Source organism: Pomacea canaliculata, linkage group LG7 (assembly GCF_003073045.1).
Source record: "Pomacea canaliculata isolate SZHN2017 linkage group LG7, ASM307304v1, whole genome shotgun sequence".
Classification (NCBI taxonomy): Eukaryota; Metazoa; Mollusca; class Gastropoda; order Architaenioglossa; family Ampullariidae; genus Pomacea; species Pomacea canaliculata.
Window position 1 is genome coordinate 439,991 of NC_037596.1, and position 69,579 is coordinate 509,569.

General features: G+C 38.1%; 1 protein-coding gene across 5 annotated transcripts; it reads right to left on the bottom strand.

Moving 5' to 3' along the window:
• Positions 1 to 5,874: 5,874 nt before the first annotated feature.
• LOC112567797 (deleted in malignant brain tumors 1 protein-like) lies at positions 5,875 to 60,520 on the bottom strand. Of its 5 annotated transcripts, XR_003099884.1 has the most exons (20): positions 60,407 to 60,512; positions 53,564 to 53,711; positions 52,336 to 52,508; positions 50,195 to 50,348; positions 40,391 to 40,563; positions 32,749 to 32,896; positions 29,785 to 29,957; positions 27,410 to 27,557; positions 25,814 to 25,986; positions 23,241 to 23,388; positions 22,570 to 22,742; positions 17,073 to 17,220; positions 16,410 to 16,582; positions 12,593 to 12,740; positions 11,745 to 11,917; positions 10,500 to 10,638; positions 10,097 to 10,269; positions 9,338 to 9,595; positions 7,992 to 8,951; positions 5,875 to 7,697 (listed from the first exon to the last, which is right to left on the bottom strand). XR_003099884.1 is itself a non-coding variant. In XM_025244632.1 (19 exons), exons 1-19 carry the CDS (start codon positions 60,462 to 60,464, stop codon positions 8,551 to 8,553), a joined length of 3,282 nt encoding a protein of 1,093 aa, XP_025100417.1. In that variant the 5' UTR covers positions 60,465 to 60,512; the 3' UTR covers positions 5,875 to 8,550. The 5 variants fall into 5 exon arrangements, 4 of the variants coding, with proteins under 4 accessions (XP_025100417.1, XP_025100420.1, XP_025100419.1 ...); XM_025244632.1 differs by having other exon boundaries at positions 5,875 to 8,951; XM_025244635.1 differs by lacking the exons at positions 52,336 to 52,508; positions 53,564 to 53,711 and having other exon boundaries at positions 5,875 to 8,951; positions 50,195 to 50,342; positions 60,407 to 60,520.
• Between the last annotated feature and the right edge of the window lie 9,059 nt (positions 60,521 to 69,579).

Sequence of the window (69,579 nt, forward strand, 5' to 3'; positions counted from 1 at the left end):
CATTATAGTGTATCTTTACACAGTTCCTAGCTGCTTATTTAGCTCACAGATATTCTCTTATTACAGTCATTCTGTACTTAAATTAGCTTAAATTGCTTTCTTACAGGTTAAAGAATTTTTAAAGATTTTCTTTTTTGTGGTCGAAAAAGTCAGAAATGGGCTCACTGATAAAAGTAGGAAAGTGTGATCATATGGTTTAAATAAGCCTAAATCAAATTAAAGATAATTGCAGAATTTAGTTAAATATTTGTAACCATTATATTTTGCACATTTTTAAATATTAAGCTGTACTGAACAGCTTTTATAATCTGATTGACTTGGACTCTCATTCAGAGCATAAAAATGAGAAGATTAAAACCCAGCAAAATGGAGATGCTTATGACCTTTATCAAGATAGTCGCTGGCTTTCGGAAGGCAACACCCATTAGTACTTGACAACTAGAAAAGACCTAGAGATGTGAACACAGATGAAGCAGAGTGTTTTTTCCGGAATAAATTCGTGGTGTGTATGTCCGCGGGTTTGCTTTTTTAAACCGTTGTTTTGTATGTTTTAAAGATGCTGAAACCACCAGCAACAGTTTCAAACTGTTTTACAAAAAGAAAAAAGGACTGAGTACTTAAGTTCCTGGCGCTTGACTACTGTTTTATTTTTTTGTCGGCGACGTAAAAGTGCGCTGCTGTAAATAAGTTTTAATGTAGCGAATGACTGCTATGCCTTGTATGCTACATGATACTAATATGTTAAATGGATCTTTTATTGGATAAGTCTACAATACTCTACATTGTATTTATCCTTCTGACCATAGTAAAGGTCGTCCTCATCATTAGCGTCATCGTCGCCATCGTCATCCCTACATTGCCTTCTCTCAGTTGTCTATTTGGAGTAATATGTTTTACTCAGTTTATTTCAAAAGATTACGATTGTCTGATAAGCTTTATTTTAATTTTATTTTTATTAATTTACACGTGAAAGGTTCTTTAATGTCAAAGATAATGGACCTTTTCAAATGTATAATACTCCACCTTCAATCAAGCCATGTGGCTTTCCAATAACAAATATGCTGATATAATATCTGCATGATTTGTTAGCAAAATCTATAAACGAAAGCCATCACACCAGACTTCTGCTGCCAGTGTGCATAAAATCCCACCATTTCATAATAAGTTGCACAAATGTTGCAGATTAAAAAAAAAGTTCATTTACAGTACATTAGGCAGTATTCTAGTAGTAAAGTATAAGAAGGCAGCATTACTGAAAATTTTTTACTTTCATGTTTCTTTAAATATATATATGTGTGTGTTTTCTTTACGCTTAATATACATACCTTTGCAAACTTAATTTTTCTTTTTGTGTAAGAAGCAGGGTTTCTCAGATAATAATACTCAGATGAACTTCACAACCTTTAAGAGCATTGCCACCAACAATTTTCATTTATAGGGCATGTTATGTTGCATTTCATTATAGAGTCCCTACTTTTATGTGACATGCTGCTCAAATGCCATTCTTTGCATGCATTTTTTAATGATGGTTATATAGTTCGTCGGAAATTTAAAAAATTCTTCCAAAATAACATACAAACAACAGAAAATAAAAAGGAAGACATTCAAATGACAAAAAGAGACATAGTATAAATAACGAGAACGACGAAAAAACTGGAAAATTGGAAATAAACTATTTATAACTTGTGTTCGGCACCTCGTGTTTTCACAGATAATAACCTATCGCAATCGTCACAGAGCTTGTCTAAAAGAATCCATGTCTCTTTATTGGTTAAATAGACTTTCCCAGGCGAAAGGCCGACGTTGAATTTTATTTTGTTTTTCTATTCCTTTAATTTTCTCATGGTCATACAGGAAATAGCAGACTACCGCATAGTTCTTTCCACACAATCTTTAATTCTCATGGACCTTTTCCTCTTTAGTTCACAAATAAATGGCACTAGAAGTATATTGTTTGGCGCTGCAATAGATTGATTCTATTACTTCGTCGTCGCTGTCAAATATTTTCATCAACAAAATTACATCCTCTACTTCTTTAGCAACCGCCATTTTAAAAGGCTCCAACGGTGAGCGAAGGGTTTCACAGTCTCACAAGCGAGGGTAAGCGCCGGCGTTGTTAAACGGAAGGCTGGTTCATGTTACATATGTTGAAATTAAAGGCGAAAGATTTATAAAAGGACACTGGCTTGTTGTAGTTGTCGTTGTTTTTGTTCTTCTTCTTCTTGTTTGTTTGTTTAACTACAGAAGACTTGTGTTCAAAGAATTTCTCTAAGAAAGATGTAAACCATGAAGACTAGAACGACTATAGTCGAAAGTTTTGTTCTGTGGTGTACATGGCTGGTTCAAGGAAATCAGTGCAATACCAACTATTCAAGTGACTTTAACAAGAGAGGTCTCAGTACAGACAATTCCCCGTGTAACATGGTGGCTGGTGCCTGGTAAGGTCACTTCCTCTTTATGGATGTTAAATCTGCTCGAACTTCATCTCTGGCTCTTCCGGTCTGTAGAGGCTCGTTGTCAGTCTGTGTGTATGTATACGTGCGTGCGTAGTATCAACGTGTGTATGTGTGTGCACTACCGAGCGCTTTATATATAAGTACTTTTGTGTCTGTCAGTATTTGTTCGTGTTCGTCTAAAAGAGGAAAGAGAGAAGAAAGAGGGACGCTATAGTAACTAAAAATGTGTTTCTGTGGAGTTTCTGTAAAGTTGTGTTTACTGAGATTAGTCTGGCCAAACCTTCTCATCTGTAAATTAAACCTGTCTACAGTATGTCCTGAAACCAAAGACTTTGTGAAATTTCATCATGTCAACAATACAAACAGTTATTAATTACATCATTTTGCAAGCTCTGTTCACTTCTGTCTATATTATAGTCTAACTGTGCGGGTCAGTTTATGTTTACAAATATTTCTTGTGAACACGTTATAAGTTAAAAAAAGTGTTTTGACAGTCTAAAATTAAAGAGCTCGCCCAGGTCACTTTGTTGCATTGAATTATACCACAGTAGATGTAAGTTTTATTATACTTTTAGGGAGGACCAAGAATGATATCGCCAGAGAGTACAAATTATCATTGCCTACAAAGTATTGTTTTGACTTCCTAATTAGATGTCTGTATGAATACATGCAGTGTATCCCTCCATATGAGTATGTTTGAGTATATGGTAACGCAGGTGTCTTTGTGTTTTGGAAATAAAGATATGGATGAACGGTCGGACAGACAAACACACAGACAACCACTGAGATAAATAAGTGGACTGGAGCCAGTGACAGATGACTATTTACAGAGTCATGGGTTAACGGAACTACATAAACAGAACACGCGTAAATATAAATACACACACAGCAGTTTTTTTCATTTTTCTTTTCATAAGCCTTTGTTGTATTTTACATTTACTAATACATTTTATAAGTTAATAAACGCAACAGTAAACTCTGTCAAGAAGATTTAATGCAGCGTTTTGAAGTTTGATATACTGTTGTGGCGCTAGTCATCGACTAAAATGTAGCGAGGAAAATATTCTCTCAGTTAAATTTGCAGAAATGCGAAGATTGTCACTGCCTCCTGAAACCCTGTCTAATATGCTTACAACACATAAATACTCTCCAAAGAAAAAAAAAGATTCCACTCTCTGACAAAATTCTAAATCAAAAGAAAATTTACTCCTCGTCCCCCTCTTCCTCACGTGCTTCTGAGGTCCTTGTGTATGGCCATTCCACGCGCTGACAAGTAGCTAAATCACTCGCGTGTAACCATTGCAGTGAAAGGCTTATGGTTCAAATCTCTTCTCGGGACAGTCTATGTATGTGATACCTGTCCACAAAGCTGGGCTTTGGGATTTTTTTAAAAGAGGGGTTTCCTCGATCCCACTCTCCCTACTTATAAAACTACAATACCAAACATTTTTAGAGACATTTTGACATATGGAATCATTAACTATGATGTTATATTGTAATTTTTTCAGTAAAAGAGATAAGAGAAGTTCTCAATGAGTATCGGTCTCTGTAGAAGTGAATGCAGTGAATAAGTACATAATTCTTTAAATGAGACTATTTCTGGCATTCTGATAACGTGTAAAAAAAATACATTTCACATATTGAACGTCATCAAAGCTATTAATGTGTTTAAATTTTTTTACTCTTTTTTTTCTTACAGTGTCACAGCACAATCACTTAAATACAAGTGCACAACTACCTAAATCTATAACAATAACATTCTCCCATACTTACTCTCACTTTTTGTGTATCTTCTGCACTCACACGTTTTCTTCCTCCCCTCTCTTCCTCTCCTTCTCACATATACATGAAAACAAACCTCCACTTTCACTCCTGCCCCTTTATTTATATACTATCTTGAGAACAACAAATAAGGAAACTCATTATATTAAATAATACATCAAATTCTTCTTATCTGGCATTTTTCTAAAGATATGATGAGAGCATAAAGACATTACAGAGAATACACTACACGCTGGCTTTTTCAATAGTATAGATTAGAGGTCTGAACTGTAATAAGAATGCAAAGGTTCTGAGGTCAGATTTACTAGGAAAGATTTGTGTTATGAGGTAAAGAAGTTGCTTCACAGTCTAGTCCAGTGTGCAGATCCTGGGCTAGGCTATTTTTATGTGTATATCACAACTACTTCACTTTTTTAAACATCCATTATATAGTTTGTGTGTTTTCTTATTTTTAATGATTTCTGTCATTTTATTTTTCATGATACATACATGTACAACACAGGCATATATATATATAAGGTCCATACAACTACTGAAGGCCTTGATGTTGACTTTTTCCAATGTTAAAAAAAATAACATCTTAAAGAGGAAGGACTTTAACGATGTGGGCTTTTCCCCTTTTTATTAACAATGGAGATTGGGTAGAAAAAAAAGTTGACCCAACAACAGCACAAACTCAAATAATGATCTATGGCCATTTTAAAATACAGGAGAAATACACTTACACGCACACGAACAGGTAAGAGAACCGGGGACTACCCCACGCAAAGAAAAGGAAAAGTAACGATGAATGTTAGTAAGGGAAAATAATAATAATAGTAAAAAAACAGTTTAAAGGGATACTCAAGGCTTGTGATAAGGCTGTGGCGACGGTCAAACGTTTCAAAAATATATTTAGTTACAATTACAGAGCACGAGAGCAATGCATGAGAAATAAAGGATTCGTTTCTCACTTAATTACCACTTATTAGCACTATGTCAGTCGCCGATGTTTATACAAATTGAAAAATCCAGTGAAATCGACCCTTGTGTCCTTCCGCCGAGTAAGCACGATAGCTTCCCGAGATGATCAAGCAGACGAGTCTTCTTGTGATGTCAGAGTCTTGTTGTGACGTCAGTCTCTGACAGGAAGTGTCTGTATCTGTATCATTGCGAAGATTTGACGTCATCTGTTTATTCGTATGACGCACTCTGTGTGTCAGGCTTGTAAGGCTCTGTGTTTCTGAAACTGATGAAAAGAACATTTTGAATCTTTTCCATCTTTTCGTGGCAATCGGGTGCAGCACATTCTCGAGGCATGGTTCTCACTATGGAAACCACACGTCATAGTGTCACGTGACGGAAAACGAGACTTCGTGGAAGCAAGAAAAGAGTCCGTGTCATTTCTCTTATTAAACACAACATTCTGCTCTCAAAACATTCACGTTTTTTCCACAAGAACATACAATAAATAGACGAGAGTATTCAAAGTTTATCCTACTCTCGTTACGCATTCTAAGCAGTTTTATATTGCCTTTACAATCCCTTTCTTACAAATAACGAGGTACACATACATGTAGTTTTATGTCAACTTATTACTATACTACTGTCACATAAGGACTTTTAGTTTTGAATTGCAATGAAACAAATCCGCAATTTAAATTTGAAATTCATAGTACAGACTGATTTTTAGGCCTTGGTGGTCCGCCATATTTCTTACTTAAGTAAAGTGGTCCGCGGTCCGAAATACTTTGAGAACCACTGCTCTAATATTACAAAAGAGCGCGGCATGTAATTAAAAAATAAATCTTCGTGTTTTATGTATTTTAACATGATGCCTTATTTTCTTTCTTTTTATTTTTCTATGTATGATAAAATTTAGTGATTTTTTTGCTACTTGTCCATCACTGTGTACAACTTTTTTCTTGCGACCACCTAGAAATCTAGAAAATTTAAGCAATGTACCTTATACTGTCCATGAGTCAGTTAATGTTAATCTTTGGTTGTTTAATTTTGAAAAAAAAATAGTATAAGGTCTTAAGTTTGTTTCTCGATGTTCGGAAATAACACGCTAAGCTGTGTACTGTAAATATGACAGGTGGGTGTCACAGAGACGGAGTAGAATATGAGTTATAAAAACATCGAATACAGGTAAAAAGAACTGTTCCAAAAGAATGCTAGCAAGATGGCTGATCAGATTTGGAAAGATTGTTAGTGATTTGTTGTTGGGGAGGGTCATTTGTGTTAATTGAAGATGCAGTCTGATGTAAAGAGCATATGCTAATGAACACTAAGACCTTACTATTAGTAGGACAGCAGGAAGTACAGAAGAGTAATTATCTTACAGCTTAGTAAGATTTCGTAGGTTGGTTCTTTATCTCATTAGCCATCGTCTAAAAAAGTAAATTAGCCTGTAAGAGTTAACACATTATCATCTGCTGAAGGGAGATAAGCCTTCAGTTAACAGCCCAGCGTTCAAATAAAATTTTAAAATGTTCAACGGGTCTGATCAATTATGTTTTACACGCTAATCATTTAAACGTATATTTGCAAAATTGGAAACTGTTGTTTTTAACAAACAGAAAATCAAATAATTATTATTTCTCTTTTCTTCGCAAACCAGTAAATGTGTCAATACCGACGAAACAAGAAAGCTGTTGATTTGGTCTTCTAATTAAAACAAAGACGAGCAGATGACTTTAAAAACGCATTTGGAGACAGTCGGTCAGCCTATACATTTAATGTTTTTAATAATGTTGTACTTTCTCTTAAAGCATAAATTAACTATCAGCACAACTCAGTTTTAAATAATCGTAGTTTAATGATTACTTTCACCTTTTTTTCTAAGGTTATCAACGATGATTAGAGGATGGACCATCGCGATGGACGTTTCTGCTCTTCCTTTCTTTTTATTTTAGATTAAAGGCTGTGTAGTCAATTTTGTTTTGCTGTTAGCCGCAAATGACAAAATAAACTGGGCAGGAGAACAAACACGAAATGTGCATGGCACGCTAAAAAAAGAAAAAAACAAGAAAAAAAGAAAAAGAAAACAACGAAAGATTAACGTTTCAGAAAAAAAGTTGAATTCGCGAACAGTATTGGCATTATTATTGATGTGTCAATGATAAAAGACATTACATCAACGACTTAACTCATGCAGAGAAATATTTCACCACTACCGGTTTATGGAATCATTGGATTTTAGGTAAACAGAAGACACGAAACATGTTTGTCTTCTTTATGAATATTTACACGAATAATAATAAGAACAACATACTTACATACGCAGCAACACAAACCCCTCAATGAAGAAATACCGCAGAATAAATCTTTCCTCCAAGCAAATATCATCTCCACTGAAGACTTTTCCTTAACACAGCAGATTCTTGGCCTCATATGACCAATCGTTTGCCTTTAGGCTGATGGTGTGGTTGGTAGACAGTCCTTACCTATTGGAGAAATCTAGGTGTGGTGCGGAAACTGTTGTAGATACAATGAGACACATTATGCGCAGATCCAATTAAACACAAAAAACTTCGAAACCTGCTTAAACAACAATATTATTAGTTCATATATGTGTTATTTTATGCACAACATTATTAAACTCTTTTGTACATTCTTCAATGCGTTGACAACAAGTGGAAACATTCATTAAGATACACAAAAGTAAAGAGCTACAACAAAATCGCTAACTGCTACTAGTTTCTTTCAAATTGTTCTACACCTCATGCACAGTCTCCAGAACAAGTCTTTAGTTTAGTTTTATTTTCTTACCTCTGACATCTGACTGCTTTCTGGAAGTTGGGACAATCCAAAATGATTGAAAGAAAATCACATCAGTCACTGTAGACACGACACGCGCTGCGCTTGGCTCTACGAGTTTTGGTGGTCAAGCTGTGATGTTTGTGTTTGAAAAATGGATGTGAAAAGCAAGATAGTGGCTGAAAGGCTAAGAACAAATATTAAATTTAAATGATAGACACTGATGTCTAATTTTTTCTGTTCAAAATTTTGGCTTACTTAAAAATTGCTATCCGGCGAACGAGTCTTTTTTTAAAAGAAAGTGTAAGCACACAACAGAATGACTTCCATAAAGCATCGTAGTTTTGAACCCCTTAGTGCTATAACTTTTATTTAGATTCTTACTAAATTGATACTTTTGCGCTTTTGCATTGAGACTTACTATTATTTCATTTTGGTGATCGCTTCACTCGCAGCTGCTGTGCTTATCATGAGCAATTACTGTATATTATACTGTATATACAAAAAATGTGCTTAATCTACACAGTGTACGTAAGCTGCTGTTTAACATGAAATTATGAACAAGAATGATTTAGAACATCAGCATCTTCCATTTGATTTTAATTTGATATTTACTTTCCCTTTCAATATGTAATAGCATTAATAATAGTGACAGATGATGAATAAAACCTTTAACATTTATAATCAACCGGTGAGATGACTTCAGTGGGAGACGGTCATCACCATCAACTGTTTCAGTAGTCACAGTACAGGTGTAGGTACCACTGTGTCTGTTGTCTGCTGCTGTAATACTTAGTTCCCCGGTATCACTGCTTACTATTCCTCGCCAAGTAATGGAAGCAGAAGGTGGGTTGCTGTCAGCTTTACAAACAAATATGACATCCTGTCCCTGAGTGATCTCATAGAGGACTAGGTTTTCAGTCCTTGTGGTATTCACATTACTCATTGGTGATATTCTGATGACCGGCTCATCTGCAAAATTAGGAAACCCAAAGTAAAAAAAAAACCTCTACTAATCACTTAGCTGTTGTGTTATATTATAATCGATAAACAAATTTTACACGTTCATATTCCTAGTAATATTCACTCCTTTTTTTTTATTAATGTCAAGCTTTATTCATTATTAATTCAAAATCTGGTTTGATAGGAGTCAGAGAGAACAAGATGTTTGTCAATATCTGCACGTTACATCTTATGAGTGTTTAAAGAACTGATTGGCGTTATAATCGAGAAAAATGTTAGCAAGGAAATAATTGAACCTGTTCTTTTTTAAACTAGTGACCTTAACAAATAAATATAAGTAAAATAAGTGTATAAGTTTATTTTCTCGTAATTAAGTATCTTTTTAATGTACTCACAATAAACATTTAGTACGAGGCTATCACCAGATATATTTTTGACAGACGTTAAGTTGCATGTCACTCGTCTCATATTGTGTGTCCTGGTCAGAGGTTCAAAGATAAGAAGATCTCCATCAGGACGACCACCTGCTGTTTCTGACCAAACGGGCTTTTCTGCTATTGTGTAACTGTTTGGGGTCAAACACCTGAGAGTTGATTTGTTTCCAGCCATCAGCGGATACGAATCATTTGCAGACACGATATAAACAGAAGGGACTGGAGAATGAAAAGAAAATAGGATTTAAATAATTAGATGTTGTACACATACTAATCAGATGTTCTTTACAATGGCCCGTAAATAGCCTTTAGAGCTTGTGTAGTTTCATAAAAACACAAATATAAAGTGTTAGACTTTAAAGAAAGTTGATGTAGTTTTACTCTTTTTTTTTTTTGGAAGGGCGGGAAGATTGTTAGACGTCGTATATGGACATACTATTTTAAAATTAAAATTATTTTTTTTCCATTATCTTCATGTTCGGGGTGTGATTGTCATGACCTTATATGATTAACAAAAGACGTATCTCTCAGTGTTCCGGAAACACACACACACACACTTTATTTTAATGGAAATACATGCTTTGAGAAGTCTGGGGAGGGGCAAAGGATATTAGATCCTAAAACTGAGTTTGCTCCGTATTTTTAAAGTGAACGGCTAAATATTAAGCAGAGAAAGTAAAGTATATCAATAGAAAACATCAGAAGTATTTCATTTCTTACTGTCGGTGCAAAAGACTCCCACGTCACTGTCGTCACACTCACTCTTGTAGCCGTCTACATTCTGGCCGCAATGGAAAAGATTGTTCTCATGGCCCTCACAGGTAAAAGATACCTCTAGGACTGGGATTTTCCTAGCTTCATATAACAATGCCCCTGTGTGAACGGCTGCCCCTCTAAAAAAATTTAACAAACGGGTAAAGAAAAATGTCAATACAATTGCTCTTTGTCCCAACGGGCAAAGACGGTGACTTAAGGAGAAAAAAAAAAGTTTTCATTTGACTTAAGGTGCGTTTAATTATTTATTTTTTACATCGTCTCTCTTGTATTGGAGAATCTTTGTAGAAACTTTATTAGCGTTTTAATCAGTTTTGTGGACTTAAAGGGAAAGAAGCGTGTTTCTCACGTGGGTAGACGGAGTTGTCTGCACGCTACTGTCGCCGTCGTGACGTCAGACACGCAAACAGCTTGCCACGTGCTCCCGGTCTTCATTTCTACAAGGCCCAGGTCTTGTCTGGTGCGACTAGTGCCCGTCAGACGTAGCTCTGCCACAGGTAAGTACGTTTACACTTAGTAACATAAAACTTGTTCCATTCAGAGCATAGTTCAACAAAAAAATATTAGTGTTCACTATTATTGTGTCTTTTTAAAAGTAAGTACAGGTTAATATGAAATTTTACCACATCATGTACTTAATACATACTTCAACATGCATACTCACTTAGAAAGTCATTTAGGTATAATTTTTCTAAGTATTGCAGCCGGACTGACCCTCGCTAAAAGGCCAACACCTGCGCTAAATCAGTCCTTTCCTCTTTGGTCTTCCAGAGAAGAGGACCGAAGTTCCCAAGGAGAATTTTCCGCTAAAAATTCTAGCTCTCGTAAATCGGGTGCGTTTTCTAATCTTTACCTCACGCTGTGTTCTTTTTTTTTCCTATCCACTATGCACATGCACTCAGCCGACCTTAGAGATCACAAATGACCCTGCTTTACTTGCTCAGATTAAAGTACCTCTTCTATCAATTCCTCCGGATCTTCCTATGTATTCTTCTGTGCTGCTAATGTGTCACGACTACGCAGACAACACAAATCTCACTCGCGCTAGTGATACACGTTCACATCATTCACACGATGAAGACACACGTACGACACATTAGAATTCGTTGGCACTTTTCAGCTGACCAGATGCCTTGTGGCAAAATAGTACTTCTTACTTGCTCAGTCTCAAAGCTTTACTGTCTTACATTGTTGGACCGGTTACCGTCCCGGGAAAACAGGTTCGAGCACTAATTTTTGCCCGCTATTTATACCGGACAGTTTGGGTACTACGTCACCCGCTGTTGTCGTCCGTCTCGCGCGACCAAGCATGGGCAGGAAGGAGATGCGGGATGGAGGGAACAAGCGCTGTCAACTGTACACGCTGCCCTACACAAGCGCTCCCGCTATCATAAACTAGAAATTATGGATAGCAGGTCTTGTCCTCGTTTTGTCTCTTTGTTTTAATCCGCCTTTTTTGTCGTATCGACAGCAAAGGTGGGTTAAAGGAAAATAGTATTTTTTACTGTTCTTCAAATAATATTTAATTAACATTAAAAGTGTTCACGCAGTCAAGTATTTGCAATAAAACATGCTGTTAAATAACGTTTCTTACCTATGTCACAGACGATACCAACATCATTCGAATGCTTACAAGAGTTTAAATAAAACATGCTGTTAGAGCAGATTTCAAGATTAGTTTCTGTTCCTTTGCAGTTCAGCTCATCGAGAAAAATGTGGCCTGACCCTGCTCCATAAACAACAGAACTCACAGCTGCTGCTCCAGTACTGTATGTAATCACAGAAAGATCGTGGTTATACTTATTTTTTATATAAAATACAAATACAAATTTCAAAGCTTAAGTATATATAATGCTGAATTCTAATTTTATGGAAGTACAATGATTCTGTTCTTGTCCATTATGGATTAAACTTACAAAGTGTGTTTGTGTGTGTGTGTGTTTGTTTGATAGGTGTGTGTGGGTCTGTGTGTTTATGCTTGTTTGGAAATCATTGTTTATGATAATACTTAATGTAAGTATCCCATGTATGATGTATTTGTGCAGGTATGAATTGAAGTTTGTATGTTTTGAGGTGAAATACTTTTGCTCGGACTCGATACTGTGATTACGAAGAGAGACAATTCGTGTCGTTTGAAGTTTGCAGTGAAGGGGAGATTAACACTGCGGTGGAGCTAGTGGTCACGCTAACCAAGGTATACAGAACCATAATCTAAGAATCTTTAGAAAGGATCAGAGACAATGATGTGGAATTTAACAGATATCACCCAGAAATGTTTTCGCCAGTATATAGATTTATAGTCGCAAAAATGTCGTCCCAATTCGTTGCATTAAAAAAAATGCTTTAGAGTTTGACACATTCAAGAACATCATTTGATCTAAAATAGAGAAAAGGAAGTAAAAGATGCAGAAGGTTAACACCTGTGTTTTAGTAGCAGTTTACCTGTTGAATCCTAGCATCCTGCAGGCTACCTGCGCCTCTTCCTGTCCAAATCCTCTGTCACACACTGTAGTCCATTCCTGGTTAAACAAGATCTCAAGTCGCCCCGCCGCAGATGTACCGTGAACCAACCGCGCAGACATATTGTTGGCTGACAAGTTTAAACAAGAAAATAGTATAGGTAGTGATTGATAGTGATTACTTGTGGCATGGAGCAATCTTTACACTACTAACATCGCGCTCCAGTTATAACGTTGGATAATAGTTTCCCGAAAGAGATTATTTTTTTTTAATTATGATGAAGTTATCTATTAAAATGTTTCTAAACATATGTCGAGGTCCCTTACGCAGCTGCTAAGGTAGATTAATGTAATCGTTGTATTAACAATAAAATGTATATCCACACTATAAGAGCAACTGTATTCATCACGTTACACTTATGTCTCCGAAATGGTGCCAAAAGTAAGAGCGTCTGTTCCGATGACAGGTATACTTAACCCTCTGTTGGCCTTAAAATTAGTAAAGCATTAACCACAAATACTAATTTGCCATGCATTTGATTGTGACAAATTACACACGGTGGAAAATCGAATGCATATGTTATTAAAACACGAAAATCAGGGTAATTAACATGAACTGCAAATTACAAAGGAAAAAAAATAGTACAGTCGGACCTCGATAAGTCGAACTCAAAGGGAACCGAAAAAAAATTCGACTTTCGGAGTTTTCGAGTTAGGGAAAATGGTGTTATAGGCGCAAGTTAATCAGGGACAATGTTTTTCCGGCTTAATTACTGTATTATATCCGTTTATTAAATTATCGTTTTATAATGATGCATGTAGTACAGTACAGTACTATCGAACAGTACAATCAAATGAGGACTGTAACTTTTTCTGCGATTGACAAAGTTTTTAGCTGACGCTTACCACTCGCCATGTCCGCGGCACGTACCGCACGTGCACAACCACACAGACACCGACCCCAACTTTAGTCAGTGCTCGTCCCGATAAGAGACTGACAAAGATGAACGGAAAATGGGGTAAAAGCGTCTTTCTTGAGACATTTGGAACATTGGAACAGTTTGAGACATAGTTGCGTCTGGTTGGTGATGACTCAACATTTGACTAACGGAGGTTGGAAGCCAAAAAACTTCGAGTTAAGGAGATATAAAGTACATTGGTCTTATGGAGTTTGGCCGGGAACTAACAATTAATTCGATATAGGGAGGTTTTCAACTTAGGGAAGGTCGACTTATCGGTCTGACTGTATTGTTACGAAAAATACAAATAGTGGTATGCATCGCAAGATCTGTTCAGACTGTTTTTCCTAAATCTGGAAAAAAACAAACACTGAAGGCTTATCGTTTTGATAAGCCTACATTCTGCTATTTTCACAAAATGGAAGATTATTCAGGCTGACAAATTATGACTTATGCCGAGCGAATAATTAATAATACAAGCTATGCATGAGTTCCACATGAAAATTTCTCAAAACAAACCATAGGTGTCTCCAATTTTTTTCATTCGATCTTCGGCAAAAGAAGCAATGCTGGCACCTTGAATGCAACGGAGTTGCATTCCGTGCAGCTGTTGAAGCCTGGGAAAGTGATGGAGATCATGTATAGTTTTCCCTTTTTTAGGAACATTTTTTTCCATAGATTTTCAAAGTCCAAAACGTTCCTCGCCCAGTCAAATCAGAAAGATTCGCCGTCACCTTGTTGTAGAAGATTGCCATATTCTCAGTGTTGTCCATAGGAATGGGAATCCCATGGGAATCCCATGGGAAACGTCCCATGGGATGGGATGGGATGGGATGGGATGGGATGGGACAGCACACATTTGTATTTCCCATGGTAGTCGATACTTGATATTTGAAAATAAATTTACTGTTATTTCATTCATCAAGGATTTAAATCTTTCCTCTGAATCATCTGTTGTATGTGAAGTAGCAGGAATTATAGAACAAAAGCCGAAAAGTGGTTTTCAGTGTTGTCCATAGGATTGTTAATACCATGGGAATCCCATGGGAAACATCCCGTGGGATGGGACGGGATGGGACAGGCATAAATTGCCATGGGATGGGATGGGACGGGATAGAAAAATATGTCCCATGGACAACCCTGCATATTCTTATCTTGCTTTTTGTGGTGTAGCAGTAAACGAGTTTGTCCATTCCACAACAGCAGCTTCGATTCGAGACTCTTTCTTCAACTGCATGAAATTCTTCATCCATTTTATAGTGATGTCATAAATCGCTACAGTAATCATCATGCAATGAGGAAGAAACTTTTGTGGTGTCCACCACTACGAAAGACAGTTTCTCGATTGAAAAAACAGAAGAAATTGACACCAAAATAGGTTCTAAAGAGAAGCTATGAGTAATTAACAGAGATAAGAAGGTAGGTAGTTATAATAGCAACTAGGCAGAAGGCGTCCTGCTTGCCCGGTACTGGGAAAAAGCTGTCTAGGGGACGGCTACTGTCATCTGCTCAAGCAAAGTTAGTGGATATTATCAATATTATTACAATTTCCACTACTACCTTTATCACCAGTTTTCACCAATCTAATTCTCAAGTGATTCTTCTCAAGGGATTCATTCAGCTATTCATCCAGCCACCTGTTAAACAGCCATCGTGCACTTGGCCTTTGGGACTCTTTATTCTTGTCATCGCCCTACATCACTTATCAAGGCAACACGGTCGTGGCAAGAGTTTGGCAGACCAGTGACAGTGACGTGATAGTGTCCATGATCGGTGTCGCAGGACACTGAAGCAGAGAACTCATCGTCATCACCACCCGAGTTTCATTTATTTCTCGATGCTTTCACTTTAGATATTAAATGTGTTGATTTTTGGTCGGCCCTTTTCTTTATTTAGAAACATAGAAGAGGAGTAAACTGTTGGCGTGGTCTCACGTACTTACCACAAACAACCACTTCAGCACTCCTCACTAAAACATTACAGAGTGTTTGCCTCCATTTGTCATTAATAATGACAATGTAGTCTATCTGACCTCCTCCCAAGTGACTTTGCAAAAATCATACAATCTTCTGCTATTGTCAGATAAAAAAATATAGATTTCTCGTGGTTATTAATCTTTCTTTGTACTTGCTGCCTATTCTAACATTGAAATTGCCCTCTATTATTATTACATCATGGGTAGGGATGTTTTTCCATTGCTGCATGTAATCTATTGTAGGAATATTCTTTGTCGTCTTCCTCTGCCTTATCTGTTGATCAGATCAGGATAAAAAACTCGATGAATTTGGAGTTGTTTGCGACATACAACAGGCTATTTTCAATATGGATCCAAATGAAGGAAATTTTCATCCCTAAAATGTCAAAGTTAATTTTGCAACATTTTAAACTTTAATAATTAAAGTCAGCATTCTTGGTAGCTACCTTGTAGACAGCTTGCTCATCCTCAAAATCTCATTTAAAACAGTGTGGACTAAACAAGAACTAGTGCTTACGGACTAAGCTACCTGGTCGCCAATTTATATTCCTAAACCATACGGTAATTGGCACCAACGTGATCATCAGGGGTTAATGTTTATGGGAGACCTGGCCAAAAATCGTATATGGTAACCCTTCCACGCTTGGTAGTTTACTCTTTGTTTGCTTGTCGTATTGTGGTGTGTTTTCGCAGTATAGTTTTTCTTCCTTACATTTTCTTTATATTGTGTGATATTTCTAGATAATATGTTGCAAGATTCTTGAATTTGACGCACCCATCTGCACTTTGTTAAAAATGTGAAAGGCTTAGCTGCTTTTAGAAAGCACAATGTAATAACTGCTATAGAGTAGAAATGAGTATCTTACTGATGTTACAGACGACGCCAACGTCTCTTGAGTGGTTACACGCGTTGGTGTACAGGCCACTATGCTGGCATTGTGTTAGACTGGTTTCTGTTCCCTGGCAGACCACGTTGTTAAGCAGAATGTGACCTGAAACTTGTCCATATAAACGAGGGCTGACAGCTGCTGCTCCACCACTGTCGGTAAATAATTGTTCGCTATGTAATTATAAGAGATGCAATCCCCTTTATGTATGCGTCAATGTACTAATCAATGCCACAGAAGCAAAACATTACAATGAAGTGTCACTCTTTGTCGTTTATTTTCTTTTTTGCAACTTTTGTGAGATTTGTAATTTGTTTACCGGTTTGTTAGACTCTAAAAGTTACTTTAAACATTGCACACGGCTGTATTTTTTCTGTTAAAATACTCCACCCATATATTTATGCTAAGGTGGTGTTTAGTCAGATAACATACATCAAGATTCTTTAAATTGTGTCCAGATATCAGGTGGCAATGGAAACAAAATCTTTAAGCACCACGACTTCAAGCTGTTAAAATATTGCAGAATCTTTATATTTAGGAGCAACACAAGTGACACCTTAATAATGTAAATAGTCTTTGAGTTTGAAAAAATATTACACTTCGCCTTATCTTATATGCTTTAAAGAAAGAAATCTTAAACACCTTTTGAATCCTAGCATCCTGCAAGCTACCTCAGCCTCTTCCTGTCCAAACTGCTTGTTACACACTGTGCTCCATTCTCCGTTGAAAAATATCTCTAGACGTCCTGCCTGTGAAGTGCCGTTAGCCAGATGTGCTGTCATCTGGTCAGCTGGAAATTTTTCAATATTCGAAATTACATTTGTAATCATTCGGTAAAGCAGACAAGCGATTTATGTCACACATTGTTGGGGCTTGATTGACGTTGACATGAAAAAAATATATTAGAGAGAGAGAAAGAATGAGAAAGACTAATTGGACTACATAAAAGGACACACTAAAATACCTATGTACACGTTAATCAAAATTTGACATTGTTGACGATTTTCTGTTGCTTAACTGATTCGAGTACTTAATCATCCCATAGGTCTCAGAAAAGACTTTTCTTAAACAATACATATGGGGTAGGCACATTATCTCGATTTTTTCAAAATTTTTCTCTTTTCTGATCATTCACAAAGCTGATACAAATATAGTAAACTTATCTATTAAAATAGTTACCAATTTTTACCTAGCCTATAATCAGTATTGCTATTTCTTTTTGCAGATGATTTATGTTTAAAACCTGTTACTCGGACAGATTTGCAAAAATCCAGTAAAACATCATGAGTTCCCCCTTTAACTACTTAGACCTAAATGTGAGGCTGGGTAAAACTAATAGGACAGAACTACTTAAGTAAGCTCAATGATAATAAATAAATAGTAATAATAGAATTTATATAAAATATTTCCAGATTTCGGCGATCTCTATGCTCTTTTTAAAAAAGAGACCGGTATACAAAGAATTATATCACAATCAGACAGGCTTATACATCGACATGAATGCCGAAAGCATTGGAGGAACATTTAAGAAACAGTACACCTGACAACACTTGCTATTTTCGACAAAACTATCAAGCCTAGAAAGAATTCTTTTAACATTATTGATGTACGGAGAGATAGAGGCATGACAAGAGAAAAAAAAAAAAAGACCAAAAAAGCAACACAAAAAAAGAGCGACAGCTGAACGTCTCCAGTCTTATGTGTGAAGAGATAATAAGCATAGGAAAATGAACTTGACCTACGGGCTACAATAAACTACGACACAAGCTCAGCTAGACTGGAACTAAGGCATGAACACCACGAAAGACAAGTAAATAGAAATAGCAATCATAGGAATCTATCCTACAATACTGCTAGCGATGTCGATGGTGCACGGCTGAGAAAAGACCACACAGTAAGTCGAACAGTGTCACAAACCTGCTGTGTAATTTATCTAATTTTTCTTTTTAGCCGGGAAGGGGACAGAAAACGTAGCTGGAGGGGGGCGGTGTGAAAGACCACCCGCTCCACAACTGGTCAACAGAGCGATCCCGTGGTATCGAGGTCCAGCTCAACAGGCACGGTACCGCGGGACACAGCCTAGACCGCGGCACAGTCCAGTTCAGTACTGCTGACTATTGTAAGACTACCATGCTCTCACATTCTATGACTTGATCAAGCTATAAAATTTAATTAAAAGACACTATTTAGCTGTTGTACGTTGATTTGACTATCTCATCAAGGATATCTCATCTGACTGATCGTATATAAAAAAAGCCACCAAAAAAACAAAAACAAAACCTATTTTATATAGAAGCACTTACACTTCAAACACAGAAGATAATAAAATACAATATATAAGAAGTATGTTATTGGTATCATGGTTAGTGCAAGGGCCTTTGATTGGTTAGCACCGAACAGTCTTTCGATGGTCTTTACTTACATGAGGTCAGCGGTACTGAGCTGGACAGGGCCGCGGTCATAGACTGTGTAGCGCGGGACCGTGTCTGTTGAGCTGGACCTCGATACCACGGGATCGCTCAGTTGAACAAGCGTGGAGTGGGTGTTTTCCAAGTAGAAATCAGGGCCGACTCTTGTGACCAGAGCAACGTTTCCAATACACTGCCAGGAGTTGATCGTGGGTTCGCAGGGACAAGGTTACTCCGGGTGTTGAGCGGGCTAATGCTTTATTGGCCTGTCCCTATCCCACGTCTCTTGTCTGACTGGAGTAGCTGACAACGTGGTGCGAAGATTTGAGTTGCGAAGTCCTCTTCTTGATGCACACCCTCCAAGACAGGGGTGGGCAACTTCTCCGGTCGGCGGGCCGGATATGGGGAAATGAAGTCCTTGGCGGGCCAAATTACTGGATCAATACCTTAATCGCGTATTTATCTACCTATGCAAGGAATAAATCGTGTTTAATGTAAACTTTAATTTTAAATCATAGAGACCGAAAACAGTATTTAATGATGTTAAGGTAGTGTACTTCAACAGCTGCTGAAGTCAATGAGACAGCTGCGGTCGATCAAAGTTGTCAGCAAGTTGCTTGAACTCTGGCTGCATGTTGGATGTAGAAATCCTCAGTAAAGACTGCACGTGAACATCAGTTAGACTGGAACGCAGATTTGTCTTGGTAATGTTCATGGTTGAAAATGTTTGCTCACAAATGTATGTAGACCCGAACAGAACAAGTAGTTTCATGGCCATCTTTCTCAGGTTGGCAAACTTGGACTCATTCAGTGACGCATAAAATTTGTCAATGCTTTCAGACTTGAATTTCTCTTTCAGTGTAGTCACACTGCAGGTCAGTCAATTCCAGCTGTAGAGCATCCGGCACCTTTTCAAAGTCAGTTGTAAACGGGGATGACAAGATATCAAACTCAGCAGCAAGTTTCTGGAAGTCCGCAAAACGACGAGCAAATTCATTGTCTAGTGTAGATATCATATTGGTGTATTTCTCAGTTGACATCATCTGGGCTGCCATAGTCTCCAGTGTTGGAAAGTGTGTTGTGATATTCTGACAAATTCACCATCACTGAACGATTTGCTGTGCTTGGCAATTACGTTGTATGCGACCACAAAGCTGGCATGAGTAGCAGCTTTCTGGGCTACTTTGGTTTTTACGAATACATTCTGCTGCTTTACAAGTTTTCTGTCCAGTTCTGTTGCTCTTGTTTGCCGGTCCGCTGCTGATAAAGTACTGCCATAGCCTGCATGTTTCGTCGCATAATGGCGGCTAACGTTGTACTCTCTCAATACGGCAACACTTTCACTGCACAACAAACATACTGCTTTCTTGCCGACTTCTAAATCTAATTCTAACTGAAAACAAAGAATCAAAAAACAAAGAAAACAAAGAACCAAAAAAATAACTAACAGTCACTATTATTCGAAGCAGTAAGCAAGTAATTAGTACATGTAGTGGGAGATTGCGGCAGAATGTGGCCGCGGGCCACATTATCATGTAGGACCAGAAACAGTCTGCGGGCCAGTAAAAATCCCGTCGCGGCCCGTATGTTGCCCACCCCTGCTCCAAGAGTTAGTAGCGAAAAGTCTTGAATTTGGGTCGCAACCCAATATTAAAACGCTGGCTTGTGGTCATGCATGCATTCGATTGGTCAGTCATACCACATGACATACCATTACAACCAGTCACGCATCAGCTAGTATAAGACAAGGTTCCCTGCCTTCTGGCAAAACGTTTTGTAATCCTGCGCCGAAATGTCTTGTTTTTTCTTGGCTAGCTCGCGTTGTGACAAAATTGTTCTCCAAATCGTAATTAAGGGAAGTATTGTCTCTCTAAGGTTCGTCTGTTACAACACTAGCGCCCTGCGGCTGCTTCTGGTCTAAGTCATATGTACGCCGTGACGTGAATGGTATTTTAATTAGCGAAGATACGCCTGAAGCGATGACTGCTCTTACGTAACCGGCCGTAATGCCCTTTGTCTGTCGGTCAGTTTAACCGTGCGTTCGCCTGTCTTGGGAATAGAGCAATAGTGTACAACCTACACTATAGCTCTATCCCTCCTCTTTCGTAACAATTAGAGTTATTGAGACTTAAAAAAACCCCACACAAACAAGCACTAAAATCTAATGACTTTTTCAACCTACCGAAAGAACTATGGCATAATCTCATTTCATTAGTAGCATAAATAGCGACAAGCCACCCAAAATCTAGACAGGTATAGGACAGGCAAATTGCACAACATAACCACTAATCTAGAAGTCCAAAGAAAATCTTGGGAAACACACACCAACAGATAGGCTTTGACCTTACCAAGTATAGCATAGAGCAGGGATGCACAACCTACGGCCCGCGGGCCATATCCGGCCCGCGACGCGGTGCCATCCGGCCCGCGAAACTTCTGCCCACAGTGCAGGAAATCGGCATGTTAGTAATAAAAGAAGACCTTAAAAAACGAAAAAAAGGAAGAAGAAGTATTTATCCCCACGTAGGGGCGTCTCTCAATCTTTTTTTCGATGGACGAACATTTCGATTCAGTGTTCTGACTTGGTGTCTCTACGATGCAGCCGGACATTCAGAAGTTGGTTTCGGGAAAACAACTTCAAATATCCCACTAATTACTACATAATTAATGGTAAGTACAACTTGTTTCTAATAAAAAATGGTATCTGCTCTATTTTTTGTATTTTTGCGGTGAAGTGGCCCGCGACACGGTTGTCCGAAATGGATATGGCCCGCAGGCCGAAAAAGGTTGTGCATCACTGGCATAGAGAGTTCACTGCTTGCTTTGAATCTTCGATTCAGGTTAGAAGTGCTAGGCCAAAGTTTTCTTTTGAGGTACTAATCGGCGGTGTTAATTCACAAGGTCAGAGTCAGAGCGAGACAGAAGTGTCCTGGAAATGTCAACCCTTTTGCAGTTTCTGCTTTGGCGTCAGCATTCTTAGTAGCCATCATGCAGACAGCCTGCTTATTCTCAAAACCACAGTTAAAACAGTGTAGACTAAACCAGAACTAAGGCTTATGGACTTAGCTATCTGTTGGACTGTCAGACATGTATCATTCAAAACCAACAGGTTTTTGGCACCTATGTGATTAAATGTGGTTGATGTTTATGAGCGACCTGACCGAGAGTCATCTATGCTGATCTTGCCAAGCTTGAATTCAGCAGCCAAAAGTTTCATAGAGAGGAGAGTCTTAACCAAGTGTCTGTACCATGTCCTCATGTATTTCCTTGGGTGTCATTCCTTTCTTTGGGAAAAAACTTTATAACTGCTGGGGTCTTTGTTTTGTCAAGTTTTAGATTTGTCGCAAAGTATTTCATTGGTATTGGTTTCTTCCAGTTATATAAGGAGTGGTGGTGTGTTACTACAACAAAAATATTCAGCTATGGCTTTTCTTTTTGAGTGAGGTTTAGAACTTATTAAAAACCATCGTAAGATTTACAGTGAATACTTTACTCTTTGCTTGCTTGTGTTGTCGCAGGATAGTTTTTCTTGCTTACATTTGCTTTATATTGCATGATATTTGTAGATGATAATTCGCTACTTATTTTTAAAGCTGTTTCATTCTGTCTGCGCACATGTTGCGTGAACTTGGCGCATCCAGCTCTACTTTATAAAAAAACGTTTTAAAGGTTTGGCTGCTTTTAGAAAGCCAAATGTCATAATTGCAACATTATAGACTCGAGTATCTTACTGATGTTACAGACGACGCCAACGTCCTGCGAGTGATCACAGTAGCTGGTGTACAGGGGGTCATGCCAACATTGTTCTAGACTGGTTTCTGTTCCCTGGCAGGTCACGTTGTTAAGCAGAATGTGACCCGAACCTTGTCCATATCTACTGGGGCTGACAGCTGCTGCTCCACCACTGTTGGTAAATAATGGTTCACATGTAATTATAAGAGACGCGACACCCTATATGTTGACATCAATGTATTAATCAATGCCACAGAAGCGAAACATTACAATGAAGTGCCACTCTTTGTAGCTTATTGTTTCTTTTTCTTTTTTGCAACTTTTGTAAGATTTATAATATGTTTACCGCTTCGTTAGACTCTAAAAGTTACTTTAAACATTGCACACGGCTGTATTTTTTCTGTGTTAAAATACTCCACCCATATATTTATGCTAAGGCGGTGTTTAGTGAGATGACATACATCGAGATTCTTTAAACTGTGTCCAGACATTAGGTGGCAATGGAAACAAAATCTTTAAGCACCACGACTTCAAGCTGTTAAAATATTGCAGAATCTTTATGTTTAAGTGCAACACCAGTGACACATTGATCATGTAAATAGTCTTTAAGTGTGCAAAAATATTACAGTAGCCTTCTCTTATATGCTTTAGAATGGGAAACCTTACACACCTTTTGAATCCCATCATCCTGCAAGCTACCTCAGCCTCTTCCTGTCCAAATTGCTTGTTACACACTGTGCTCCATTCCCCGTTGAAAAATATCTCTAGACGTCCTGCCTGTGAAGTGCCGCCAGCCAGACGTGCTGTCATTTGGTCAGCTGGCAATTTTTCAATATTTAAAATTAAATCTGTTATTAGTCGGTAAAACAGACAAGCGACATTATGATTTATGTCACACACTGTTCCATGTGGTCGTATTTATGGGCTTGTATGATAAAAAAAATACAGAGAGAAAAAAGAGAAAGATGTTTTAATCGGATCATGAAACGAACACTGTAAAATGGGTATGTAGGGGGCGAAGGGAAATGGTGTTTCACGCCGTGCCAGAAACTATGGCTATATCATGGCAAGGCAGCCAGCCCTGTAAACAGATGCCACATGCTGAGCAAGAGCAGCATGCCCGAGACGAGAGTTGAACCCAGGACAACCAACCTTCACTGTATTGGTGACAGGCGCTAACCGTTGCGTCACCGGACCGCCCGAAATAGGTATGTAGTAAATCAAAAAACGACATTGTGGAAAGTACTTAAAAATTCTTGCTGTCTATTTACTGATTCGAATACTTAATTGTCCTATGGGTCTCCAAAAAGACATTTCTCAAACTATACGTTTGGGGTAGGTACGTTATCTTGATTGTTGTCAAACTATTTTTCTTTTCTGATTATTAACAATGCTGATACAAATATAGTGAGCTTATTAATTAAAGCAGCTATCAATTTCACCTGGTCTAAAAGCGCTATCGCTGCTTCTTTATTCAGACGGCTTATGTTTAATACCTCTTACTCCAGCAGAACTTCAAAACTTAATTAAAACATAATAAAACCCCTCTTCAACATTTTAGACCTAAATGTAAAGCTGGGTAGAACTAGGAAGGGAGGATTACTTGAGTAAGCGCAATAATAATAAATAAATAGTAATAAAAGGGTTTATATAAAACACTACAACATGGAGGCGATCTCTATGCTCTTCACGTGCTGTCATGTGTTAAGCTCACAATGTTACAGCATAGACACATTATCTTTATCCCAAACTTAATTTGTTGGATGATACATAATACAAAAGCATAAAATGACGATGAGTTCGTAATTAGTAGCTCATAAAGATTAACTGTGTTTTGATTTTGCACCTTGTCTGATAATGTTAAACTGCATCAGTTGTTTAAAAATGAACACGAAATATTTTACATCAAAAGCATTCGACATACTATCCCGGATCTCCGTGTATAATGTATCACCTGTGTCCAGTCAATTAACACCAATGACTTAGACTTGAACATTAAACACTTCATAACTAGTTACAGAAGATGACACATCAGACTTGAGAAGAACAGTACGATTTTGCTTTCCGCCCAAACGTGTTGTTTATTGAGAGACCTATAGGATGACAGGTGTGCAGCCAGGTTGCAACTGTTCCTGTTCATACCACAGGTACAGTTGTGTAACGGATATAACGAAGAGATTGGTCGTGAAACCAAGCGGAGTAATCGTGTCTGTGGCGCTGATTGGATAAAAGAATACGGAATGAGAAATAAATAAAGATCAACAGAGGGGCGTGCATTAAAAAGATGAGATTTAACAACCTCATAAAGAAAATGTCTAATAAATGCTCTTTAGTAAAGAGCGCCATAACCAGTGGCATACATTTCGCTCACAATCAGCATTAAGAAAAGTGAATTTGTATCTGATACCATGTGTTCATTGTCTCTTCAACTGAAGGAGTGGGTGATTCACTTTTCAGCCTCTACACTATTAAATTTTGGACACATCTTTGTGTTGCGTAGCTAAACAAATTACAGATGATATGATACTAGTTTATTGGCGACAGTATGAATAATCTCTGCCATGCCTTTCATTTCGCTTTAAGAAGTTAAATTTGTGGTTTGAAGAAAGCCTTCTACTGCTCATTTATTTTTCTAAAGAAAGATTTAGGGTCTCTGGCTAATTCCTATACATAAAACATTCTGTCCATAAAGACGCCAAAAGTGTTCTGCGAAAACCTGTTTCTGTTGAGGAACCGAAGGATTTCCCGGCAGAGCAACCCTGTCCCCAAGTTCGTTTACTGACGCCCGAGCTCAAGTGTCTTAACTATTAATTTATCTGTGACTGTGTAGTTTTATTACTTGATGTTGCTTCAAACAAAAAATATATATTTCAGTTGTTAACAGCAATAGACGCTAGAAAATATTGTTTTGTATACTGTTAATGGTATTCTCGTTAATCAAGTTTGTAAAGGCAGCATATAACAACTCCTTGTGTCATATTTAAATTCTCGTCTGTCGAAGAAACTTAAAGAGAAACGGGACGTCAATCTGTCTGGCGTAAGTTTCTCCCCTTAGGCTACCTGTTACTGATGGTTTCATATCTTTAAAAGAAATAACAATAATAAGTCTTACACACTCAGAAACAAACTTGATTCTTTAACCTAATTCACAAAAACGTAATAAAAAATTATTAGAAACAAGGTATTAAACATAAAAAAATACTGGAATAACTTTAAATATTTAATTATTACTGTTGTACGTACTAATATTGCACATGACGCCGACATCATACGAGTGTCCAAAGTATTGTTTGTAGAAACCCGAGTGTTGACACTGCTCCAGGCTGGTTTCGTTCCCCACACATTGCAAGACATCGAACAGAATAGGACCAGAGCCTGCTCCGTACTTTGCTGAACCCACGGCTACTGCTGTTGTGCTGTCCGACATCAGAAACGAGAACGGGAAAATAAAGGCATGAAACATACAGACTTTTGAAAATTATTTAAGATGAAAGTGTGTAAATACACACACATGTTCCCACATGCAAACGGAAGCTTTGCAAAGGAGCAGAGCGTGATAGACGGCGAAAACATGGTTAAGTGTACTTCCATGCCAAGACATGTTACAAAAGAACTCTGTAAAAACGATTTTGTATTTCTATTTCTGATTAAAGATTACTGCGAAGTCGAGTTTGATGTTGAAAAATAACACCTTTCCGTTAGTCGATTCTTAGAATTAACTGAAGACTATGTTTCAAAAATAAGGAGTAAGAATTAACCGTTTTAAGATATAGACATTTGTGTCGTGCCATAACATGCTTAGATTGTAAAAAATGATATCTGGCCATTCTAGGAAAAGTCTTTAAGTAAGTGTAGTTCTCTTCTACCACAGTGTCTACAGTTTAGTCCCGTTCTACTGTCACTGTTACTTTTCGAATAAATAAAGAACGACCTACTGCTTCTCGAGTAAGAATTTTGTCAAGAGTTCTCTACCGTGTACTGTCGTTAAAGGGATTCTAAAGGCGAACTAAAACTGCTTAGAATCGCGTAAAGAGTAGGATAAAGTTGAATCTATTCTATATGTGTGTTCATGTGGAACATATTGAAGGTTTTTTAGTAGAATGTTGTGTTTAATAAGAGAAATTACACGGGACTCTTTTTTTGCTTTCACGAAGTCTCGTTCTCCGTCACGTGACCCTATGACGTGTGGTTTCCATAGTGAGAACCATGCCTCGAGTATGTGCTGCAACCGATTGTCACGAAAAGATGGGAAACGAGTCAAAATTTTCTTTTCATCAGTTTCCTAAAGACAATGTGATAGAAAAAGAGTGGGTCATACCAGTAGAAAGGCTCGATCCCAGTACGAAAAAGCTTTGGGAGCCCAAAGAGTGAGACGTGTTATGCTCCAAGCAATTTTGATTGTAGATTTGTTTGGACATCACTAATCCAACGCAAAATCTTCCCATTGGCCTCAGACACTTCATGTCAGAGACTGACGTCATAAGGAGACAAGTCTTCCATCTCGGGAAGCTATCGCGATTACTCGGAGGAAGGACACAAGGGTCGATTTCACTGGATTTTTTCGATTTTTATAAACATCGGCAACCGAAATAGTGCTAATAAGTAGTAATTAAGTGAGAAACGAATCCTTTATTTCTCCTATAGTGCTTTCGTGCTCTGTAATTGTAACTAAATATATTTTTGAAACGTTTGACCGTCGCCACAGCCTTATCACAAGCCTTGAGTATCCCTTTAAGTCGAAAACTAACCATAAGGATAAAACCCTCCTATCAAACAAAAGTGTTCCACTGGAAAAAAGAAGATAATAGCCTTTAAATCGTTATGGGTCAGACTACATACCTGTAGAATCCTAGCATCCTGCAGGCTACCAAGGCCTCTCTCTGTCCAAACCTATTGCCACACACTGTGCTCCAAGTTCCATCGTACAATATTTCTAGACGTCCTGCGTCTGCTGTGCCACCAACTACACGAGCTGACATCTGCTGGGCTGTAATTGAACAGGTTTATAACACAGGGAATTAATATATTTCGCTAAGCTATTTATTATTATATAGACAAGATTTTACTGTAAATGTTTTTAATTAACGCAATGGCCAAGCTTTTTAGTCGCTGCGTTTGTTCAGGTATCTTCGAGAAAGGGTTATAGTAAACTAGATTAGCAAGTATCTGTCTGTTTAGTACTACTATAGTTTAGTAGGCAGTTTTAATCTTCTGCCCCTAATATTGCTGCGGTAGATGACGACTATGCAGAAGTATAATAAAGACCCCGTTGTGGAGCATGGCCAGGATAAAGGAGAGCGACCCGAAGGGTATTAAAGAGTAACTTGGTTTTGGGGTTGCACTTGACAGCTACCCGCCGGACTTGAAAAGGCACCTCTACAGACAAAAATTCAAAGGCCTAGAGGAAGTTGTCAACATCGCAGAACTTTATGATATCAGCGAAAGTAACTACACGCTTGAGAACAGGTACCACTAGCACAGAGACACCTTTGAGACCACCCAGACTACAAGGCAGTTTGGAGTAGTGGTGTACAGCATTAGACTCACAGAGGGAGAAGGATAAAGAAGATCCGGGATCCCCTAGCAAACTACGAGTGGCTACGGTCCAGATTGTTTTACCTTTGTAACAAGCAAAGGCACCTTGCTAAGCACTGTAACAAAGCCAGTTGGAGGCCACGGACAGAACTGGACCTTACAACAGGTCTAGGGATCCGGCCAATCTCAACCACTACAGGTACGGTTAATGACAAGCGATATGAAATCGCGTTGGATTCCTGCAGTGAGTTCCCACTCAAAGTTGATGTGTCCTTAGTAAGGCCAAAGGAACTGACAGGTGAAGTAGTGGACATTCAGTGCAACAACCATGCCATGCAGACATGCGCCATTGCATATGTTGACGTGGACTGTCCATACGGGAAAGCTTAAAGGGATTCTAAAGGCAAAATAAAACTGCCAAGAATCGCGTAAAGAGTAGAATAATTGTGAATCTCTTCTATATGTGTGTTCATGTGGAAAACGTTGAATGTTTTTAGTAGAATGTTGTGTTTAATAAGAGAAATGACACGGGACTCTTTTTTTGCTTCGACTAATCTCGTTCTCCGTCACGTGACCCTATGACGTGTGGTTTCCATAGTGAGAACCATGCCTCGAGAATGTGCTGCACCTGATTGCCAAGAAAAGATGGGAAAACAGTCAAAAGTTTCTTTTCATCAGTTTCCTAACGTCAATGCGATATAAAACGAGTGGGTCATACCAGTAGAAAGGCTCGATCCCGGTACGAAAAAGCTTTGGGAGCCCAAAGAGTGAGACGTATTATGCTCCAAGCCATCTTGATTGTAGATTAGTTTGGATATCACTAATTTTTATAAACATCGGCAACCGAAATAGTGCTAATAAGTAGTAATTAAGTGAGAAACGAATCCTTTATTTCTCCTGTAGTGCTCTCGTGCTCTGTAATTGTAACTAAATATATTTTTGAAACGTTTGACCTTCGTCACAGCCTTATCACAAGCCTTGAGTAACCCTTTAAGGCAAATATGTCACAAAGATTCACTGTGACCGGTCATATTAGGTTATAAACAGGTCTTGCGTGTCCTGACCCGAGTGCACACCACACAGTGGCGGGCTCTGCTCTCCCTGATCAAAGTGCGACCACCAACCCTTGCACAACAGTCACTACAACGTCGACTGGAATCATCTCAGACAAGGAACTAGAGAATCTACAGGTAGAGGACACCAGCTTGTAACACTTGCATGCACTCGCCTTGAGTGGCGAAAGCAATTGGAAAAATAATGGCGTAGAAAGTTTTGTCATAAAGAAAATCCTTTTTTTAATTGGGGATGAAAGGAGGAGGAAGGGTCAAAAACGGTTGTAACGACGTTGATTCGGCTTGAGATAACGCGACGGACTCACGAGTATTTGAGAAACTCTAATCATCTCTCCAGCATCATAGAGACTCATACACGTGTGACTATATGACACTAATGGCCCGGCATGGCAGAGGATGTCAAAGGGTATATCAAGCAATGCAAATGATGCAGAGAGATGGCCTTGGAAACGCAGCGACTGCGTTCCGGTGGTTAAGTTCGTACAATTAGTAATTTAGAGTGAATAAAGCGATTATTAACAACAACAACACGGCACTTTTTTTTAACAAAAAAAAAAAAAAATACTGGAGGAACTGTAGATGTTTAATTATTACTGGTCTACGTACTGTTGTTGCACATCACGCCGACATCCCACAAATGGTGACAGTATTGTTTGTAGAGCCCCCAGTGTTTACACTGCGCCAGGCTGGTTTCGTTCCCCACACACTGCAGCAAATCGAACAGAATAAGACCAGAGCCTTCTCCGTACTTGACTGACCCCACGGCTACTGCTGTTGTGCTGTCCGACATCAGAAACAAGAACAAGAAGATATAGACATTGGAAACATACAAACTTTCGAAACTTAATAAAGATTACCGTGTGTAAATACATATGCACATAGACACTCATGCCTGCATATGCAAACGAACAATTTGTGGAGAAGCAGAGCGTGATGGGCGGCCGTAATGTTAATTTAAAGGAAGAAAAGTGTTCAAAACATACTAGTCAGCCTGAAAAAAGTGCATGGATTAAAATATATAGGACAACAGTTTTATAATGCTTGTTTTTAGAACACAGGATACTGATCAAAAGTTACAGACATGCGAGTAAACTATGCCAACAAGTAATCTGCATCTGTCTCTTGTAAAGCTCTTTGGTTGGCCTGTGGGAAACGAAATTTGTAAGGTTCCAAGGGAAGTATTGTTCGAAAGTTTAAACTTAACAGAACTGACAAAATGACACCAGCATGATTTAAGGCTGCAGCTTAATTTGACTAAACATGGACATAACTGTGTCCAAACCAATTCACAAATTGGAAATTCAATTTGTATCGATTCAATTGGTCATGGTTGTTCTTATTTGGTGCAACGATTTGCATTGTTAATTGCAAAAAAACCGGGAGAAAATGTGTTAAGGCTAACTCAGATTTGTTAAAAGTGCGTTATGAAGCTTTGTGTAAATAGTTTAGTTAGAACTCAATTCTTGAGCAATAAATTATTATCTTCTTAATGAGATTAAATTCATATTTTAAGCACCCGAAGAAGAGCCTGTTTTTAAACGTAACACACGAGTTACAGGTTTTATTCAGGAGGGTATTTTGCAAACTGTATTTAACCCCTTTTTGCGCGGGTTGCACGACTTAATACTGGGTCCATGAGTCTTCTTTGACCAAACTCATTGTAATTCAAGGTCTGCCCGGCTCACTCAACACATTTCTGGCTCTGACACCGCTCGTGTCCTTTTGCCAACTTCATTCAGAGTACATCACCTGTAAAAACCCTGCTAAGAAGTCTACTTCACGATGGAGGAATCTCTCCTTCCTTCATTCCGATTCAAAGAGCTTTAGTGAGGCATCAGAGGTGTAGGTACCAAAGGAACAACCAACTCCCCCCGCCTCCTAAAATATTCACCGTTGTTTCATTGTGAGCAGAGAGTTTACCCTCCCCCTCCCCCCCCACCTTCACTTCCAAATCCTAGCAACTTCCTACACCTCTGTGAAATGTACACAATTAAATGTGTGTGTGTGTGTGCGCGCGCGCGTGTGTTTGTGCATATTTTACTTGCACCGTTAGTACTCAACTGCTCGCACACGCGTATTCTCTTTGACTAATCCTTTTCCAAGACACTTCTTGTAACTATTTAAAAAAAAACTGCTACAGTTTTCTGTCTTGTGTGTACGTGAAGCCCACACAAAGGTGAAGGGCAGTGTGACAAATCTGAAAATGTAAAAAAAAAAAAAAAAATAAATAAAAGGCTGAGCTGTCATTAAGTATCTGCAAAAGAAAGGAATGACACCCAAGGAAATCCACAAGGACATGGTACATGCTGTGGACTCCCCATCCTATGCATTTGTGAAGAAGTGGATTGCTGAATTCATGTAGGGCATGGTCTTTCAGAAACAAGGATATCACCCCTGACTGTGTAGTAAGCGCAAATGAACCAGACTGTTTCCCTTGAACAATGGTTGGAATCAGTGTGTAGTTGTGTGTGTCAGTATGAGACTAAATCAAGTGTTCACGGGGCATCAGGAGTTTCTCTGTGAACTGTGTGGCAGCATTCCAAGAGATGTCAGTGAGGATGAAAGCCGTGTGCGCTGAGCGAGAATAGGACAGGACGTGGTAACGGTGAAATTCCATGCCGTGACGAGATATGTTAAAAATTAACTCTTTAAAATACATTTTAAAGTACTTCTACTAATTGTTTATTCCTGTCAAGTCGAGTTTGCTGTTGAAAAAATAACAGGTTTTCAGCTAGTTAAGAATTGTGTGTGTTAGAATTTTTAGAATGAACTTAAGACGATGTTGCAGGAATAACGAGTGGGGACCGTTGAGTCTTAGAGGCGGATCCGGGACACGTCACCAGTTCAGCGAAGAACAGGAGGAAAACATAGGTCCCCACAAGCGTAACGCTGGTAGAGCAGTGACCTGAGGAAACCACGATGTCCTTTGTGGAATTCTTGATTGAAAGGTGTTTCATTATCGCAACGCCATTTCGTGTATCGAATATAAAAAAAAAGTATGAAATATAAAAACGGAATCAAGATATATATTATATATCTATATGAAATTTAAGATATTGGAAATTGAAAAAAATCTTGATCGAGTGCGTCTAATTGGTATTTAGCTGCGGTGGAATCCTAAATGAAAGATTGCACTTATAGAAGCAATCGCACTGAAGTTAAAGCTAGAACCTTCACTAATGCAGGCCCCAGCAATTGTAGAAAGTTTTTCTCTGCAGGTGTAATTCAAGAGATAATCATAAGTGTCGTACTATAGTATGTTCAGACTGTCGAAAAGATGATATCTTAGTATGCTCGGAGACGATTATAAGTAATTCTACTTTTAGTCTACCGCCTGGTCTACAGCCTAATCCCGTTCTACTGTAACCTTCACATTTCAAATTAATAAAGAACAACTTACTGCCTATTTAGCAAGGAATTTTTAAAGGCAGGAAATATCTTTAAAACACGTGTACTTACGTTTAGTCGTGAACTAATCATAAGGATACAACCCTCCTATTAAATAAAAGTATTCCACTAATGAAAAAAAAAGTCAATAGCTTTTAAAACATAATGGGTAAAACTACACACCTATTAAATCCCAGCATCCTGCAGGCTACCAAGGCCTCTCTCTGTCCAAATTTATAGCCACACACTGTGCTCCAAGTTCCATCGTACAATATCTCTAGACGTCCTGCGGCTGCTGTGCCACCAACTACACGAGCTGACATCTGTTGAGCTGTAATTGAACGAAATAATAATACAGTGAATTAACAAATTGCGCTAAGCTTTTTATTATTATAGAGACAAGATTTGACTGTAGTAGTTTATAGTTTATCCCTTGCTTCTCCTTTAAGGAGCATAGGGCCACAAGATTTGACTGTACATGTTTTTGTTTTAACGCAAAGGCGAAGCCTTATAGTTGCTGCGTTTATTTGTGTATCTCCGAGAACGGGTAATAGTAAACTAGATTAGCAAGTAGCTGACTGTTTAGTACTAGTATAGTTCCTACCCTCTAGCTGACTGTTTAGTTCTAGCATAGTTCCTACCTTCTAGCTTACTGTTTAGTACTAAGACGGTTTAGTAAGCAGCTTTAATCTCCTGCCGCTGTGACATAATCATTTCCTATCTTCTAAAACTTTGGAAAAACATGTTCCAGAAATTCTAGTTTTCTTTTTTTGGCGAACATGTCTAGAAAAATAATACACTTGTTAGAAATACTTTCTAAAATTATAACGTATAAAGTTGTTTATAAACTATAGGGTCATTTTCTAATTTAAAAGATTACCCGAAAGCAACATATAAAAATTACAGGTTACTTGAATAAATTTACATTTTTTTGTCACGAGTTTCTTGCAAAAATTAAATACTAACAAATTTGCATACAAACTCCCCCCCCAAAAAAAAAATATGTCACGAATAAGCTGCATATATGCTAATTTACTTTATAAATATTTTGTTATATGTTGAAAAAACTAGTTTCATTTAAAACAAAATAATTAAAACTATATCTGCTACACCTCATTTAACCCCTTTTCCGTACAGCACAAAAATCTTTCCCAGTTCAATGTTTTGCATAGCATTAATAGAATTAATTTAGCTAATTTTCATTAAAAAAACAACAACAAATGATCAAGTCTTTATATTATTGACCTTATCACATGGGAGTGACTTTCCTTAGGGTAAACAGCCGCCTGCTTCGTGAGATTCAAAACTAAAAGGCCAAGACATTATTGAGCTAGTGATAACAAACCTAAATGACTCGTATGCCAAATATTTAAATAAAGTATTAAATTATTGACATTTTCTTTATTGTTAAATGTTCTTTGTGCGAGTTCTGTTAGTTGTCGAAATGTAAAACTACATCCGTTATGTTAACATCATTTGACGGATAAGCTGCCTGTACCCAAATTGTTCTTTAGCAAAGCGCTTTTCACAAGGAGTGCTTATGAAGCTTATCCTCTTGTTCATGTGAATTGAACGCCAAAGATTATAATACTCTATACTATGTTAGAAATATCTTATGTGTCAAACATGTTTAGTATGGATTTTTTAATGTGGAAAAAATATGTAGTGACTATTTGGGCTAGACTCCTTAATTAGAATGAACGTAAATTTAGTTATGTTCTTGTTTTGTGCCTTACAAAAACATTGCTATCCAACACAATTTTTGTTAGGTTATCACAGTTTACATTGTCATAAAATGTTAGGACCAAAGTAAAGGTATATATATATTAAAACTGAATTCTTGATGCTAGCCTATTGTAATTAAAACAGACCCATGTCTTTTACAAGTATAAAGTCTTACTGGTGGATGAACATTGGTCTATTCTAATCTTAATAAAAAAAAGTTTTTGATACAAGACATAAATAGAATAATGATAATAGTACTACTAAACATTACTTTTAAAGAAAAAGGTTAAAGAACTTATCAAAACTAAACAAAATTGTTAGTTTATTCTAACTGCATGATTCATACAAATGTAAACTAAGTTCTAGGCTTTTTCCTAAACACCTTTTAACATTTCCCAGACAGCTACCTTTACCAACGAGACATAAATACAGTACATTAATGATAATATGACTTTAACAAGAGATCTGTAGCACACCGCGTTGCTGCTCCTTCTGTCAAACGATACAAATGACAAATGAAAAAAAAAATCATGATAAACCTGCATACATCAAAATGATCATCTTTACAAAGATCTGTTTAAATAGACTAGTGTGTGTTTTCGGTTCATTTAGAGGTTTGTGAATATGTTTGTGTATGTGTGTGTGTGTTCTTTCGCCAATATAAAAGACAAATTAACAGCATTGAAGTGCAAAAGCAACCGTAAAATTAAATGTAGCTTGATAGTTTGAAGAAAAAGCAAGGAAGCAGTGCACTGCAAAATGTCCAAATGTATTACCTTTTTAGACTACGGAAACTCCTGGAGCCATGTGTTAGTTATCTTATGTCTTAATTTCTTTATAATTGCCACAAAAAGGTCAACAATTGTAATTTAACATTATATATACCATAGACTATTACACATTACATCCCAAAATACACAAAAAGAAATTAAACAGGTAATGTTTCGTTTGTGATTGAACACCTAATTAAATTTCTGATTTCCAGATTAACCGTCAATGTAGTGAGAGCTCAGGAAAACTTGTTTGACCCTGAACGTCCTGTGTTCAGGTGGGTCGAGACGTGAGCGTACCTCCATTACAGTGTTGTTATTAATGCCATTGGTTGTCTTTTGCAATTGAATGTATTAGACGCATTATATGCACATGTTATTCCACTCTTTGAATTGCTGTGGAAGTGTTTATTGTTATGTAGGTGTACTGCAACTGTCTATGACGTGAGGGCTTTGTTTGTTTGTTTGTGTTTTATGCCGTGCTAGCAACTATGGCTATATCACGGCAAAAACTAGTTGTAACTTGAAAGGTTTAAACATCCTAATTCTTATAAACTTGATATACTTTTAAAGGTCAACATAATAAGTAACCAAAATGTAAAAAAGGGTGGGAAAGCATTAAAAGGGGTGTTGAAGTCCAAAAAGGTTACTATCACACCAAAAACAAAACAGATACAAAAATATTAATTTTGATAATAGAGCCCTATTCTCTTTAAAGGTGTCCGGTCACTTAATCCCCAGACACTTTATCCCCGACACTTCATCCCCGACACTTCATCCCCTAGACTTTTAATCCCCAGACACTTCATCCCCGATACTTAATCCCCAGGCACTTCATGTAATGCTTCTGTCAAAGCATTGAATTAGAATACGTCATCCCCACACACTTATTCCTGTACAGAGCTATGTGTGATTTCTAATCACTGATTCTTTTATAAAGCATTGTTTAATGCCTGTATAACACGAACAAACAACTCTGTGGAGGGTTGGCATCACGCCCTTCAATCTCTCTTCTCCTGTCATCACCCAACGATGTGGACATTCCTTGAAGGTCTACGTGAGGATTGTCAGCTACACAAGGCGTCTGGTCTACAATCATGCGCCGGCACAGAGAAACGTCCAAAGAGGAAATACGCTGAGTTAGCAACATTGTAGAGAGATATGAGTCAATGGATCGTCTTCTGTACCTCCGATCATTAGCTTACCTTTCATATTGATTAACAGCAATTACCTCGCGAACACTCAAGAAAAATTTTCATATCATATTGTTGAAGAACATTAAATTTACTAGCTTATATGAACTTTAACTGATGTTGTAGATGTTCAAATGACGTTGAAGTTAATAGCATGATTTGAATTTGAATTATTTGAATTTCAATTACATTTTTCGCTGACTTCATAACTTTTATAGTTAAGGATATAGTTTAGGGATTAAGTGTCTGGGGATGAAGTGCTTAGGGATTAAAAGTCTAGGGGATGAAGTGTCGGGGATTAAGTGACTGGGAACCCTCTTTAAACAGGAAAAGATTGCCGCCGATGGGATCGACCTAAATAAGGAAAATAAAGATTTTTCTGTAAAAAATTGACAACGAATAGTCTGCAGCTTCTGACAGATAATCAAAAAGTGTAGAACAGTAAAATTTTCCCTACACCAGGGACAAACAGGTGGCGGTTCACCTCGCAAGAGGTATCCTTGCGTGGCATAGGTGTGTCCTGTCTTTAATCTTGGGCGGCAAGAAGGTAGGCGGTCGGAAAGGCAGGGAAGGGTGGCATATAACTTGTTTTGGCCCAGAGTGTCCCAGTGGCGTTGCCATAAGGACTGAATGTAGGCCGAAAAAAAAGATTTGCAGTCTGATGAAATAAGTGATTGAAGTTTACCAGGTAACTGACATGCAGCCTTGGCAGCCTGGTCTGCTCAAACATTGCCTGGGTTACCAGCATGGCCAGGAGCCCAAATAAAAACAATGTCCTTATTTTGCTGAAAGAGTGCTGCATGAATTTTATGAATCTGGATCACAAGGGGGTGGTCAGAATCATTTGAAATGAGGGCTTGAAGTGCAGAAAGAGAGTCTGAAATAATCAAAAAGTTGTGTTCCAAAGAGCAGTGAGCATGCTGCAAGGCAAGCAAGATAGCATGAAGTTCCGCTTGAAAATAGAACATTCGTCTGCCAGTCGGACTGAAACAGCCCATTGTGGTTTGCAGGACGGAACTGCTGCCGCAGCGACTGGGCCACGTGAGGGCTTACTAAGAGTACAGGGTAGTTAAGCCATTGTGTAAAGCCAACGATATCAAGGGAGATAACTCGAGCTGTAAGGACTGCGTAAGTGAAGGAACGTTAAATGCTTCGCAGTGGTTAGACATGGGTGTCAAACACATCCGACCTGTCATCAAATTTTACCTGGCCTGCGAAAGAATTTTAGTTAATCATTAATAAAGGCCCGACGACAAGAAGGCAAACTACAAAAAAAGTTCACATGGAGCACACCAAGCGATGGGATGATTGTAGAGAACGTGTTTTCTACTTTTAGTGAAGATTTTACAGAAAACAAACAGTGCACTGGTCAAGTTACCACACAAACCGTCCACTTCATCAGAGCCAAAGGGTTCAATCCCCGCATGTTTCAGTCCTTTGTGCAGGAAATATTCACAGTTGGGCGGCAGGTCGTATCACAGAATTGTGGTGGCTAAGTCGGGGAAATGTTCTCACTTGAGTTTTTTAGCTGATTGGGGAACTCAGTTCATGGACAGCAAAGAAAAAACTCCACAGTCTTGCAGAATGAAAAAGGGAAATGTGACTTGGCATTTCTGTGTGACATAAGCCCTCATCTCAACGCTTTGAACCTGCAGCTCCAGGGATGAAACCACTTGATAACTAACCTTCATGATGATGAAGGCATTTCAAATGAAGTTGTTCTTATGAAAAACACAAATGAACCAATGCAACTTGTTTCACTTTCCTTGCTGCAAAACAGTGTGGGACAGCTGGCAGACGAATTTTTTAACTTAACTGCTAGAACGAGGCTCGGGTGCTCAAAACTTCCGGTTAAGCCTAGCACAGAGACACCTTTGAGACCACCCAGACTACAAGGCAGTTTGGTGTAGTGGTGTACAGCATTAGACTCAAAGAGGGAGAAGGATAAAGAAGATCCGGGATTCCCTAGCAAACTACGAGTGGATACGGTCCAGATTGTTTTACCTGTGTAACAAGCAAGGGCACCTTGCTAAGCACTGTAACAAAGCCAGTTGGAGGACACGGACAGAACTGGACCTTACAACAGGTCTAGGGATCCGGCCAATCTCAACCACTACAGGTACGGTTAATGACAAGCGATATGAAATCGCGTTGGATTCCTGCAGTGAGTTCCCACTCAAAGTTGATGTGTCCTTAGTAAGGCCAAAGGAACTGACAGGCGAAGTAGTGGACAACAACCATGACATGCAGACATGTGCCATTGCATATGTTGACGTGGACTGTCCATACGCAAAAGGCAAACTTAAGGCAAATATGTCACAAAGACTCACAGTAATCGGTCATATTAGGTTATAAACAGATCGTGTGTCCTGACACGCGAGCACACCATACAGTGGTGAGGTGTGTTATCCCCGTAGAAAGTGCGGCAGCCAACATCAGTCACTACAAAGTTTACTCAAACCATCAAATAAAGAATATAGGATAGAGGCCTGTAAAACCTGCGAGCCCTCGCCGTGAGCGGAGCAAGCAAGTGGGCGAAGAATGGTGAAGAAAGTTTATCATAAAGGGAGGAATTTTGTACTCGCGGATGAAAGGTGGAGGAAGGTGACCAAACTGACGGTTGTACCGATGTCGATGCTGCTTGAGATAATGCTATGGTCGCTCGAGTATTTGAGAAACACTAATCATCCATCTGACAGCAAAAAACTCCTATTTGTGTGACTATATGACACTAATGGCCCGGCATGGCAGAGGATGTCATAGGGTACATCAAGCAATGCAAATGATGCAGAGAGATGGCCCTGGAAACGCAGCGACTGCGTACCGGTGGTTAAGTTAGGCAATAGATGCATTCAGTTACCGTAGGAAACTCACCCAAGGAAGCCAAGACCGACGACGGAACAGAATTACGATGGGCCATGGAACTGCAGTCACCAAGAGACACGACTCTAAGAAATAGGAGGGAAAACTGAACCACCGTCAAATGGAAGAGGTCTGCGTGGATGGACGGGAGAGCTAAGCGCCTGTCTTGATGCTTCGTCATGCACTGACAATGAACATCAGGCAGACCAAACTCAACTGATCGAAGAATAATTTGACAAAATACGTCCATAGTACATACCACCAGAAATGCCTGGACGGACAAACAGAATAAATTGCGATATTTGGCGAGGAAGCGAAAACAGGAATTATTTACGGAGACAGATCCTGACAATATAAAGGCAGGAAAGTTTTCAGGTCAGAATTGTCTGCCAAGGTGTGGCCTTGATAGGAAGCCCAATTGAGCTCCAGTATCACCTGGTGAAGGCGATGACCAGTCAATGTGAGAGGTGGAGCTCACCACGCCGCCAACATTGTGGTCTAAACCAAAGAGCAGTGCGCTTAAGAAATTCAAGTTGCTTATGGCGGCACAGCTGTATCGCCCACGGATACATCATATGACAGGAATTGGCGATTCGAGTGCTACCCCTGAAAACCACTGCGAAGGCGTAGAGCTAGACTAACCCTATAAACCAACCCCGTAAAGTCCAGCCTGTGGGGGATGGGAGAGGTTAGTCTGTAGGTTGAAGAGAAATTGTGTATACAGTGAATTATGTTTCATTCTGTTATCAGTATGTCCTGCATGTAGGTGTTGGTGCAATGATTGATGTTAGGTGAATGTTTTAATTTAGCATTAATTATAATGTTCCTCTAACAATTACCTGAGTGATTTAAATAAATGTAAATGTGTGCGTGATCAGGGTGACTATCTAGTTTTATTACTTTTTGGTGCTTTTAACCGCAATAGACGCTACGAAATATTGAATTGTATACTGTTGACAATTTTCATCTTTATCAAATTTGCAAAAGTTAGAAATAACAACTCCATGTGTCATATTTAAAATCTTTTCTTTCGATGAAACTTGACGGGAATCTATTTGGCTCACCTGTAATTGACTGTTCTCTGTATTCTTCTTTCTCTACAACTGCTATTGCGTATTGCACATTCTAGAACGCACTTGATTTCTAAACTTATTCTTACAATCAGGAATTTATAGGTAATAAAGCGATTAGTAACAACCAATGATTATTTTTTTTAATAAAATAAATAAAATACTGGAGTAACTGTCAATGTGTTATTATTGCTGGACTACGTACGAAAGTTGCACATGACGCCGACATCATGCCAGTGTGTACAGTCGTGTATGTAGACTCCTCGGTGTGGACACTGCGCCAGGCTGGTTTCGTTCCCCTCACACTGCAGGTCACTGAACAGAATAGGACCTGAGCCTGCTCCGTACTTGTCTGACCCCACAGCTACTGCTGTTGTGCTGTCAGACATTAAAAACGAGAACAGTAAGATAAAGAGATTGCAAGCAATCAGACATTTTAAAACTTAATGAAGGTTAACGTGTGTAAATACACAAACACACACACACACACTCATGGCCATATATGCAATCACTTTCCGGAGGAGCTGAGCGTGATGAGCGGATGTTATGTTGATTTAAAGAAAGTAAAGTGTTCAAAAGATGCTAGTCAGCCTAAAAAAAGTGCATAGATCAAAACATATAGGTCAAGAGTTCTATAATGCGTGTTTTAAGAAGACAGGATACTGAAGGAAAGTGACAGACATGTAATAAAACTATTCAAAATGTAATCTACATCTGTGCCTTCTATAACTCTGTAAGTAGCTTGTGGGAAACCAAATTTGTAAGGTTCCAAGGGAAGTATTGTTTGAAAGTTTAAACTAAACAGAACTGACAAAATGACACCAGCAGGATTTAAAGGGATTCTAAAGGTAAAATAAAACTGCTTAGAATCGCGTAAAGACTAGGATAAATTTGAATCTCGTCTGTTTATATGTGTGTTTATGTGGAAAACGTTGAAGGTTTTTAGGAGAATGCTGTGTTTAATAAGAGAAATGAAACAGGACTCTTTTTTTGCTTCCACGAAGTCTCGTTCTCCGTCACGTGACCCTATGACGTGTGGTTTCCATAGTGACAACCATGCCTCGAGAATGTGCTGCACCCGATTGCCACGAAAAGATGGAAAAAGATTCAAAATTTTCTTTTCATAAGTTTCCGACAGACAGAGCCTGACAAGCCTTACACACAGAGTGCGTCATACCAAGAACGTAGATCCCCTGGACAGCTGGCAGACGATTTTTTTCACTTAACTGCTAGAACGAGGCTCGGGTGCTCAAAACTTCCGGTTAAGCCTACATGGTTTAGCGAATGACTTCAATGGCTATGTCAGCAAAGTCTGCAAGAGTAACAACAATAAAGAAACGCACAAAAGGCGGTTGATGCTGCTGCTGGTAGAATGTAACTGCAAGTATCAAATCGTTCGGTGTCAGTTTTTTTTCCGCTTCCGCGAGCAGGAATATCGACAGATGAAGACAAGTGGCAGCGGCTCTTATTCATGCTACAGGCCGCTACATCAGACACAAGTTTCAATCTATTGAGAGCCAAGATTTGTTCAAGGCACTTGGAAGAAGAATGCATTAAAAAAGGTACTGATCTTATTTACCTCTTACTCTTCTTTGTCCTGTTCATGTTTTAGTTCGCGACTATTAGGCGACAATTTTCACATAGCGAAAGATATGCCAATTAAAAAAAAACAAATTTAGTTATTAATAATCGCGTCATTCATTAAATTACTTGAGAAGTGTATTGATTAAATATTCTTCTTATAACTGTTTTTAAAGACTCGCTGTATATGAATAGGCCTAGATTAACATCAGTGCTTTCAGTTCACACACCCCTTCGTAAACGCAGAGATGATTTAAGACAGGGATGCCCAACCTACGGCCCACGGGCCACATCCGGCCCGCGACGCGGTGCCATCCGGCCCGCGAAACTTCTGCCCACAGTGCAGGAAATCGGCATGTTAGTAATAAAAAAAAAAAAAAAAACGAAAAAAAAACGTAAAAAGGGGAAGATGAAGTATTTATCCCCAAGTAGGGGCGTTTCCCAATCTTTTTTTCGATGGACGAACATTTCGATTCAGTGCTCCGACTTGATGTCTCTATGATGAGGCCGGACATTCAGAAGTTGGTTTCGGGAAAACAACTTCAAATATCCCACTAATTACTACATAATTAATGCTAAGTACAAGTTGTTTCTAATAAAAAATGGTATCTGCTCTATTTTTTTTTCTTTTTTGTATTTTTGCGGTGAAGTGGCCCGCGACACGGCTGTCCGAAATGGATATGGCCCGCAGGCCGAAAAAGGTTGGGCATCACTGATTTAAGATGTTTCTTATGCTGTAAACCAGTATTAGAGGTTTTAAATCAAAAACAGAAAATATCTAAATTATTGTATTGATGTTCCATTGTTTCTTTTATTTGTTGTTGTGTGTTAGTATATCAGCTCATATCGCGACAAAAGTTTGCGGCCCCCACCTCAATATCAAAGTTTCATGTTAGTGCGGCCCGAGTTTGATACTGTTATATCTTCTCCTCTCTCGTAGCTACGTGGTTAGTGAGATGATTGCTAAAGCAGGAAAGCCATTCAATGAAGGTGAATTTTTAAAAATGTGTATATTACAGGCTGCAAGTATTGTTTGTCCAGAAAAGAAAGGTCAGTTTAGCAACATCAGCCTTTCTGCCAACACCGTAGCAGAGCGCATTTCTGACCTGTCAAGTGACATTTATGATCAACTGTGTGAGAAAGCAAAATGTTTCAGTATATACTCAGTCGCTCTTGATGAGACCACAGACATCACCGACACTGCCCAACTCGCAGTCTTTGTCCGCGGTATTGATGACACTTTTGAAGTCATAGAGGAGTTGCTCACAGTGATTCCAATGCATGGCCAGACCACCACTCAGGAGATATTTCACCAGCTGTGTGATGCCATTGAGAATGCCGGTTTGCCTTGGAGGAGGTTTGTTGGAATAACAACTAATGGAGCGCCATCAATGACAGGGAGGAAAAATGGAGGAATTCGATCACAGATTTGCAGACTTCAAGACGCAAAGAACCACATTTCAAATTTTTGCGGACCCCTTCTCCTTTGATGTGCAAGATGCTCCTCCTGTGCTTCAAATGGAGCTCATTGACCTGCAGTGCAACTCTGAACTCAAAGCCAAGTTCAGGGAGATGAGTGGAAAAGCAGACAAGCTCGGGCAATTTTTGAAAGAATTGCCCCCTAGCTTCCCTGAGCTTTCCCGAATGTTCAAGCGGACCATGTGTCTTTTTGGGAGCACATACTTGTGCGAAAAGCTCTTCTCTACCTTGAACTTCAATAAGTCCAAGTACAGATCCAGACTTACTGATGAGCATCTTCAAGCCGTACTGAGGGTCTCAGCTGCTTCCTCCCTTAAGCCAAATGTGGCTCAGCTATGCGAGAGTAAGCGCTGCCAGACCTCTAGCAGCAAGAAGTAGGCAGAAGAAGCCATGTTCAAAACAGTTTATGTTCAATGATCCATTCATGTTCAGAAAGTTAAATGTTAAAGAAATGCTAATACAGACATTTGACTCTGAATAATAATAATTACATTTGTCTGGTCAGCAACTATATTTTCTTCAGTCTTCTATATCTGGTGTATTATTATTATATTTTCATTTTCAATTTATTTATTTATTACTAATGGATTTATTTTTTCTTATGAATTTGTTAATTTATTTTTATTTTTTAACACAAAAATAAGATGAAAAAATAAGACATTTGATAACAATGGAATGTTTTTGTAAGAGCTTTTCTTGTGGAAAACCTGATGAGGCCCAGCCTCATCCAGACTCTGCCTCCAGTGGCCCCAGGGTAAATTGAGTTTGAGACCCCTGGGTTAAACTATGAAGTACTGTTTGTAAAGTAAATCTAAATTTTTCTCTGGCACCTGAAGAATTGTACATAATCTGAAATATTGTCCTTGTGAATAATTGTCATAAGTGTTCAATTATGGCAAACAGGAAGGGCAAACCCAATGATTAAGAAAAGTGTAATAGTATTAAGATAAATCTAGATTTATTTTATATTAATTACATGTAATTTAAAACATGTGAGTGTGTTTATGGATTAGGTAAACAGTTCAAAATTGTCACATATTTCTCTTCAAAAGGTGAGCGAGACCCCTGTCATGCCAGTTCATATCGCCTACACCAACTTCATGGACATGAAGATGGATTTGACTTGTCTGCCTCCTGAAATGGTTAGGTTGAAAATATTTCTGAAAGAATTGGGTGAAAAGACTCTCTGCACTGCTGTCACTGAAACTGATCTGCAACCATTACCTGAAATCAAAATCACTGATAAGAACTATTTCCATCACATTACATATGTCTATGAGAATGTTACACTCTGTTCCTATTCTGGTGTAAGGGCAACTACCTGTTTACTGTTGGTGAGTACTGCAGAAGCAACATGCAAAGATTGCTGATTGGTCAAGAAGACACTCTGTGAAAAAAAAATCAGACTGGAAGAACACTTTGGAAGGCATCGAAGCATTGGGCATAATCTCACGTTACATCAGTTCAGGAGATTAACATTCAGTTCTAGAGGACCTTGGCATTGACAATTCAACCATGCGCCATTCAACAAAATGAAAATGTACAGCCAATAATTACAATAAGTCCTTTACAAAAAACAGAGCACAAATTGAGCAGATGTCAATATGACTTTTATTATTTCACAAGTCACGTGTCTTAACAGCTCTGTGAACAATTTTTTAAATTCAAGTTTTCTTTGTTTATTACAGTATCTTTTGTAAAGAATGTAAGTAGTCGTGGATGCCATATTGTGCAAGAAATATGAAATCACAAATTGCCAAATTCAAATTTTTCCAGCTTTGAAGATATTTAGCAAACTCTTCCCAATTCCTGTAATCTTGGTTGGCTACTACATTTCTCCATATCGTAATTATTAATATTGTTATATTTATTATAACTGTATTTGTAACATGCCATTAGCTGGCTTATAAGGATATTGCACTCTATAAATACACTTCGTTATTATTAAATTGTCAAATGAAAAATGACTAACAGGATCAATTCCAATGGGCAATTATTTGCAAAGTGTGCTCAGTTATGGGGACCAAACAACCCCAACAAGTGCTGCCTAAAAGCTAAGGATAAGGCAAGAGATGCATTGTAACGAAACAAAAATCAAACCAACTTTCCACTTGTCTTATCTAAGATAAGATCTTACAATTATTCTTAAGGTACAACTACAGCATCACACACCCACATGCACACACACTTGAAAAGTCAACTATGGTGAATCAGCTCCACATCAAAGGGTACAAACTTTGTCATGTTCCTATTATTTCTGCATACAGGTATATCATAGCACTTGAACTCTGTAAAACATTCTTTTGCTAGAACATGTTTTAGTGTGGTTGTACTGTATTGAACACAGAACTAAAATCAGCAAAAAACAGTCCTGCATATGTTTTTTACTTTCCTGATGTTTATACAAAATATTCAATTTAAATAGTTTTAATCCTTGAATCACAGTTTAGTTGAGTACTTGTTACTCCTGGAGGAGCATAGGGCCACAACATCGATTATATATATATAGTTATTTTAGTGTTACTTTTATAAATAGATCTTACTTTCTGTCTACAACAGCTTTTGAACCTACTTGCTGATATAAATCTAGAGCAATTTTGTTTTTCCCAATACCCTTTTACTGCAAAGGTTCTCCGATGTCAGAGCAATTAATTATCCTAAGCATTGGTGGCATCTTGTAAACTTTTCCTGAGGTACTTTGTTGACTTGGACACATGTTGATGCTGGCAGTGCTTCTCCATGAACCTATGACACTCATGGTGAATTCTTATTTTTAAAATACAGAGGAGGAACCATGCAAAACACCCTTTGTTTAGCAGTCTCACTAATATCAGATTTGTAAGTCATAGTACAAAAATTATGTAACAGCTCTTCATCCTCAGCACAGGCTATTGTAAAATCCATACTTCTTCAACGTGAGGGGGTACTTCTGCATATTTGTAAAAGCATATATTCTAGAGAATAAAACAATTCCTCAGCCTGTTCATTTAAATAAATTAGTCCTCCCTGTTTAAAGTGGCTGTCAGCATGCTTGTATCATGTTTGGTGCATAGGGCACCCAAACATTGTTGTTATTCCGCTTTGCACAATCTTTTTATTTTCTTTATAATGCTACATTCTATATGGGCTATGATATCTTTCACTTTATCATCGAATGTTGATGGCTGGCATGCCTGAGTTAGCTCTGCATTCACTGGATAATAGAGCAACTTACTTTTCAAACGTTTTCCGGCAAAGCCATGCAGCAGTAGATATAGATTTTGTGTATTCCACCACAGAGCTCATGTTCTTTATGTAGGCAGCATGATATGAATTCCATGCCTTTTCCTTAAAGTGCGAACAAACATCTTGCCCGGCACAAGGCAGTCATCCAGAAACTGCACACACACACTTAATAAGTCAACTATGGTGGATCAGCTCCACAGCAAAGGGTACAAACTTTGTCATGTTCCTATTATTTCTGCATACAGGTATAGCATAACACTTGAACTCCGTAAAATATTCTTCTGCTAGAACATGTTTTAGTACCATCCCATGGAAAGCACATTACTTCTAACGAGGTGACAACTAAAATATTATCTTTTATTCAATTTATTCCTTATGATGTATATATATATATCATTTTACCATTTAATTCATAATTATATTTTCCCATGCTTAAAGTCATAAACTGACATTTTCAATTTGTGATCACTGATGTTCAAAATATACGTACATAAATTTGTTATCTAAAATTATTTGTTAAACATGAATGACTGCAGGACTGGAGCACAATGTCTATGTGCTTAAAAGTTAATCCTGGGCTGTGTACAATGATCAAAATATTGCACGCAATAAAGTACGATATCACGAATATCTTATATATATATACGTCCTTGATGATATTTACCTTGACTGTCACTGCCGATTTGGTAACAGTACTACCACTATCTTGCATATGTAGCAAGCAATCATCATCCTTAAAGCACAACAAAATACCAGATTTTATATAAAAGCGAGAGACCGAGGTGAAGCATATATGCGAACACTTCATGATTCTAGATCTAGAAGTGTAAACGCGATTCATATTATTTATTATTTCATACGAAATATTTCAGACTAGTGAAGCAAATACTTTTGTGTTCTCAATAGATACAAGTTTGGTTAATAGTGCAAACAAGCAATACACTTACGGTAATTATATTGTTGATATCAAACGTCTCATTAAATTCCATTTTCGCGCTGCTCTTCCGGAAGTACGACCGGCCAGAGGTTCGCCGAGACTGACCGCGGATCACTTCGCAAGAGGCCGACAGTGAGTCTCGGCATACAGACATCAGTCCACCTATCTACGTCCATGGTCCACCTATACACGTCCATGGTCATTCATACGAATAAACAGATGACGTCAAATCTTCGCAATGATACAGATACAGACACTTCCTGTCAGAGACTGACGTCACAACAAGACTCCTCTGCCTGACTATCTCGGGAAGCTATCGTGGTTACTCGGCGGAAGGACACAAGGGTCGATTTCACTGGATTTGTTCAATTTTTATAAACATCGGCAACCGAAATAGTGCTAATAAGTAGTAATTAAGCGAGAAACGAATCCTTTATTTCTCCTGCATTGCTCTTGTGCTCTGTATTTGTAACTAAATATAGTTTTGAAACGTTTGACCGTTGCCACAGCCTTATCACAAGCCTTGAGTATCCTTTTAAGGCTGTAGCTTAATTTGATTAATTATGAACAACTCTGTGTGCGAACGAATTCACACATTGACAGCTCAATCTTCGGGTCTTACTGCAAGGTTATTCTTATTTGGTGAAGTGATGTGTATTGTATTGTTGATTGCAAAAAAAAAAAAATGAAAAAAAAAAGGAAAGAAAAAATGGGTTAAGGCAAAACCAGAAATTTGTTAAGAGCGCATTATGAAGTTTTGTGTAAAAAGTTTAGTGAGAAGACATTTCTTGAGTAATAATTAACGTCTTCTTAATGAGATTAAATTCATATTTTAAGCACCCGAAGAAGAGCCTGTTTTTAAACGTAACACACGAGTTACAGGTTTTATCCAGGAGGGTATTTTGCAAACTGTATTTAACCCCTTTTTGCGTGGGTTGCACGACTTAATACTGGGTCCATGAGTCTTCTTTGACCAAACTCATTGTAATTCAAGGTCTGCCCGGCTCACTCAACACATTTCTGGCTCTGACAGCACTCGTGTCCCTTTGCCAACTTCATTCAGAGTACATCACCTGTAAACACCCTGTAAAGAAGTCTACTTCACGATGGAGGAATCTCTCCTTCCTTCGTCATTCAGAATCAAAGAGCTTTAGTTAGGCATCAGTGGTGTAAGAACCAGAAAACAACGAAACCCCTCCCCTCCTAAAATGTTCACCGTTGTTTCATTGTGAGCAGAGAGTTTACCCTCACCCACCTTCACTCCCAAATCCCAACTCCCTACTCCTCTGTGAAATGTGCACAACTAAGTATATGTATGTGTATGTGTATTTGTATGTGTATGTGTAACTATTTTACATCAACCGTTATTACACAAATTTTCGCACACCCGTATTTTCTTTGAATAACGATTTTCCAAGCAACTTCTTGCAAAACTCTTAAAAAATACTGCTACAGATTTCTGTTTTGTGTGCACCTGAGGGCCACACAAAGGTGCGACAAATCTGAAAATGTAAAAAAAAAATAAATAAATAAAAAAAATAAAATAAAAGGCCCAGTTGTTATAAAGTACATGCAAAAGAAACTTGCTGTGGACTCACCATCCTATGCAACTGTGAAGAAGTGAATGGCTGAATTCGTGCAAGGCAGGGTCTGTCAGGAACAAAGGTTATTACTCCTTACTGTGTAGCAAGCGCGAATGGAGCAGAGTTGTCTCCCGTCGACGTTGGTTAGAATAAGTGTGTAATTGTTATATGAGTCAGTATGAGACTAAATCAAGTGTTCACGTGGCCGCGGGATTTTCTCTGTGAACTGTGCGGCAACATTCCAAGAGATGTCAGCGAGGATGAAAGCTGTGTGCGCTGTACGAGTGTAGGACAGGACGTGGTGATAGTGAAATTCCATGCCAAGACAACATATGTTACAAAAGAACTCTACAGAGAGAATTTAAAAGTTCTTCTATTTTTCATTGTTAATTCCTGTCAAGTCAAGTTTATTGGCGGAAAAGTAACAGGTTTTTGTTTAGGGAAGTATCTGTGGATTAAAGAAACAGTGTGGTGCCAAAGCAGTTGGTTGAGCTTGGATTAAGAAAAGACTACATTTAAAAGTAAGTGTTAAATGAGTTGATTGCATTTTTATTGTTACATTGGGCACAATATCAGACATTAATTAATTTTCTAATAACAATTTGGTGTTTATAATAAATGTGTCCGCTTATTTGCATACATGTTTTTTTCGTTTCCTATGTTTTGAATCAAAACTTAAAAAAGGTATGAAATATAAAAACGCAATGATGATAGTAATAGATTAATTATCGTTTAATTTTGCAAATCTCATTCTTGAAATTGAGAAGAAACTTGTTTGACTGTATCTAATCGGTATTAAGCTGAGGCGGAATCCTGGATCAAAAGCTAAAACCTTAAAAAATGCAGGTCACAGTAATTCAATAAAGTTTTTCTCTGTAGCTGTGATTAAAGAGATAAACATTTGTGTCGTACAATATATATATAGCTATTTTAGGGGACGTTCTTGAATAAATATACTTTTTTTACGCCTTGTTATACTCTAGTTCTTTTTCTACTGTCATAGTTACTTTTCAAATTAGTAAAAAGAAAATTAAATCTTCTTTTCCAAGGGCATTTTTAAAAGGCAGGAATTATCTTTAAAAATCTTGTACTCTCGTTAATCGCGAACTACTCATAAGGATACAATCCTCCTATTAAACATAAGTTTTCCACTGGAGAAAATTGAGAAAATAGCTTTTAAGACGTAATGGGTAAGACTACCCACCTGTTAAATCCTAGCATCCTGCAGGCTACCAAGGCCTCTTCCTGTCGAAACATAATGCCACACACTGTGCTCCAAGTTCCATTGTACAATATCTCTAGACGTCCTGCGTCTGCTGTGCCACCAACTACACGAGCTGACATCTGCTGAGCTGAAACTGAACGAATTAATAATACAGTGAATTAAGACATTGAGCTAAGCTATTTATTATTATATAGACAAGATTTGACTGTAAATGTTTGTTTTGACTCAAAGGCGAAGTATTTTAGTTTCTGCGTTTATTCAGGTATCCCCGAGAAGGGTATTAGTAAACTAGATTAGCAAGTAGCTGACTGCTTAGTACTAGTATAGTTCCTACCTTCTAGAAACACTGATAATAATAGTCCTCCTAAAGCATAACTTAAAAAAAATTAAAAGCCGCATCAAAACAATGAAAAATATAGTTAATCGCAATGTGAACTAAGTTCTAGACTTCTTCTAAAAGACTTTTTTACATTTCTTAGACATCTACCTTTAACAATGACACATAAAAACAGTATAATTTTGAGATGTGATTTGAACAAGAGATCTGTAGGAAAAGGGGGTGTTTTTGCTTATTCTGTTTAAAAATACAAATTATAACTTTAAAAAACAACAACTGAGAAACATCTATATGTCTACATAAATATCTGGATTAAGATCTATTTGTTTCTTTTAAACAGTGTGTGTTTTTGCTTATGGGCAAGCAAGAGACAAAAAAGCAGCATTAAGGGGCATTGAGCCTTGTGTTAGCTATCTCTATGCCTAAATTCACTATTAAATATAAAAAAATGTTTTATTCAAAAACTGTGTTTTAACATTCTTAAAATGATAGACGATCACACATTTATTCACACACAAACACACTTACACACATACGCGCACTTACACACACAAATGAAACTTGTGGCTTTAAGGATAAGTGTAGCTTTTTGTAACTTTACAAAAGTTGTACAAATAAAGGAACACCTGTCAAACTTAATACTGGTAAAAGAGTAGGTAATATTAGCAGTTTTTCTTAAACATTGCAGTAAGAAAAATTACTGAATTTTTAGTGATGCATGACACTCTCTGTAAGTAGTTCTTTTTATGATTTGTTTTCTACCCATTTTCCTTGCAAGATTTTATACTTGTTACCTAACATGGCTTCAGTAGCCCGCGTTTGTTTAGACAGCGGCGACTGAAATTTCGACCGGTATGTAAAAAAATATATATTTTTTTTAACATAGAAAAAACTATCTCTTATACTTCGTTTTAAAGAACATTTAAAATACATTTACGGAGTGTAAATTTTAACAAGTATACGTTTTGTTTTCTTGTAGTAAAATCAGTTGAAAGACTAACTGTAAAGGACAAAGAATTAACAAATCGGAAAGTAGGTCAAAAGTTTGACATTAGGAAAAAATTATTTATAAAATATATACACACACAAAAGTACAACAGAGGCATATATTCTGTAAAATATTACCTACTGTTTTCTTCTCATTTTTGGTTGAGTACAAATCTACGTCTAATTGAGTAACAGTCAACGAATGTAAATTTGGCTCTTGATCAACCAAAACTTCTCCCTACTTTCAAAATATAACAAAAAAACCTGATTAATTGACTTTTTCAGCTTTTGAAGGAAAGTAACCGATAGAAGAACAATTCCTAAAGATTCCCGTGTTTCTCCCTTTTTTGTACTGGTTCATTTACGCACAGAACTAAACGCTAAGACTCTACTGTGGTTACAACAATGTGCCGCCCAGCTCCGTCCGGCCCGTATTCAGGCACTTCCGCGCCTTTGGCTGACTGGGCAGTGGTAAAACGTGTTAAAAATATGCAAAGGGAACAGCCTTTCCATCAAATGAAATGTTCATAGAATGAGATATGTGTTAGTTTGATTTTTATTGCTATTATAGAACAGCCACATAAAGCTAGAGTGCCCAATACTTTCTCCAACTAACATATAACGAAAAGGTCTTTATTAAGGCATTAACACTTCATTAGTAACTATGTAGGCAAATGACAGCTAAGACAATATAGAGACTTCTAGTAAATTGTTGCAATTTAGTAGCTTGCAAAACTAAAAAAAAAAAACCCCAAAAGGAAATGCATTGATATTTAATTATTACTGGACTACTTACTAATGTTGCATGCGACGCCGACATCCTCCGAGTGTTGACAGTCGTGTGTGTAAAACCTTGGATGCTTACACTGCGCCAGGCTGGTTTCGTTCCCCTCACACTGCAGGTCATCGAGCAGAATAGGACCAGAGCCTACTCCGTACTTGTCTGACCCCACGGCTACTGCTGTTGTGCTGTCCGACATCAGAAACAAACAGAAGAGAATATTGATAATAAAACGAATCGTTTTTGTTACACTGAACAAACATTAACATGTGTAAATACATGTGGACCCACCCACCCACACACCCCGACACTTTGCCGTACTTTATATTAACCCTTTTGATGCTAGTTTAGTTGTTACTATTAAACAGTAGTTTGATCTCCGCCATGAAGCAGAACGTGCTGGTCCTTCGTGTCCGCCTCCCATCCTCCGTCTGCGGTGTTGCCGTCCATCATGCTCTTAGCTAAGTGGTATGGGTGGCCGGAATGTTAATTTGAATAAATTAAAGTGTTCAAAACATACTAATGAGCCTGATTATTAGAGCACAAAATAAAAAGAGAAATATGATAACGGTTCTATTTTGCCGGTTTACCATTGAGTTTTCTTTTTTTTTTGTGCCACGGGATATAACCGTGGGGCATTCGAGTGATCTTGGATTAATAAAGGTCTTCAGCTGAAAGTAAGTTCTGAATATCCTAATTGTATTTTCATTGTTATAATTTGCACAATATTAGACGTTAATAATGTTTAATAGTTAACATTTCTTGATCATATTAACTGTATCCGAAGCAAAACTATCAATGTTAATTAACTCAAACAATGCAGGTCCACGAAATTCTAGGAAGTTTTTTTACCAGGGTAAAACAAGTGAGACAGATTCGAAAGAGATAAACATACATGTCGCGCCATACTGTGTTTATAGCATCAGTAAGACAAGAAAGAATTAGTTATTGTAGTGGATATCTTTCAGTAAATGTACTATTCTTCTCTTCTTTTTCTACTACATGGTATACAGTCTAGTCTCATTTGACTATTACCATTATAATAGAAAAAACAAACAAACTGCTGCTTCTAAAGCAAAGTTTTTGTAAAATTAAAAACAGAAACTAACTTTACAAACGTTTTAACTCTTTCTTAGTTGCAGATGAATTATAAGGTACAATCCTCCTATAAAACAAATGTTTCACTGGAAAAAACAGCTTAGTGGTATAAATGCTTTAAATCGTAATGGGTAACACTACATACCTGTTATATCCTAGCATCCTGCAGGCTACCAAGGCCTCTGCCTGTCCAAATCCATCGTCACACACTGTGCCCCAAGTTCCATCGTACAATATCTCTAGACGTCCTGCGTCTGCTGTGCCATTAACTACACGAGCTGGCATCTGCTGAGCTGAGAATAAACAGGTGAGTTTTATATTGTAATAATGCATTGCTGCAAGCTTTTTATTAACATCTATACGAGACTAGACTAAATAAGTGTTGAGTTGTATAATAAACGCAGTGGCGAAGCCTATTGGTCGCTTTGGTTGTTGGGGTATCCCCGAGGACAGGTAATACTAAACAACATTAGCATCTAGCTGTTATAGTTCCTAACATTAAGCTGACTGTTAAGTAGGCAGTTTCAATATCCCACCCATGTGACATAATCATTTTCTATCTTCCAAATATGGGCAAAAGCATGTTCCAAGAGTTCTAGTTTACAAGCAGTAGAAAGTCTTTATCACCTCACTAATCCCTTTTTTATAAAATTTAATTTCAAAACAGATAAATCACTCATTTGAAACTCCTTGTGAACTAATGAAGTTTTAAATTATTAAAAAAATACTCCAGGATTTTTCTTAAAATTTGAACCGTGAACTGGAAGCCACATATCAAAACTACAGGCTGCTCAAATCGGCCCTATGTTCCATTGGAACAAGAGAAATCTGCTATAACACATTGACCACTGTTTTACTACCACACAATCTTTCCCAGACGTTCGTGTGAAATATCTGTAATACCATCAATTTTATTTTAGCGCCAGTAACTTTTCTGCATGTTTTCGTGAGGTTTGAAAACTAGTGAAGTTCATCTCTTGTAAAGACGGTACACGGAAGTTTTGCCGACCGGACGTTTCGGCGCGGGGCACTTCATTTCGGCATTTCACGCGAGACCTTTAGCCTAAGTCAAGTGTGTGACGCCCCTTAGCTCACACATTTCTCTCGCTATTGTATCAATGTATCAGTGAACTCTCTCTCACTATCTCTCCTCATGTGAACCGTTAGCTCACACATTTCTCTCGCCATTGTATCAATGTTTTTTCTGAAAGCTGTTGCGCATAATCTGTGACAATCAAAGTGAACTGTCTGTGAAGTCTGTGTGTAAAATTTGTTTGAAATAAAGAATTATTGTCTAATCTAGTAGTTACTTTCAGTCTTTGAGAAGTAAGTAAGCTCTCTCTCTCTGACATCATGCGGCGAAACGTTCGGTCGGCAAAACGTCTGCACACGTGTAAAGACATAGAGTGCTTAAAGTAAGAAGTTGTCTCAAGGGGTCAGGCATGTCTATCACATAATTTCTTATCAATCTAAATGTGCATTGACTAAATCACTCTTAGTAGCACGAATACGTCCTAAATGCAGGGAGACCAATCATTCTCAAATGAGAGATATAAGATTGGCGCAGCATACATTGAAAATAGAATAAAAAAGTTTTACCATCTCTTATAGATAAGGATCAGTCTGGCTTTATTCGTGGAAGATATTTTGGGGATAATATTCGACTGATATATGATGTGACTAAACATTTAAGGGTAAATAAAGAGACTAGTTTACTAGTATATCTTTACTTTAAATAAACCTTCGATAGCATTAGTTTGAGTTTTATGCTTGATGATCTACATTACTTTGGCTTTAGCTTCCTTTTCTGTAAAATTTATCATCACCTTTTATACAAATATCAATTTAATTGTGTCAGTGAAGGGCACATCATCAACATGGTTCAAAATTAGAAAAAGATGCAGGTAGGGTGACACCTTCTCACTTTTTTCAATCATTTTGTGCCTAAAGGCTTGAGCTAATATGATCAGTAAACAGAAATATATACAAGATATAAAAATTTACAACTCTGAAAATAGTACAATATGCAGGTGATACAGTACTAACCTCGGAAGAAGACAGTCTTCTAAAAAAAAAAAAAACTACGTGCAAGAAAGATATATTTGGAAAGCTATCAGGATTAGCACTAACAATCCAAAAAGTGCGATATGGTACGGGATCAAAACAACTTCACCGATTAAGTTCTTACCACTTTTAAAAATACAGTGGAATACAGAAACATTTAAAATTCTTGGCAGGTGGTTTACAAATAATCTGACTGTATCAAATAAAACTATGATATAAAATTTACTGAAATTAGAATGCTGTATAAAATACGGTTAAAGAGACAGTTAGCTCCATTAGGTAGAGTAATAATACTTAAAGCTCGTCAAAATAAGTACACCTCTGGCTACTGCTACTTAACTTTCCAGATTATATTGTAAATGGCATAAAAAATCCATCTTTACGTTTGTTTGGAATCGTAAAAATAATCAAATTAAAAGATAATCATGTCTCAGGCTTTTGCAGAGATGAACAAGAAAAGATTCAGCATATATTTTTGAATTCTAAATATGTAAACAATTTTGGGAGAAACTTACAAAATCGTATATTAGACAAATATACAAATAGTCGAAGGGGAACTTCCAGTAAAATCGTGTCCTATTTTTCGCATTAATAACTTTAAGACAGATGTTCTACTTGATTTAATTTCACTGCTAGCAAAAGCATAATGTATTATTGCCGATTTAAAAAATATATTCCTCAGCTATAATCTGTCATTAAAATATTAAAGCATAGATATACAATTGAAAGACTTAATTTACATTTAGAAATAAATGAAGAAACGTTTGCTGAACACTGGCTACCATATAAACAAATTGTTAACTAGATAAATACTGATGTTTAGCTCTCTCTCTCTATATATATATTATTTTATGAATATTTAAGGAAGATCCGCATTATCCATTGCTATGCGTCAAGAAATGCAGCAGATGAGAAGGGAAAAGAAGATTTCTACAGTTACCTGCAGCCCATAGTTGCACACCAAGAAGAGATCTGAAGATTATTATAGGAGGCCTAAATGCCAACGAGGGAGATGACAATCCCAATGGGTCATAGGTGGAACTGTGTTCCCACACTAAAATATAAACAAGATAGCTTCGACTTCCCCTGATGCCTAGACGGAAAACCAGATTGACCATCTAACAGTTGCTTCAAAGTGGTTTAGTCTCCAAGATATCCAAGTGAGGAGAGATGCAGATGTTGTTTCAGACCACCATCTCCTACCATCAGGGTTCAAGATTCAGCTGAAGTCGTTAATTGAACAAGCAGGCAGACCACACTACAAGTTCAATACTCAGTACCTCAAGAACAACGAAACAAAGGTCATTTATAACTATGAACTCAATAATAAGTATAAAAGCATGTCAGGATTAACAGAAAAATCGGCAGAAGAACACTGGTCAACTTTCAAGACTTTTTGGAAAGACACCCTGCACATATGTGACCCTCCACCACGAAATGATTCCTAAGTCGGAAATTTAAGATTGGCCAAATTACATATTTCTAAAAGTACAGGTTCTGAACTTCTATTTTTGATACAAAAGTTGTTCTTCTAGTCGTAACATTGAGTGAGTTATAAACGTTTGAAGTGTGGCAGTACGGTGGCGGCCATTTCGAGAAAAGTGGGTTCAAAGATTAGCGTCAAGATGGCCGACCAGGTTTTTGTTTACTCCTTTTGATTGTTTAATATTTTGAATCGTTCTTTAAAGAACATACAGACTCCGGGCTTTCTGGCAAGGTACAACACGATGGTTATGACAGGGAAACAGCGTTTAAATTTTGTTTTTGTTCTGTAGAAATCGGTGCGGATCGCAGTAGGGTACCTCGATTAAAACGTATTTTAAGTCGATTTCTAAATTTTATTTTAACATAGCAGTGTATTTTCATGATAGTTTAATAACCAAGGAATCCATTTTTAAAGAAAAGTCAAACTGCACAAAATTGACCCTGTCACCTTTCGGGGTCTCTAACACAAAACTGCGCCGCGCGACTTAAGACTCATTACGTCATTTTTTTTTTTTTTTTAGGCCCTTCGCCCCTCCTGGGGCATAGGCCATCGACTACAGTCTTAACTGTTGTCGATGTTTTGATAGCAAGGATTTGTTTTACGGGGTGGGGGTGCTGGCCCCACGCCCAACCCTCCTGCTTTTTCAGCCGGGCTTGGGACCGTCCTTGGCGGAGGGCAGCCAGCCCTGTAAACAGATGCCACGTGCAGAGAAAGAACAGCATGCCCGAGAAGAGAAATGAACTCAGGGCAGCCAACCTTCACTGTATTGGCGACAGGCGCTAACAGCGCTAACCGTTGCGCCACCGGGCCGCTTTCATTTCGTCATGGAGGGTCACATATGTCCTAGGAAAACAAGGGATGGATGACTCCAGAGACCTGGGAGAAGATTGAATAAAGGGACTAAAACAGAAGGTCAAACAGTGTCAAGACCAGCAAGAGAAGGAAGGTCTCAGAGCTGAATAAGTGGGAAGCCAACAGTCAAGTAAAGAAGTCTTTCAGAGAGAACAAGAGACGCTTTATCCATAAATCGAGAGAGGAAGCAGAGACAGCAACTATACAGGGAAACCTAAAGCGACTATAAGAAATAACATGAGCTTTGTCAGGCAAGAACATTAACCCAAACAAGCCGGTGATAGACAAAGACCGCAGGAACTCAACTCTAAAAATACATAACATAGAGACCACTGGATGGAACACTATTAAGAGATCCTGAATACTTTTTGTCTACCATTCTTACCTGACATACAACCACCAACTAAACAACTTCATGTCAACATCAGCTCTCCAACTGAGACAGAAATAATCAAAGCTGGTAAAAGCAGGAAAAGCGGCAAAGTGGCCTAGATGGCATACCTCAGAAGTACTAAAGGCACACCCAGAAACAACAGCAACATTTTTACATCCCGTTCTACACAATATCTGGGATTAAGAACTAACTACAACAGATTGGAAACTAGGCCATTGGGACAAGTTACAATCAAAACGAGACCTCTGACTATGCGACAATTGGCGAACGATCCTGCTTCTGTCTATCCCCAGTGAAATCCCGATAATGGTAATACTAGAGAGATAGAAGAAAGCTCTAGACAAGTGACTGAGACCAGACAAAGCAGGGTGTGGCCAGAATAGGTCATGCGCTGACTACATTGCTACCTTCCGCATCATCATGGAGCAGTCTATCATGTGGCTAAAACTGGCTATCCTCCCTGTATATAACCTTGTTGGACCTTAAGAAGGCATTTCAGATTTAAAAGAGGAACGTCATATGAAAGCTCATATGATCCACTGTGGTATTCCTATTACATTAACCTTATGAACATTATCCAGGGATTGTTGGAAGACTCGTGCTGCCAAGTCATCCACAAGCTAACTAAATCTTTTGTAATGAAGACTGGTGTATTATAGGGTTAAATATTTTAACCGACAACTTTCCTGATGGTTATAGATTGGGTTATGAGAAAGATGACCGAAGACAACAACACCGGTATCCAGTGGACCTTGACCAAACAGCTAGAGGACCTACACTTTGCCAAGTATATCTCATCGGCAGTAGCACGCACAAAAAAATAAACTGAGCAAACGAGCTTAGGAAGCAGAAACGAATAGCTTAAAGGTCAATAGAAAGAAGACGGAAGTGATAAGACTCAGCAAAAAGCAGAAACTCCCATTCCAAGTTCAAGGAAATAACATCCTCGACTCGAGAATGTTAGGGCAGAAAACAACAAAAATATTTAGAGAAAGACATTCTGATAATGTATCAGAAACTTGGCTGGAATCTGTCTCTTAATATTCAAATTATTCATACTCATCAGGATTTCTTTAATGACAACTGTGGTATTGTCAATTATGAACAGCGTGAACGTTTTCAAGAAAATATCGTAACAGTTACAAAATAATACTAGTACAAATTGTCCACTATAATTCTGGCTGACTAGTGCTGGACACTCCCCAAAGATGTCCTCGAACAGCTGTACAAGAGACAGACAAAGAAATCTAAGACGTAGTCTATGAATTGTTTTTATTTACAAGTATTAACCATAGATCAATTACTATTACCATGTATTTTGTGATTTTGGTTCATGTTTGTCATATTAGTGTTGAGTACAGAGGAAAAGACAAGATTTAGTAAAAAAAAAAGTGTTAACCAGTGTTGTGTGCGACGTTTAAATAAATAAACGGCTTGGGGAGAGGGGGATTGGTGTTTTACGCCGTGCCAGCAACTAAGGCTATATCACGGCAAGGCAGCCAGCCCTGTAAACAGATGCCACGTGCAGAGAAAGAACAGCGTGCCCGAGACGAGAAATGAACTCTGGGCAGACAACCTTCACTGTATTAGTGACAGGCGCTAACCGTTGCGCCACCAGACCGCTAAACGGCTTGGGGACGAACATGTGTAACTGTAGTCAAAAGCTTAAACGAAAAGCAGCTCGCTCAGAAAAAAACTTTAAAAAGATCCAAATAATATCAATGTTACTAACTCTATAAAAGCGAAGTTTCTATATGCAACTGTAATAAAAAGAAATGATATACAAACAAAGACAAAGTACTTTTTAGAGGTGACACAATGCATTACTCACGATTTTTAATATCTTTTAAGGTTTCACTCACAGGTGGTAAACGTTAATCAAGTCATCATGAATTCAAATATCATGATAAATATACAACTAAAAGAGAAAAAAATTGCTTAACTCACTTTAAAAGGTACTTGTCAGGATAAGACCATGTAGCACAATACAATAAAACATTGCAAATAGAAAACAATTAGAAATTATAAACCATAGAAATCAGTTACCATAACCGGCAAAAACCAAATAGTTGTTAACGTCTAATACACATGCCTTTCTCTTTTACAGCCCGAAACATTTAACACGTGATGTCACAATAAAATGGTCTTATTGACAAACAACTAATCCATTATCTATGTGCGGCACTACTTACCCACACTGGGCACCAGGAGAACAGAGATCCAGTAAACACTGACGGCCCTGTACATCATGATGCTGGGTGTCGATGTGTTAAAGATGATCGTGTGTCTGACTGACAAGACACTGGACAAACATCGCAGTGCGACAGCTTTTATTCCACGTCGACGAGGATGTAACTAACGGTGAGCCTTCTCATTGGCTGACGATTACGTGCCTAATTTTGATTGGATGGCTGAGTCTCTTCTTTCCTCTTCTGGCGTATGCGAGGTGCCAGATGTATTAGTGTAAGCAATCCTTGTGTGTTTTTTTTCATACAATATATGTTTTGTGGTGACAGGTATTTATGTATTCTAAAGCTGGCCCATAAGCAATATTTGAAATCAATCTGATATATACGTATATCCAGTGTTGTCCATAGGAATGGGAATCCCATGGGAATCCCATGGGAAACGTCCCATGGGATGGGATGGGATGGGACAGCACACATTTGTATTTCCCATGGTAGTCGATACTTGATATTGCAAAATAAATTTACTGTTATTTCATTCATCAAGGATTTAAATCTTTCCTCTGAATCATCTATTGTATGTGAAGTAGCAGGAATTATAGAACAAAAGCCGAAAAGTGGTTTTCAGTGTTGTCCATAGGATTGTTAATACCATGGGAATCCCATGGGAAACATCCCGTGGGATGGGACGGGATGGGATAGAAAAATATGTCCCATGGACAACCCTGCGTATATCAGAACATTCTGATGAAGAAACCTTTCTCTTGACAAAACAAAGAACCACAAAAATAATTCATATTGAAGGGGAAAAAATTAATACCAGTTTAACTTATAGTTGTCTTTTCTATGTCAGTTTCTAAATCAGATAATGCAAACATCAATAAAATGTTTAATCAGGCTACATGCCCAAACACAGTAACCGTTTTTCTGTCAACAGTTCATGTCCTGTATACCTTAATAACAGGTAAAAATACAGAAGACATAAGTATCAAGGTGTACACAACTTACGCTACTCTACTATAATATTTATCTTACTTGCCTACATTACAGTGATCTTTGTCTTATATTTTATAAACTTATTCATTTAATCCTTTCTTTTCCGCCGGGCAAGTGATGAGACAACAAGTGATCTCCATCTGCTGCTAATCCCCGGAGGCTGTCGTAAGTGAGAGGCCTCTGCCCTTAAGTTCCTTCTAGACTATTTGCCTCCAAGTTTCTTTTGGGGCTCCCTATTTCCCTGTTATGTCCACCGCAAAATTCTAATAGGAGATTGATTCTTGAGCGTGTGGCACACGTGTTCTATCCATCGTGAGCGCCGAAGTTTAATTATTTTAGCCAAGGTGCATTTTCCTATGTTTGAGATTGTGTTACGCCAGATCTTTTTTATGAACTTCAAACATTTGGGAACAATTCCAGCTTTCTCTCGGTGTAGGCTGTTGTCTTTCCTCTGACCCATGTAAATCCACTGATCTTCCAGTGATAGTGACAGGGTTATTATTCGTTGTTTCCTACATCTTGTTTTTTTTTAACCTTGTCTCTGAGTATATCATAATGATAGTCTTACTTAGGTTTTTCCTTAGAGGTCTTAGAGACTTTGGAATAATAGTCCTAGGTCATTGGCATAATCTACATCCTTCAAGACTGAGTCCACTGTAGTCCCCGTCGACTAAACAGTGACACAGCACATAACCTAACGAATTAGAACATGGACAGTGACAGTATGCACCCCTTGTTTACTTCTGTGTCTATTCCTAGGGCTGATGGGCTCTGTCAGCTTGTTGTTGTAGATGACTTGGCAGTCAATTTTTTTGAATTGTCTGTCTCCTTTTTAAATTTGAAGTGTAAATGTGTGTGTGTGCTTTAGTGCGGGTAAAGAATACGTGTGGTAAGAGAGTGAGAGAAATGTATTTAATACCAGCTCTGAAAAGTTTTAAACTGATGTCACCAAAAAAAAAAAAAAAAAAAAAGGCCTGAGCACTTGAGTACTAGCGTTCAAGTCCGGTTATTTGTTTTCGTCGGCCACATTAATGTGAGCGGATGTAGATAAGCTGCAGATGTAGTAAACAGCCATTTAGCAGCAGTCACGCCTTATATGGTACTCAATTCTGAGAATACTTAAGTGTTTTTTTTTAAAAGGAAAATTGGATTCTTATTTGACTTCCTGAACCAATATCTCAATTTGAGCTGTATATATATATGCAATTTTAGTAAGGTTACGATTAATAATGTACTGCAAAAGCTGTTCATTACAGTAAAAGAGCCCCCGGCGCGTGAGATGAGTTCACAGTGATGTTGTGTAGGACGCCCGTTAGTGTCAAGGCTGTGGGTCTACAGCACGAGACGAGGTCACTGATTCTACTGATGCCGTCCCACGAGCTCCCTGCTGCACACAGAGACACGGGAAAATGATTCTTCCATTCCATGAACTGTCAACCATTTAGTAAATTGCACAACTTGCATTTAACGAAAGCGATTTAATAATTATGTATAAAGTAGTGGAAAATTATCATCCATCTACACAAACAGAGATTAAAGTGTTTAGTCTTTCCTTTATTCTTTCCAAAAGGTTTCTTTTCCATCGTATTTTCTTTTGATGGCAGTTTGCCTTTAAACTGGTAGTTACAGGTTATTGTACTGAGACATATGCATATTCTGAATAACCAAAAAATCCTAAGAAAACAAAAGAATTCCCAAGTATGCAACAATGTACGATGATAGACGTTAGTATATCCCTAAACTTTCCTTCACTTCCAGAGAACTGTAAGTACTGCTTTGTCAGTAATCATCTATGACTAAAGACCGCTGAAAACCTTCCTTGATGTTGACTTAAGTTAACAACAGTATTGACCCTCCCTTGCAATGGCATCAGTGTCCAGTCGCCTTGTCAATATTCGAGGTCAGTGAAATAAGCTCATTGTGACCTTAAAAGTATTTTTTTACCGTCTAGCTACAGTTTTAAAATAAACCACCAAGAGTCATACGGACAGATCATGCTTAAGAGCTGTTTTCTCTTTCGTTGGAGGCAAAAGCGAAAACTGATGTAGATAAACTAACTAGAAAGTGGGGATTCGGTGCAGCCTCTTATAAGCTGCATCAAACTAAGGACTGTTAATTAGGCCCTCCTCATCTTTTTTTTTTGCGGGGGGGGGGATAAAAAGAAGTTGATGAAACATCTGTAATATACTTTCTGGATATTTATTCTCAATATTTTTTGCTCAAGGTGCTAACAAGCGCTAAACCAAAGGTAACTGCAGGTTTGTTATGGTGTCTTTAAACAATGACTAGCTTTTTAAATAGCTCACAGATATTCTCTTATTACAGTCATTCTGTACGTTTTAGAACCTTAAATTGTTTCATCACAGATTAAAGGATTTTTTAAATAGATTTTTTGTGCTTAAAAAGGTAAAAAATAGGCTCACTGATAAAATTAGGAAATTGTCATCATATGGTTTGAATAAACTAAAATCAAATTAAAGATGATTGCAGACCTAATTAATTATGTTAAACTATTCTACTCTGCATAGTTTCTAATGTTAAGCTATACTAATATGTCTTTGTAATCCGATACAATTTTCCGCTTGGACTCTCTTGTGGTAAACACATTGCAGAACCTAAAAATGAGAAGATTCAGGCCCAACAAAATGGAGATGCTTATGACCTTTATCAAGATAGTCGCTGGCTTTAGGAAGGCAACACCCATTAGTACTTGACAACGAGAGAAGACCTAGAGATGTGAACACAGATGAAGTAGAGTGTTTTTTCCGGAATAAATTCGTGGTGTGTGTGTGTGTGTCCGCGGGTTTGCTTTTTTAAACCGTTGTTTTGTATGTTTTAAAGATTTCTGAAACCACCAGCAACAGTTTCAAACTGTGTTATAGAAAGAAAACAGGACTGAATTCCTCGCGTTGTCTTCTTGTTTTTTTTTTTTGTCGGCAACATAAAAGTTTGCTGCAGTAAATAAGCTTTATAATAGTGAATGACTGCGATGCCTTGTATGACACACGATACTAATGTGTTAAATGGACTCTTTATCCGAAAAGTCAGCATTGCATTTATCGTTTTGATCGTCATCATCATTAGCGTCATCTCGTGGTCTTTTCGTGGTTGAACTCTTAGTGTTGTACATGCTTTCTTCGTTGTTGGGAGTAGAATCATATTATTATTATGAATAGTGTTTCTACATCTGATTCACATTATAAGCCCATGATGCATCATGGGATAGGCGCAGAAACATAATCATAAAAAGTATTACAAACTGAAGGACCGTGGTCACCTGGGATAAAGAAAGAAGTGCTAAAGGGACACAAGTAGTGACCTAGAGGTTGATTCTACCTGTATCTCAGACCCGTCTGGTGTTGTTCAAAGTATAACGAGTTTTCTGAAAGCACTTATATCGCAGTAGGCTGTGATCAGAAGAATCAATTTTTTTCACATTTGCTATCAACATGTTGGATCTTTGACCTTTTACAATTTTTAACCATCATGACGATAGTAAGGAAGATGATAATGGCGACGATGTTGGTTGTGGTGGTAATGAGAGACTTTCATCTACTCTCATGTTTGATAATTAATGTCGACACTCATCCCTCTTGTGCAGTCGGAAGTAAGGGACACACCCATACGAGTGATGGAAGTTTTATTTCGTGATTTAAAGTTTAACTTTTGTTGGACATCTTTGAGCCGGATCTCACAAACTTCAGTAACGCTGAGACTTAATAATGGATGGTTTCCTCTCAGGACGCATTAGTCTTATCTCAACTGTTATTTGGCTGTTTTCTCTTTTGCGTTTCACAGAAAATACTTCAGTTGTTATTGCTGTGGCACTAAACATTAAATGAGCTCACAACAATGGAGAGGATTACATTAATTATATTTCATATACGAACCCCGGATGCTGTTGTACACCAGCTTGTGAAGTCATCAGCATCCATCTATCCATCCACACTCGAACTCAATTCAAATATTGTTTTGACTAAAAGCCATTTCAGCCGTTGTCACTTATACAGGGTGAGCATTAAAAAAGTCTTCTTTTCACCTATCCATACGCTTCTCATCTACCACTAATAACAAGCATTACTTTTAATGCATTACCTTCTTGTGATAAGACATGAGAGAGCAGTCCAGTAGGTAGGACGGGTCTTCCTGCTCTCGTCTTTTATTCACACATACGGAATTTTCATTAGTCCCTATGAGTTTTCACAAGGATGTGGGTGCTATGGGTCACACAAACACACGCAAGTAAACAGAATGGATAGGAACATGGTGTTATTTACTTGTGGATACAGTAATATTAGAATGAAAAGTGCGAAGGACGCCTAAAGAAAAGTAAAGAAGAGTTGGAGAAACACGTCTAACCGGAGAGTAGAGAAGAGGGATAATACTCTTAGATGTGTAGACGTAGAGAATGAATGGACCTGATATAATTAACCGGTGAACATAGAAAAAAGGGGAGAAGTAGAGAAACAAGGAAGGAAGAGGTGCGTAGACACAGAGCATGATATGGTGATAGGGAAAATGGAGGGAAGTAAGATTTATAAACAGTGGCGCTACAACTCTTGCTTGCTAATGTGTTTATTAGCACAGCTCATCATCATCATCATCATCATCATCATCATCATCATCATCATCATCATCATCATCATCATCATCATCATCATCATCATCATCATCATCATCATCATCAGCAGCAGCAGCAGCAGCATCAGCAGCATCAGCAGCAGCCTCTGTCGACCTCGAAGTCACCCACCTTTCACATATCGAAGAAGAACCCTCTTTTATTTTCGTGCTTCCGATTGTAGACACGTCAACAGTTTGAAGACTTTTAATGCGAGAAAATTTCTTGTCTCATTTGTTACCACGTGACAGGTTATGCTAATGGGATTGTCGTACTTTTTAAACATTGGTTTACTTTGCCTTTTACTCTTCTTTGATTGTATACATATTTTTTCCTTCTGACGTGATTTCGGCATATAAATAGTTAATCATTTACTATTTTTGATAGGCGCGTGTGAGTAATCTGACCAAGCGATTGAATTGGTCCTTAAGCAGACAGCTTTTTTAGTAGAACATATCAATCAGTTACTAATATTTTCAGGCTTTCAATCTGATTGCTTGTCTCGATCACATTTGTATCACGTGCATAATCAAGGTCGAGGTCAAAATTTTGAAACCTTGAATCGTAATAGGAAGCACCTGACCTCTTGGAAAAGGAAATATGACCCCTTACAGTGAAACACATGGTCCCAAATGAAAAAGGATGCCCAGAACCGGGTCCGATGGCGGGGTGTATTTGCAGCCCTATGCTCAGAAAAAGAAGAAAAAGGAAAAAGGAGACTAAATAAGACAAAATAAGAAGAAGGAAGAAGAAGGAGGGAAAAGGAAGAAAAAGAAGGATGAGGAAAAGAAGGAAGAGAAAAAAAAGGTTAAATGAAAGAAGGAAGAAAAAAAGAAGAAGCTAGAAGAAAAGAGAAGAAGAAGGGAAGAGAGAAAAAAAGGAAGAAAGGAAGAATGGAAGAATGAAAAAAGGAAGAAAAAAGAAGAAAGAAAAAAGAAAAAAAGGATGAAGAAAGAAGGAAGAAAGAATAAAGAAAGAAAATAGTAAAACTCAATAGAGAGAGCAAGATATCCCAAGTTGTCAACCTGTTGATATTCATGCAGATCATCAATCAATTGAAGGGTTGCCAAAGGCTGGTGATAAGGCTCTGGCGACGGTCAAACGTTTCAAAAAATATATTTAGATACAATGACAGAGCACGAGAGCAATACAGGAGAAATAAAGGAAATCGACCCTTGTGTCCTTCCGCCAAGTAACCACGATAAATTCACGTGATTATCAAGCAGACGAGTCTGGTTTCTGCTATACGTTATTGTGATTTTAATATATAAGGCCATACGCGTGTATGAGCAGTATGATGATGCGTGATTCTTGTCTTAGTTTGTAATCTTGCGCGACTCTCGTGTTGTGTCCATGTGTAGTTAGTAGTAGCTACATGATGTAGTCTTTCGTCTCATTGGCTGTCTGCCCGCCGGGGACTGAATGTCGCAAGGACACCGAAGAGAAGAAAATTGGAGCAAGGACGAGACAAAATAAAGTGCTTTATCTGGTTTTCCGTTATTTTGAAGTAAAAAAGACAAGGGATTGGCTGGAGAATGGCGAAGGAGAGAGAACAGTACGTGTGAGAGCGCTTATAAAAGTTTGTTTAGACATGTATGGACGAATAAGCTGCAATTCCGAAAAACACACTAATAGGACGCCCAGTACCTCACAAGATACAATGTATTACAATGTATACAGTTCAATCAGGCTACTGCTGTACTAAAATCTACTTTAATTCAATAAATGGTAAAAATAATGTTTTTACGATACCGATAAGTTGCTGTCAGGTGGGTGGGTAGAGCAAGATGTAGCTGAGACGAAACTAAGAGGAAGCCTCCCCTCCTCCAGCGGGTTAGTCTCGGCTGACCTGGTACCCTCCCTGGTGATGGTCGGTGCTTCAGCGTAAGGAAGGGCAGGGTAGCCCCCTCCCTGCTCACTCTAAGTCACTGCTCCTACTCGCCAACGTCGGTGTGCAGTTTTTTGGCCCCCCAAGAATTTGCACGGCCTGTTGCTCACACCACAGAGCTCTCACGGCGATGACGCGGACTACAGAAACACGACCAGTGATGTACATCCACTGTAGTACATACACAGTATTACTCCCGCGGTAATACGTCCCCAGAGGTCGCAGCAACAGTGAGTTGGTGCAGAAAAATACCACAAATCCACCAAACTGTGTTCCGCCGTCCACTCGCTGCTTACCGTTCTTCCTAACGTTCTCCTCCTCTGTTTTTGTCGTCACCTTGTTGTCGTCACCTTTTTGCCGTCACGTTATTTTGACGTCACAACTTATGTCATTTGCTCAAAGACTTCCCAAATGACATCCAGCCCACTACCCTAGACCAGATCAACCACGGTTGTCTACCTTCCCGCCATACCCCTTCTACTATTACTTATCCGCTACATTGTTGATCCTTTGTATTCTCGTACTTTGTTTTGTTTTCTTATTCTTTTACTTTTGTGTATCAACTGAAACGAAAAGTAGGAGGTCTTTCCATGTCTTTACCCTTTCTTTTGCTACAACAAGTTGGAAGCTGATCAGCAACTGCATGGTTAAGGTTCAAGCGTCTAAGGTCGGAGTAGCGCACACGACCCAGTTCGATGTCCATGTGGCGCTGAATGTTTCCATAAGTTTACCTTTGGGTTCATTAACTTGTACCGGACTCGTAAGCAATAAACACACACACACACACACAAAATCACTTGTTGTAGACAGTTATTGTGTCTTAATGATTTTTTTTTCTTATTTTTCTCAGTGCAAATGTATTTCGTTTTTTCCCATCGATTACATTTTGTCAAACATCGGAGATGTAAATGAGCTTGACAAAGCTTTGGTCAAAAAGATGAACTTAGTCGTTAGTAAAATTGACAGATAGGAAGATAAATTGATGAATGAAAATTAAAAGCTATAAGGGAATAAAGGTAGCAATGTTTTTGTTGGTAATGTAAAAAAACCACTTTACATGTGCTGAGCAGGAATGCACACTTTGAAGTAAGGACCTTATCTGTTTCCAAGTAGAGGACACTAACAACTATCTACAAACTGATTTCGTTAAGAGCAACCAAAACAGAGACGAGAAGAAAGAGCAAGACAGGCAAAAGGTGAAAAAAATCATTAAATAGCTTTTGTCTATACAGTGTTCCCTCGTTTATCGCGGGGGATAGGTGCTATGATCACCGCGATAAACGAATTTCCGCGAAATAGGGACATACATGCAATAATAATATATACATATAAAACAATATCATGTAAGTATAAAGTAATATATTAATCATGGTATTAATACAGTACAATAACAAATTAGTGTAAAAAAATTATAACTGTACTCAAAGAAACTCAAAAAACTGATGCTAACTGGCTGCGAGATGGGAGATGACAATCATGGCTTGTCGCTTACGCATAGCAATGGATTTCTCATACACAATTATCTCTTTCTTTCTATCTAATAATATAATAGAAATACAAATATAGCTACATTTTCCGTCTTTTTCCTGTTGAAGTATCTATGGTATTATGTAGAAGCGCGGAAGTATCGATCGATACTTCACTCAAAAAAAAACAACCGCGAAGTAGTGAATCCGC

Coding starts and splice junctions, on each gene's coding strand:
- LOC112567797 (XM_025244632.1), bottom strand. CDS start 60,464: ATGATGTACAGGGCCGTCAGTGTTTACTGGATCTCTGTTCTCCTGGTG. Junction 27,558..29,784: donor CGGCGTGATGTGCAACAACA/GTACGTAGACCA, acceptor GTTCAATTACAG/CCCAGCAGATGTCAGCTCGT. Junction 17,221..22,569: donor TGGCGTCGTCTGTAACATCA/GTAAGATACTCG, acceptor AAAAATTTCCAG/CTGACCAGATGACAGCACAT.